The sequence below is a fragment of the Danio aesculapii genome, chromosome 8, assembly GCF_903798145.1.
Source record: "Danio aesculapii chromosome 8, fDanAes4.1, whole genome shotgun sequence".
NCBI classification, from domain to species: domain Eukaryota; kingdom Metazoa; phylum Chordata; class Actinopteri; order Cypriniformes; family Danionidae; genus Danio; species Danio aesculapii.
The window spans coordinates 24,184,371-24,256,459 of NC_079442.1; the positions used below are offsets into that span (position 1 = coordinate 24,184,371).

The 72,089-nt window shown below is 36.6% G+C and overlaps 5 protein-coding genes across 5 annotated transcripts in view; 4 read left to right on the forward strand and 1 right to left on the reverse strand.

The window, feature by feature from the left end:
* The window catches only part of prf1.5 (perforin 1.5), a 3,618-nt gene extending 1,043 nt beyond the window's left edge, over window positions 1-2,575 (forward strand). The window contains exon 2 of the mRNA XM_056464359.1: window positions 1,114-2,575. Within this exon, the coding sequence (XP_056320334.1) occupies window positions 1,114-2,137 (1,024 nt within the window). The 3' untranslated portion in view covers window positions 2,138-2,575. The remainder of the gene's footprint in view (window positions 1-1,113) is intronic.
* A 2,957-nt stretch (window positions 2,576-5,532) lies between these two features.
* On the forward strand, window positions 5,533-11,054 carry LOC130234089 (macrophage-expressed gene 1 protein). The gene is made up of 2 exons (XM_056464366.1): window positions 5,533-5,982; window positions 9,197-11,054. The coding sequence occupies exons 1-2, from the start codon at window positions 5,533-5,535 to the stop codon at window positions 10,553-10,555; spliced, it is 1,809 nt and encodes a 602-aa protein (XP_056320341.1). The 3' UTR covers window positions 10,556-11,054.
* A 1,824-nt stretch (window positions 11,055-12,878) lies between these two features.
* On the forward strand, window positions 12,879-15,075 carry mpeg1.3 (macrophage expressed 1, tandem duplicate 3). Its single transcript, XM_056464443.1, has 2 exons — window positions 12,879-13,331; window positions 13,525-15,075. Exons 1-2 carry the CDS (start codon window positions 12,882-12,884, stop codon window positions 15,073-15,075), a joined length of 2,001 nt encoding a protein of 666 aa, XP_056320418.1. The 5' UTR covers window positions 12,879-12,881.
* Window positions 15,076-19,436: 4,361 nt separating this feature from the next.
* On the forward strand, window positions 19,437-26,111 carry prf1.6 (perforin 1.6). The gene is made up of 2 exons (XM_056463470.1): window positions 19,437-19,984; window positions 23,028-26,111. Exons 1-2 carry the CDS (start codon window positions 19,458-19,460, stop codon window positions 24,049-24,051), a joined length of 1,551 nt encoding a protein of 516 aa, XP_056319445.1. The 5' UTR covers window positions 19,437-19,457; the 3' UTR covers window positions 24,052-26,111.
* Window positions 26,112-39,313: 13,202 nt separating this feature from the next.
* smarcad1a (SWI/SNF-related, matrix-associated actin-dependent regulator of chromatin, subfamily a, containing DEAD/H box 1 a) lies at window positions 39,314-56,496 on the reverse strand. Its single transcript, XM_056463471.1, has 23 exons — window positions 56,164-56,496; window positions 55,418-55,517; window positions 55,156-55,261; window positions 55,000-55,066; window positions 54,059-54,138; window positions 53,216-53,341; window positions 53,055-53,133; window positions 52,473-52,951; window positions 50,180-50,376; window positions 49,998-50,088; window positions 49,778-49,877; window positions 49,624-49,683; window positions 49,359-49,434; window positions 49,086-49,221; window positions 48,839-48,970; window positions 47,485-47,580; window positions 47,189-47,306; window positions 46,900-47,015; window positions 44,135-44,323; window positions 43,926-44,044; window positions 40,829-41,011; window positions 40,163-40,269; window positions 39,314-39,952 (listed from the first exon to the last, which is right to left on the reverse strand). Exons 1-23 carry the CDS (start codon window positions 56,267-56,269, stop codon window positions 39,891-39,893), a joined length of 2,925 nt encoding a protein of 974 aa, XP_056319446.1. The 5' UTR covers window positions 56,270-56,496; the 3' UTR covers window positions 39,314-39,890.
* Window positions 56,497-72,089: the final 15,593 nt, after the last annotated feature.

Here is a 72,089-nt window from a genome sequence, read left to right on the forward strand (position 1 = left end):
TCTGTATCTTAAATAATATTAATAATTCAAATAATAGTTCACTTAAATATAGAACTGATGCAATATCTATATAGAAAAGAAAAGATGTCAATCAGTTGCAATAGTGCTGACATTTTACAGCTGTCGATACTCGGTACGGGTTTTGAGGGAAACTGTTACATACCTGTCCAGGACTAAACATGAACAGTTCAAAACGGCAGGTGTATGTGTTCGCTGTTTGTAAAAACAGAAAGACGTTATTTTTCTATTCGCTCTAACAGGATGTTCTGTCTTCTCCACGATGTCTCTAAACTCCAAAGCACAACCAAAACAATGTTCTTCCGCAAAACGCTTTGGAATTCAACCCCTAGATGGCGTGATAAGCAAAAATATATCGTCACCTTGGAATTATAAGGTTCTTTCTGCGTTCTGAATGATTTTGAGATATTGAGCTTCAAAGTTTTTGCAGTCCATAGCAAACAGTATGTGTGTAACATTTGTTTTTTTAAATAAAAAGTCTTGAAATGTAAACAACTTAAAAAACATCCCATAATGTAAATAAGTTGTCATTTAATAAGAATATGTCAATAATTCAATTTTGACAAAAAATGTCAGATAGAACCTTATAATTCTAAGGTGACGAGTTACAAGCAATGCATTGTAAACCTACAGATGAACTATTTTTGTGCGTGATTAATTGTTAGTCAAATCGTGCCGAGCCAGCTACTACAATACATTTCCCTTACTATATTTTCATATTTTCAGTTTGGTTTAATTAAAAAAACAACATTTAAAAAATTTTTTTAAGTGCACTCTCGTCAATTACGAGTAAATCCAATTTTTTAAGACTTTCAAAAATCTTTTAAGTTATAACAACCATGTGATTGTGTCTCATGATAAAGCATAATGATCTGACCAAAACAAGTTTAGCCCTTAAAAAAGGTCACTGATCTATCTGAAATCGCCCATCCCCCCGCCCCCACACAGATTTAGCTGAAAAACAAACCTAGAAAATGCGTCAATAAGCACTTTCTTATCACCTCCCATGACCAAATAGCTGTCAAAAATCAAAACCAAGTAGTTTTTACAATTTTATTTAGAATCTACTAACATGTGACCTTTTTCTATTTGCAGTTACAGAATAACAGACCATCCAGAGCTCAGCGGTGAATTCTTAAAACATCTCCAGAAGCTTCCGGCACGCTATGATGCACAAACAAAACCTTTGTACCGAATGACCATTGATACATACGGCACTCACTACATACGCCAAGTCCATCTGGGAGGGCGAGTGAGGCGGGTCACGGCTTTTCGAACATGTCTTGCAACCCTGAAGGGCTTCTCAGAGACCGATATCAAAAACTGTTTGAATATTGAGTTAAAAATCACTTTGGGGTTCTTGCCAGGCAATGCCTCGCTTTCCAACAAATGCTCTCAAATACTTAAGGATAATCTGAGCATGGGTTTCTACCAGGGCTTCATGACACACAAGACAGAGGTGCTGGGTGGAGAGAAATACTTCCCAGACCTTGTTTTAAACCAAAGCCCAGCTGAAGCTTACACAAACTGGATGATGAGCTTGCATGACAACCCTGACGTTATTTCATATGCTATTTTCCCTCTCCATCATCTGGTGGCGGATCCTGAAGTTAGTTCCAACCTAAAAAAGGCAGTAACAGAATATATTGAGGAGAACATGATTTCTGTAGACCACAAGGAGAATCAAGAATGCTCTCAAACATCAAATCTGGATCATAACTGCTGTCCTATGAGAGCCGGTCGTGGCACATTAATAGTGTTAGTGCAGAGAGCAGCAGCACTGAAGGCTGATCTCTTCACACGCACTGATGGTTATGTCAAAGTCTGGTATAACCTAATGTATGAAGAAACTGAGGTGGTTATGAACAATAATGATCCTGAGTGGAATATCACCTATAATTTTGGATCAGTTGAGTTTGGTCATGAACTCATATTTGAGGTGTGGGACAGTGATGTGATTTATAATGACATGGTGGGGAAATGTGTGGTCAGTCCTGAACGTGGGATTCACTCACACAGCTGTAAATTAAAGAAAGGTGTCCTTTATTTCACCTACAAGGCTTCTTGTGATGCTCATCTGACTGGACCCAGGTGTAGCAGATATTCACCAAAAATGTGAGACCTCTGTATTTGTATAGAACAAAGCTTACAGGCCAAACATAATTAGAAAATGAATAATTTTATATAATCTATTTGAACATACTGATGTCATGTTAAAAGTGTATGTACTTTTTACTTATGCTCCACATTTAAATTAGTTCAATTTTTAGCAAATAGAAAGATGATTATTGAGAAACGCGGCTATTTGAGGGCAATGGCTGCATACAAATTAACCAATAAATGATTAATAACTGATTATGTATACTTTATGTACTGTGCTTTTTTATGTGCACTTGTTTGCAATGTACACTTAAACATAAACGCTAATTGTTTCTAAATATATGTCTGTCATTTTGTTAAAGAATGTTTACTATAAAAGCATTAAATAGTTCAAACACTCCAAGGGTGACATATTTCTGAAAAAATATAAATAAATAACAGTTTTGCTTTTGGTGATTGGTATGGGTGTTTGTGGTTGGTATATACAAAGTGAAAATAAAATCTTTTGTTTTTGGAGCAACGTTTTGGTTACAATTTCATAAATTTATTTCACCAACAAAAGAAAAACTGTGACCTGTACATGTTTGTAACCCTAACCTAACCCTACCATACCCCTGTCCTTAACTATCCCTAACCTACATTAACTAACCCTGACTTATATTAACCCTGATCCTAAACCTAACTCCAAAATAGTTTTTGGTTAGATTTAGTTTGAATTACATTACACATTCATAAAATGTTTATCAATCTCACATACATTTACTATGTCTTTTTATATGTATATATTATAGTCATAAATATATATGACATATTTATGACTATAATAATCTATTTATAGAAAAAATTTATTATAAAAATTAATGTAATATGTATAGGTTCGAGCCTCGGCTGGGTCAGATGGCATTTCTGTGTGGAGTTTATGTTCTCCCCGTGTTCACGTGGGTTTTCTCAGGTAGCTCCGGTTTCCCTCATAAGTCCAAAGACATGCGTTATAGGGGAATTGGGTAAGCTAAATTTTTCCATAGTGTATGTGTGTGAATGGAAGTGTATGGATGTTTCCTGGTGATGGGTTGCATCACCTGGAAGCTGGAAGGGCATCCGCTGTGTAAAACATATGCTGGATAAATTGGCGGTTCATTCTGCTGTGGCGACCCCAGATTATTAAAAGGACTGAGCCAAAAAGAAAATGAATGAATGAATGAATAATATGTATATAATATGTTTAACAGAAAATATGAATATCATGTTCTTGGTTGTTTGTATGGTTCTTTTGGGGTTGTTATCCAAGACCCCTGCAGGAATCCTACAAGGAACATATGGGAATTCAACAGGGAACATTTTTTGAACATATGGGATTTCAAAAAACATGTAGCAATTCTATAGGGAACATGCAAGATTACTACAGGGACGCATGACTCCTGCAGGAATCCTACAAATGAAGAGGAACATGCAGGACTTCCTATGAAATCCTACATGGAATATTCAGTAATCGTACAGGGAACATGTAGAACCCCTGCATGAATCTTACAGGAAACATGCAAGATTGCAGCTGGAATCCTACAAAAAAATCCTACTTGGAACATGCAGGACTTTTTCATGAAATATGCAGGACTAATGCAGGAATCCTACTGGGAACATGCAGGACTCCTGTAGGAATCCTACGCGGAACATTCAGAACTACTGCAAGAATCCTACAGGGCACATTTAGAAACCCCACAAAGAACATGCAGGACTGCTGCAGGAATCCTACAAAAACATGAAGGAATCCTACAGGGAACATGCAAAAATCCTGCAGGAATTTTACAAGGAACATATAGGAATTCAACAGGGAACATGCAAGATTCCTGCAGGAATCCTGCAAGGAACACACAGGAACGCAAAAGGGGACATGCAAGATTCCTACAAAGTACATTCAGGACTCCTGCAGAAATCTTACAAGAAACAGGTAGAAATCCTATGAAATCCTATATGGAAAATGCAGTAACCCTACAGGGAACATGTAGAACTTATGCATGAATCTTACTTGAAACATGCAGGACTCCACAGAATATGCAGGACTAATGAAGGAATCCTACTGGGAACATGCAGGACTCCTTTAGGAATCATACACATAATATGCATGACTAATGCAGGAATCCTACTGGGAACATTTAGAGACTCCACAAGGAGCATGCAGGACAAATGCAGGAATCCTACAGGGTACATTCAAGACTACTGCAGAAATTTTAGAAGGAGCATGCAGGAATCCTACAAAGAGCATGCTGAACTTATGCACGAATTCCAGAGAAAACATGCAGGACACATAAAAGTTGCCCGTGAAATATATACAGTACTATAAATGCTGAAATATAAGGTACTTTAACTGTAAATTATCATCCTGTTCTGTTGGAATTTTATTCAGTCCTACATGACTCCAGCAGGATCTCTGACCTCACACAGTAAATTTTGCCAAAATGGTTAAGCGACCATCAACTGAAAAACATTAGCTTACCCAACAAACACGAACAAGAGGAGCTCCATCAGATGTGAAGGCTACAACTCCCATGATTCTGCACCCAGTCGTGGCATCATCAAACTATGACTTTGTTTGTTTTCAATATGCACTCTCTTGTAACAAAAATTTAATATTCTCCCTTTAATAACTTTTGATCATGCTGTGTTTTTCTCTAAAATATACAAAAATCATTTTAAGAAAATGGTTTTAAATGAAAATAAATATTTAACTGTTGTAATTGAACATTCAACAACTGTTCACCATTGCTCTTTTCAGTCTGAAAAAGATAAATGATGTGTGAACTAAATATTGGCCATTTACAAAACTCAACAGGCACTCAAACAGGCACAAAGTAAAATATTTGCTAAAAAATGTATCAGTAATGCCTTACACTACTGAATTACAGCAAAAAATAAATCTCTAACTTGTTACTACACTGTCCATAACCTTTTAAATGGGGAGGAGAAAAACATAGGTGCATTACACTTCAATAATACATATTCAGTATTGAATGTGAAAGACGAAAGGTTCTTACCGCCTTGTTTTAACATTATATTTACTTAAATATATTTACTTTTTCATTTTTTAAGGTCTGTAACCATCTCACGATAGTCATACTACTAAATTTGATATAGCAAGCATCGGGCATCACTCTGCTGAAGTGGAAATAACAAATCAATAATCTGGTGGTTTATGACAATCAACATTCTTTTTGACTCTGTAAGCTTTTAAGTGGTTTGGAGAAACATGAGTGCATCAGGCCTCATGCCAGAATGAAAAAGGAAGGAACATCAAGAATACATTTGCAATATTGAATGTGAAAGTTGCTAGCTAAAGGTTTTCAGAAGTCCACACCCCTTTGACTAAAATAAATAGCTTTTTTTTGAGTGCTACATTGCCACAGAACTTATTTGGCGATCATGGAGTCAAGAGCATTCACTGTTCTGATGCTCCTCTGTTTTATCAATGTCAATGACCTTCATCCCCTCGTTCATCTATGTAATGGACTTCATTTGTGTCATAAAAATGCAAGTCTGACAGCACTGGATGTTCTACCAGGTGGAGGCTGGGATAACCTGCGCAACATAGACATGGGACGAGTGATGAATCTGAGCTATTCCCACTGTCAGACCACGGAGGATGGAGTCTATCTCATTCCAGATGAAGTCTTTGTTATTCCACAGAAAGAGAGTACAGTGGAAACAAACTCTGAGATCATCAGGTCATGGATGAATCACACAAGCTCTACCTCAAGCTCCATCAATGCAGACGCTTCCTTCCTTTCGGTGCTCAATGGAAAATTCTCAGAAGAATATCAACATATGAAAACTCGCCAAGTGAAGGACAATTCTGTAACATCAAGAGTTCAAGTAAGTCAAAATCATATTCAGCTATTGTAATTGAACATTCAACATTTGTTCACCATTACTATTATCAGTCTGAAAAAGATAAATGATGTGTGAACTAAATATTGGCCATTTACAAAACTCAACAGGCACTCAAACAGGCACAAAGTATGAACTTTAAATACTAGCCATTTCTTTTTCAAATGATTCTAAAGGTTTAATTAAACCTTCAAATTATGAGGAACACGTTATATTTGAAAGACAAAATATATAACCTGGTTAATGAATTTAACTGAAAAAAAAAGTTTGACAAATCTGCATACAAACATATAATAGAGTATGAGTTTTATTTTACTTTCCAAAATATTAATATATACACTGACTACAGTAAATTCAGTTCAAGGGCACCTATAATAAAAATGATCTTTTGTAAGCTGTTTGGACAGAACTGTGTGTAGGTATAGTGTGTCCACAGTCATATTGGAACGATATAAAGACAAGTCTTATTTATTTCTATTTTCTGACTTTAAAATTGGATCCAAATTCCTCCCGTTTTGAGGCTCACCGCAATGTGACTTAGGAGTGCGGTTTCCCCACCCACCGAATTGATTGGAAGCCGTGTATTAACATGTTTCCATAGTAACGCGTATAATCATATCAATAAGACAGGAAGTGCACAAGGAAACTGGGATTAAAAGATCTGTTCAGCTCTCTGTGATCATCAATCATCATCAAATTTGATCAAGAATGAGTTTTTAAAACAGTGCATGTTTGTAATGAATTACTGCAATTTTACCGTATTTACTTTATCACCACAGCCACATGTCAGTACAATTATAAAAAAGACGCTTCAATACCGGTTTGTGGATGTTAAATCAGGTTTATTTTGTATATTAACATAACGGATGCCCATACAGCAGTGGATATTAACATGTATCCTCTCACATTTGTTGTGCAAAAACAGTGCAAAAATAAACGTGTGTGTGTGTGCGTGAACTTTGTTACGAAATTGTGCATGACTCATCATTGCAGAAAGGCTTGAATTAACTCCACAACAAATACATCATATAATCATCGGGAAAGTTCTTACTGTAGTATTTCTCAAAGACCATAGGTGAGATCTGCTTCCTTCGTGTCTGTCACTATAGACTGATTACACGCGGCTGCCATTTTTAAAAGCGAAATCGAGGCTGCGGTGGGAAGAAACCCGGAAGTATTGTTGGGAGTTACATTAGAACGTTGTGTACTTGGCTGTATATCTTATCAGCGAATAGAAAGAGACACAAATTTATCATTTCACCACCTTCTGAGTGACCCGAAGGTCCGTTCTGAATGAATGGTGAAAATATAAAGGGATATCAGAGCTCATTTTCAGCTAAGTTAAGGGAAACGGCACTAGTTAGCTAACGTTTTTTTTCCCAAACACACGTTTTAGATGACATTTATCAAACTCAAGTTAATGAACTGATTCTTTCACTATATTAGACTAGTCACGATACTGAATTAAAAGAAAATTTGTCAATTTCCCGCTAACATTTAAAGCACTGTTGATGGCTTTCTTAAAACAGCGCTGATTGGCCATTGTGTTCACGTGCTCAACAGATATGCTTGTGATTGGCCGAGAAGGTCATCAGTTCACCCTCCGCTGTTTACTGAGCACAAACACAGCCGAGCGATCTGCTTGATGACTCTACTGATCCTTATGGCTGTTTCGCGCTTGCGCTCCAGTCTCCGTGTATCTGTGTTTGCACTGGGTGAAGAGCGGTAAACTGAGTGCAAACACAAGATACATGGAGACTGGATCGCGAAGCAGCCGTGAAGATCAGTCGAGTCATCCGCGCTCAGCGGCGCTTCAATTTTAACTTAGCGGGAATTAGACTGTTTTAAAACTTCAGTCTCGGGACAACACGAGGGTGTGCTACAGAGGACTGCAGTGTTTTATCGCTCACCAAGTTACATAGGCTGAAGCAGGGAAGCGTCCCCTCTGTTTACCTGCTGCCATGAACTGAAGCCTAGGAGGACACTTGAGCATATTACTCTTACAGAGCTTGTGATGTTGTTTGATGCTAAATTGCTTTTAATTGTTTAAATTAAACGTACTGACTGATATTAAAGTGATGTTTACACCATATCTGTATTTTGAAATCTCGGCAACAGCTGGAGGTTTGTAGTCCACAGCATGTCACTGCAATGTTTACAGTGCTGGTCCTATACTTCCGCGTTTCTTCCCACCACAGCCTCGCTTTGGTTCTTTAAAATGGCGGCCGCGTGAAATAAGCGTATTCTGTTTATCTGACGCAGCCGAGGCGGAGATTGAGGCACACTCTGACAGGCACGCGAGAACATGAGTGGGGTGAACTAGCATTAAAGGCACAGGCAACAAAAAAAGCTACATTGTGTTCAGAGCAGAAAATACAATATTCTAAAAGGTACAATAAATAATCTGATGGGTGTTTTTTTTTTTACAGACTCATTCTGGAGACACAAAAGACTTAACTTAAATCTTGAAAAAGGGGTAAAATAGGTGCCCTTTATTATTGCAAAACAGCTCACAGCAGGTCTCATTTTATTCTAAATATTGGATTACTTTGGCATATTTATACTATTTCTTTTTCACCGTACTCCACTGATAACAGGGAAATTTGTTTAAAAAGTGAAGTAATTGAAAAAAGTATTGAAATTGATGAGTTGTTCCTGTGTCAAAGCTAAAACATTCCAAGAAATATGGTAGCAGAGGTCTGTAGATTCTATTGTGCAGCAATACTACTTGTGTTTCTTAGTTGTTTTATTGGGCCTACTTTAATTAGATTTTTGTAATTTTATCAATGCAATAATTAAAACAATATTTGAAGACGTCATGCTATTGCTCTAAATATGGGTAACACTTTGATGGTCCATTTGAGTATTAGTAGACTGTCTGCTTAATATCTGTTGATACTGCTCCTTCAACAGACATTTAACTGACTATAAGAAACTTTGCAAGTACATGTCAACTTACACTAACCCTAAACCCCAACCTAACAGTTGCAAGTACATGTCAACTACACTAACCCTAACCCCAACCTAACAGTCTACTTATAATCTAATGAGAATTAGTTGCAATGTAACTTAAATTCAACAAACGGCCCATCAAAATAAAGTGTGACCTAAATATGTAATTACATCAAGATTTTTTTTTGTATACATGTTAATTTCTAAAACCAATTTCGTCTTTTTCATTTCTTTTTATTTTTTTTAGGTCCGAAACCATCTGTACACACTAAAGGCATATCCTGACTTCACTTTGGACTCCCGCTTTGCTCAGCAGGCAGTGGAAATAGCACACGCCATTGAAAATAATCAAACACGCCTAGAAATGTATCTGTCAGAGAAACTCGTACTTAAATATGGCACCCATGTCATCACAAGTATTGATGCTGGAGCCACTTTGGTGCAGGAAGATTATTTAAAAAGGTCCTATGTCCCTGACACTCAGTCAGATTTGTCTTCTCTTTCTGCAGCAGCAGGCTTGAAGTTCTTTGACAATCTTAAATTTGATGTTGGTGGCAAGGGATCCCAAGACAACACTGCAGTTCAGGAATATGAGAGAAACATTGCACATTCAGTAATGCTGAGTCATGGAGGAGCTTTATTCTATCCAGGCATCACACTTCCTAAGTGGCAAGAGAATACACTCAATAATCTGGTGGCCATTGACCGCTCTGGGCTGCCACTGCACTATTTTCTTAATCCATTAACATTCTCAGACCTCCCAACACAAACGGTTAAAAAACTGGCCTCATCAGTTCATCAAGCAATAGAACGATACTATAAAGTGAACGCTGTTCCAGGTTGTGTAAATGTTGATTCGCCATATTTCAATTTCCAGGCAAATGTAGATGATGCGTCTTGTGAAGGTCCAATCACCAATCTTAGCTTTGGTGGCATTTACCAAAGATGCACTCCATTGACATCAGATGGAGATGCCATCTGTGAAGAGACAGCACAGAAAAACCCAGCCACCGGTGGTTACTCTTGCCCTCAGCATTACAATAACACCTTGTTACACTCTGAGATTGTAGAAAGCCAATATAAGGAAAGCTCAACACATACTGAAGATTGTGGGTTTTTTAAATGGTTTACTTGTCCTCACCAGAAAAGCGATTATATTCCCCATGTCCGTCGGGCAAAAGTGGATACTTACTGGTGTTCCACATTTCAGAAAACTCTAGAATACTCTGGCTACCTGTTTGGAGGACTATATGGACCAGATTTACAAAACCCTCTGACAAAATCCAACAATTGTCCTCCAGACTATTTCACGCTAAAGTTCTTGTCTAATGGCATGATGATTTGTCTGAGTAATGATTACGAGGCTGGAACAAGATTCTCTGTACCTTTTGGAGGCTTCTTCAGCTGCACTTTTGGTAATCCTGTAGCAAATAATCAGTTTCGCTGTCCGCCTCAGTTCAGCCAACATCTCGCTGCCATTAGTGATGGCTGTCAGGTTTTGTACTGTGTCCAGTCTGGTGTGTTCACTGGTGGCCTGTTAAAACCCGTCCTCCTTCCACCATATAAAAAACCACCAGTAATCAGCATTTCTGCAACAAAGAAGTAGCTGTAATGACCTAAGGTGATTGTTCAAATGTATGTGTTGGAGAAACTATGTGACAACTTTTAGAGCAAGGTCCCAGATCAATTAAATGGACACTAAAAGTGTAGAGATGTTTCAGCCAGGTCTTCCAGTAACACACTGCATGAGAACATCCTGCTTAAAACTACCAGATCCAAAAAGTACTAGTTCAGGATGCAATGAATCTGGTAAAAATGCAGTGACTGTCCCACATACTTACACTGAAATTAATCATTTGTTACAATGTACTTATTAAGTAAATGCATGTTTTTACATTGACCTTATGATTGAATACATACATGCATGTACTGTAATCACATCTGTAATTCATTTCTGAAATAACATCTTTAATTAAACTGTTGACCATCCCTTACACATTAACCCAACCCTTAAACCTACCCATACTACCAAACCTTTCTCTAACCCTACCCATATAACACATCAAAAACCCCAGAAGTGTTCTGCAATGTATTATGAACACAGTAAGTACATTATATTTAAGCAAGTAAATTAAGAAACGCATATTATAAACAGTGGCACAAATATACATCAAAAAGCATTTCATTATAAATACTTGCTGGACAAATGTGTTTAAATAAAATACATTACTTCTGAGAAAATGAAAAGACAAGTAATTTGAAAATACAAAAATTCAAACAACATTTATAAGATATGATTTCAAATGCAAGATGCTGTTAGATAAAGTTAAGAAGTAGACTCCTTGGGCACATGCAGTATTCTGAAGTTTGACTAGCAGTTCAAATTTACGCTTTGTTCGTAATTGATCATCACAGTTTGACATTATTATTATTATAATTATATATTTGTTAAAAAAAAAAAAAAGCTTTATGCAAACTGTGCCAGCCTCCCAGTGATGTAGTGATGTAACTAGTATTAAATTCTTCAGAAAATAAATAAATTTTGCCTATTTTACATCAACCTTTAGGTTGTTGTGCCCTTCTGTTGGCTGGAAGAAAGAGCTAGCAAACAGTCAATGTAGACTCATTCTAAAAATGTAGCCCTGAATACGTTTCTGGAGATCCCGAATTATGTAGCCAGAAGTATGTATGACTGAATTTCATTTTTATAATGAACGATATGGGCTGGTATGACACCGTTCCTTTTCATGCTTACCAGCTGGCTTTCCCGCTGTTACCAGTTTGTCCCATAGGTTCGTAGTGTCCATTAACAGACTTGAGATGCAGAGAGGAGTTGGCCACGATGACGGGGTTTAAGTGGTGAAGAGCGGTTCCAGAAAGCAGGTAAGACAAAAAACATAATCTAAAAAATAAAATAAGTAAATAACAGGGTGAGAATGTGGTAAAATCTGAAAACATGGTAAAAATCAGGCAAGGACTTTTTTTTCTGGATTCTTTTGAAAATTGTCAGTTGGGTTTAGGGAAGTGAGTGGGCGGGTCAATCAATACAATTTGTTCGGTTTAGGAAGGAGGAGGGTAGGTCAATCAATCGGTCAGTCAGTCAGTTAAACAGTCAGTCAACAGCGGCCTCTGATGGATTTACACAAAAACAGCAAGCACGAATGAAAGAGAGTACACAGTGGCCTGTGGTGGATTTACGAAAACAAAAACTCCAAAAAAACGTTCCTCCTGAGATATATTTGGTGATTTCCCGAAATGTATATAGAGGTATGTTTTCAGAATGAGCCTGGATTGCAAACGGTAGTGTATAAAGACTAGGGGACTGAACACAAGGTGATGCAGAGATTCAAAAGGTAAAACAACAGACCAAATGTAAAGTTAGTGATGTAATGTGCTTAAACAAGAAAAATAAAAATAAAAGTTGAACAGAACCAGAGGTAGAAACACGCAAGAGGAAACAAGATAACTGGATTAGCCATTAATGGTGATAATCCATAACTAAGCTAACAATGAAACAAGGCAGGCTATACTGGAAGGAAATATCAGAAACAAAGACACACAAACATAAACACAACACCACACAAGCTATGAAATTCCTAATTTTCCTAATTTTAGGGGGTTTGATTCTATTTACACATCCAAGTGTGTAAATATCACATTTGGAAATATCACATCTTGAAAGTAGATGTTAATTATATTAATTATATCACTCGGTTTTATTCTTTATTTCCTGAGTCCTAAAGTAAGGATTACTTTGTGTGTTTATGGTTGCTAATAAATTAAATGTAATGTAATAAGACCTATTGTTTTTTTATTGCCAAAACTGGTTCAGTGAAAACCATACACCATGTACTACACAATCTTTCCACCTCCTATAAATAAGAGATGCAGTTCCGAAAGAGAAACATTTTTACACAACTCACCAGATGATCATGGAGTCAAGAGCCTTCGGTCTGCTGATGCTCTGCTATTGTATGAATTTCTGCAACCTTTATCCACTCATTCGTCCAAGTAATGGACTCATTGAGTGTCATAAAAACTCAAATTTGGTAGCCCTGGAGGTTCTGCCAGGTGGAGGTTGGGATAACCTGCGCAACAAAGACATGGGTCGAGTGATGAATCTGAGCTACTCCCTGTGTCAGACCACAGAAGACGGTGTCTATCTGATTCCAGATGATGTCTTTGTTGTTCCACAGAAAGAGAACACAGTGGAAACAAACTCTGAGATCATCATGTCATGGATGGACCAGACAAGCTCCACTTCAAACACTGTCAATGCAGAATCTTCCTTTTTTTCAGTGCTCAATGGAAAATTCTCTGCTGAACACCAGCGTATGAAGACCCACCAAGTGAAAGAGAGTTCTATAACAGCACGGGTTCAAGTAAGTCAAAACAATACCCTAAGAAAATTTAAACTAAAACAGTTTTACATATCTTGGTACTTATCGTAAGAAGAAAATTAAGAAAATCAACTCGTAAAACTATACATATAGCATTAACAGTTCATATAATTAATATCAATTTATATGTTTGCCCAACTTTAGAACACTACTTTCATTAAGTCCTTTTTTTCAGGTACGTAATCATCTCTACACTGTAAAGGCGTATCCTAATTTCCATCTGGACTCCAATTTTGCTCAACAAGTAGAGGGAATTGCAGATGCTATTAAAGACAATCAAACACGTCTAGCAACTTACCTGTCAGAGAAACTCATACTTGATTATGGCACGCATGTCATCACAAGTGTTGAAGCAGGTGCCAGTTTGGTGCAAGAGGATTATTTAAAAATGACTTATATCCTGAAGAATCAGCTAGACTTATCTTCTGTTTCTGCATCAGCCGGCTTTAACTTCTTTGACAAAGTTAAATTAGATCCTAGTTACAGTGGAGGCCAAAAAGCCTCTCAAAACAGCGGTTATCAGGGTAATATCACATATTCTTTAATTCAGAGCCATGGAGGAGCTTTGTTCTACCCAGGCATGACTCTGCAGAAGTGGCAAGAAAGTACGCTCAATAATCTGGTGGCCATTGACCGCTCTGGGCTGCCATTGCACTTCTTTCTCAATCCAACGACATTTCCAGATATCCCAAAACCTGTGGTACACAACTTAGCCTTGTTGGTTTCTCAGGCCGCAGAGCAATACTATAAAGTGAACACCATTCCAGGTTGTGTGAATGTAGATTCCAAAAACTTCAACTTCCAGGCAAATGTAGATGATATGTCCTGTGAAGGTCCTATCACCAATCTTAGCTTTGGTGGCATTTACCAACAATGCACTCCACTGACAGTAGACGGAAACACTATCTGCGATGAAATGGCACAGAAAAACCCAGCCACTGGTGGTTATTCTTGCTCTCAGCAGTACAACACCACACTCTTACGCTCCGAGATAATAGAGAGAGGTTATACTCGTTATGAATGCCAAAACAACTGCCGTTCCTGTGGTTTCTTAGGGTGGTCAACTTGTTGTTCCCAAATATGTAATGATGTTTATTATGTCCGTCGTGCTAAAGTGGACACTCTCTGGTGTTCCTCTACTCAAAAAATCCCAGAGTATTCTGGATATCTTTTTGGAGGTCTGTATGGACCATCGATACAAAATCCGTTTACCAGATCTTATACGTGTCCTCCAAATTTCTTTGTTCAAACAATTCTGTCTAAGGCAATAATGGTTTGTTTGAGCAATGATTATGTCAAAGCAACAAAATCAGCTGTGCCTTTTGGTGGCTTTTTCAGCTGCCAATCTGGCAACCCTCTCTCAAATAGTCCATCTCGTTGTCCGCCTCAGTTCAGCCAACATCTCGCTGCTATCAGTGATGGTTGTCAGGTGTTGTACTGTGTCCAGTCTGGTGTGTTCAGTGGTGGTCAGTTAAAACCGGTTCACCTTCCGCCATATACAAGCCCACCGCTGGTTGGTATGACTGTGACAAACACTGTGGTTGTAATGACAGAAGGTAATGCTTCCTGGCTGGGAGTAGGACAATCAAGGATATGGCAACCAGCAAATCCTGTAGAAATTAATCAAGCGTTTGAGCGGTCTGGAGGGAATAAAGCTGGTGTAACTTATGGCCTGATAGCTCTGATTGCTCTTGTGATGTCAGGATCAGTTGTTTTGACAACATAAGGTCGATGAATAAAAGGTTATTACAGCAACATAATCAATACCTGTAATCACAGAATTGAAATCAAATTGATCAACGATTGAAAAGGTGGTGGGTTTGAAGAATATTTACACATTTTCTTGCCATGAATCTCACTACTATAATCAAAGTACTAGCTGTGGTAGCTTTAAAGTAGTATTAGTGTTAGTAAATTCTTATTTTTTATCTCAACCAAATGAATATACTTCAACTAATCCGCAAAACCAAATTTTCACTGCAAATTTTTTTCTTAAAATGATAAAATTACATTGATTCAAACATTGTATTGATTTTAACTGCACAAATAAAAACAGTCTGTAATTGTTTGATTGCTCTGCTGTTCTTGATTTGTCTTTTAAAAATATTTTCAAATAATAAAAATAATTTGCTTTTGTTGTCCATTTTTTGAAGGTTTATGTATCATAATTTCATAAATGCAACTTTGAAAATGCACTGCAATCTGTTACTGTCTGCACTTCACAAGTCTGTCATTGATTTGGAGTATACTAGCATATTGGTAACCTTAGGGCTAGCATAAGCAAAGCATTCACTCAATGCACTTTTTAGAAAAGCATACATTCAATGCATCACACAATGCATCACAGTGCCACTGAAGTGATCCAAGACTTGTGATGAGATGATGCAAAGGTTTCCACATTCCCGGACCAGGTCGTAGCAGCTGCTGTGGTGGTCATGGAGAAGTAGAGAGCCTGAGACTGATTCCTGTGAGACTCCAGGGACCGCAGAGTCTTCGCTGATGTCCTGTGTTCCCCGGTCTAGACTGCAGCTCTCCACAAGATATTTTGCCATATGAGAAATGGTCGTGCTAACTGAGCCTGGTTTCTCCCGAGTTTTTTTTTTCCCTTTCACTTTCGCCCATTGGTGAAGTTTTTTTTCCTCTGCACTGTTGAATCCATCGATGGATTACTCTTCAGTGTTTGGACTCCCAGCAGTGAATATTAAAACACATTAAACTGAACTGAGATAATCTAAACTAAACTGAACTACACTGTTTCAATTCACTATAATCTTCTATGTGAAGCTGCTTTGACACAATCTACATTGTAAAAGCGCTATACAAACAAAAATGAATTGAATTGAATAATCATAGCCAAATAAATAAATACAGCCAACAGAATAGATTTTAAACTGAGATCTCTGACTGTTTAATCTTATCTGATACTCTAACATGGAGAACTGTTTTAAAGCATATTTCATAAGCTATACCTATTATGAAGTACAATATAATAAACTAATCTGAACATATCTTGAATTGAACACTGATTAAAATTAGAGAATATTTTCAGATTAACCCCAGTTTTTGGTGTCAATCTGGCAAATAGTGGTACTTTCTGCATATTTTCCGTTGTTTATTTAACTGGCAGACAAATTTTCAACCAAAACAGCCAAACTTGTAAAAGAATAATGTTCAGGTAAAGGCAAAATGGAGACCCTTTTTCTTTGAGCTGCAATAATTGATGTTTTGATCACAAAATAACATAATAAAAGGTTTTAGTTTGAATTGCCTTGGTTATTTTGTAAAACAGAATCTTCAATTCTTGAAGATTAAATTACTTCTGAAAAAAAGTGTCTATAGATTGTTCTCTAATTTTGACTTTATATTGATTTGTCATAAAACATATTAATTGTTTAATTGCTTTGCTTTATCCTCACAGTCTCGTGAGAACCACCCCCCATCGGCACAGGTGGCGTGGTAAAGAAACAAAACAAAACAATAAATTCAATTCAAAATCAAGCCAGTCATTGGATGAAAGACAAAAACAAGCCAGAACAAGCCGGAAAGTAAGATGATTATTGGCAAATGGCATGTTGTCACATGGCGTGTCATTTCATTATTAGCACAATTCCAGAAAATTACATTATGGTGAGAACATTTCATAAAAAGAAATTATAATCAAATTAAACAACAATTGGCAAGGACAAGGCGATTGGTATGAAGAAAGTTTTAGTTTTAAAAGAAAAGGAAATGAAGAAAAACAAACAAAAAAAAAAGTTATTTACAAAATTCCTTGCAATGATTATCAATATAATTAAATCAGGGCATTTGTGACCTATTGGTTAGGTAGCTGGACTTGAAAGGTGATTGAAAGGTGTACAAGTCAAAGTAATAGCTGTGGCAGTATAGCAGTGTTAATATATTTTAATGTTTTATCTCAACCAAATGCAAATATGTCAACTAATCTTCAAAAACAAGTTTCTCAATGCAAAATTCACTTAAGAAATGTACATTTGAAGATGAACTGCAGTCAGTCACTGTCTGCACTGCAATACTCATTCATTGGTTTAGAGTCTACTAGCACATTGGTAACCTTAAGGCTAGCATAATAAAATCCAATAAATATATAACATAGCTATGTATAGCCAAAATATGCTCCATATGCAGTACTTAATGAAAATCTCAATTAGGAAATGTATGTATAGTCACTAGTCGCATTTCCACTATCGGGCCAGTGCGAGCCAGGGCTTTAATCGGGCCAGGCCGGGCCAATAGCCCGGGAGGTTGAGAAATGAGGCCGAAATCATGTCGCGTTTCCACTGTCGGGCTAGTTGCTCGCAGCGCGTCACGCAAACACCGCCCCCAGAACGTCCCCCGAATCAAACGTCACACAACCCGTCACACAACCCGCCACTTCAGCGGGAACAAAAAACTCAAATTATAACCACAAACACAACCTGGCATCACTACGAGAGCAGGAAGATGGAGAACACCAAAGCGATTGCTTTTTTACTGTTTGTCCTCATTTCTGCAAACGCCGTCTATTTGCCTCTGAACATTTTCCTCGGCAGAAATGTTCAGAAGAGCCCTGGTGTCCTCAACTGACCAGTACTGTCTGCTATCCATTTTTTCTTCTTCTTAGTGAGTTGATCAAGCGTGATAGCAAAACAAATGTAAGGGAAGAAAGCATCTTGTCACCTCTTTACCTGACAGGAAAACTCCGCCTTTGTACGTAACCCCGCCCCGAAGCCCCAGTTGGCCCTCCTTGGCCCAAGGTATTCGGCGAGCCGAAAAAGGCCCGACGCTGGCGCCAAGGAAGCCCCGCTTTGGCCCGATTACGCCCCGGAAGTGATAGTGGAAACGCGACTGGCCTTGGCTCGCCCTGGCTCGCTCGCTTTAGGCGCGATAGTGGAAACGCGGCTAATGTTTAGTTTAATTTATCCTAACAAAAGTTTAAAGCAGTTTAAAGCATATTTCTGTAAGCTACATCTATCTGAAATATAAATAACACATATCTGAACCGAACACATTTAAATTAAAGAACATATTCAGATTTGTTGATGTTTAATTTCCATATATTGCCAGATGAGACCTATTATCTGTCAGTCAAACATTCTAGTTTTAACCAAAACCCTGCAAAAGCAAGATGTACAGGTAGAGGCAAAACGGAGAACCTTTCATCTGTAGCTAGAGAGGTTGATCATTCTAAATAGTTCACCTTTTCAGTGTCACAAAATCATTTAAGTCTCCCAAAAAGGCTGGTCGTCCACAAAATTCCTCACAAAAAAACAAACAAATGAGATGACAGGATAATACAGAGCACCTCATGGGTAAATGTGAACACTGCAGCTAGAATTTGCTCACCAGGTCAATGCTGAAACTCTGCTAACAGTCTCTATGTTGAATTTCATTGCTGTTATCTAATATTGATAACAAAAAACCCACACCCAAAAAGGTTTTTGAAGTGCCTTGGTTATTTTGTTAAACATTATTTTACTAAAGTGGTAATAACATCAAAATGTCCTCCCATGTTAAAGACTACACTATTTCTGAAAATATCAAGTTTTATAATTTCGATCTTGACGATATAATCAGTGATATGTCCTAAAACTTATTAATCATGACATTCACCTTATCCTCACTCACACAGTCAGATGAAAACCTTCTCCGACTGGGAGATAAAAGAACAAAACAAAACCATAAATTAAATTTAAAATTAAGCCAGTCATTGGATAAAAAAGACAAACAAGACAGAACAAACAAGAACAAGCCAGAAAGTAAGATACTTCTTGCCAAATGGCACGTTTTCAGAAGGCGTGTCTTTAGCAGAATTCCGGAAAATGACACCATGCCAATGCAATTCACATATAAAAAGAGTCAGCATTTTCTGGAGAAAAACATTTAAGGGGACTTTTGAGATTGTTGCATACTCAGTGTGGGTAAGACTTCATTTTAAGTGATATTTGAGGAAATTCAATGCATTTTCAACAAGTAAAAATGCTTTTTTACAATTCAAAGGTATTAAAATATCAACATTTTATAAACAAGCAAAACTATTTGAACTGTGCATGCACTGTACTTAAATTATTCCCCAATCTTACAGGAATTTAACTGTATTTTCCTGTAGACATGGAAACAAATCACTGTGTTTTCCACGTGTTCTTCTACATTTCTCTGAGTTTGGTGCACTGGGACTCAAGTTCAGCTTGTCACACTGGCTCTCAGGCAGAATGTGAAAAAGCTCCATTTGTGCCTGGTTACAATCTGGCAGGAGAAGGCTTTGATGTAGTCAAGATGCATCGTAAAGGTGCCTTTCTGATCAATGTCAAATCATACTCAGTCAACGGTACCTGTACCATCTGCAAGAACCGCTTTCAGGGAGGTCAGATGCAGAAACTCCCCTCAGCCGTGCTGGACTGGCGTATCTTCAGCACTACAGCACAGCCTTCTAGTGCTCTTCATCATTCTGTTTACTCCCTCATGAAGAGTTCAACGTCACTCAATAATAACAACTGGAAAATGGATCTTACCTTGGATGACACAGGAAGGGAGATTTTTGGAGGGAGTCGATCAGATATTGCTCAATTTGCCCATTCTCAGAATGCAAAGGATAAGACAACCTTTGCCCTCCACGAAATCAGCTGTACATACTACAGGTATGTCCTTATGATATTATGACTCATTTGGGCTCTTTTTGTCAGGGTTCTGCCAGTCTTCTTGTTTTGTGGCAGAATCCGGACACTAGCTCTGTCTTGTCCTGTCCTGTTAGTGCTTGGCTCGAGTTTTCTTGGGTCGAGCACTTGTTTTGATTAATGTTTTGTTTTGTCATAGGTGCGCGCGGACCGTGCGCGCTCCCGCTTGATGCGGGCGCGCGGGGTCTGCGCGTCCTTGGGACGCGCGCTCTTGTACTCGTGTTTGTGGTGTTTCGTCAGCATCGCGCTGTTTCATTCTCAGCGTCTCCGTCTAGTTGGTTTCGGTTTTGCTTGGCGCTAAAATGAAACATGCGCGTTGCATTTATGTGAGCGCACGGTAAGGTGTTTTCACTTATCGTGTGCTCGTGTCTTGCGTCTGTTGTCAAAGCACGTGGCTCTGTGTTTACATTGGTCGTGTGCTTTTGTTGTGTGCTTCAGTGTTTTGTCTTGACATACGAACACTTGGTTAATGAGTTCTCTCATTTGCTGCGTGTTCTAGTCTTGTTTTATGTGAGCACCTGGCTTGTGTTGTCTCTGTGTCAGGTGCTCTCCCGTCTATCGTCTAGTCCCACCCTCCTTGTTATCCCATTATTAGTTAATTATGTTCATCTGTTTGTGTATTAATTTACCCCTGCTTATATTCTCCTCATGTCTGCTGTCCTGTACCAGTTCGTCGTGGTATGTTGCCTTATCGTGTGAGTGTGCCAGTCTTGATCCCTGCCAGCCTGCCCTGCCCAGTCTAGTCTAGTTTGGTTTGTCTGTTTTGTTAATGTTTTCCCCCTCGGGGTAGTTTGTTTTGTCATTTATTTTAATTTATTATTAATACAACCCATGTTCTTTTCTGCAGCTGAGTCCTCGCTCCCTTTTCCCTCTACACCGATCGAGACACTTTTATGCATAGAAGTAAACAGAACAATGGAGCTGTTAGAAGCTGGGCTTACAAATAAATGAAGAGAGAGAGAGAGAGAGAGAGAGAGAGAGAGAGAGAGAGAGAGAGAGAGAGAGAGAGAGAGAGAGACTATATATCTTTGTGTATTCCAAAACACTCTGCATTTAAATAACTGCTCTACACACTATGTAATAGTGACCATTTCACAAAATTCCAAGAATTTTTAAAATAACATCTAGCCTAATTACATACTAATAACTAAGTATGTCCGGATCTAATCACGTGATCAGAAATCGGCCCGATCACGTGGTTTCAGACTTAATCAGACTGATCAGGACTCGAATGTGTGTGTGTGTGTGTGTATGTATGTGTGTATATATATATATATATATAATGACATCACTTTGTTGCAGAGACGCTATTGGTTAAATGCTGGCAAAGTAGAACATTGAAGCAGCTTGAAGCGGAAAGCCTGTGGTCTGGAGGTATTATAAAGTTGATAATAACAATATTGCCATAGCAAACTGAGAGATATGTAAACTTGGGATTGACTGCCGGGTATTTAAAGTTATGGTGCTATTTGTTTTTATATTCGATTTTTTTTTTTTATATTTGCTGTTGCACTAAAGTCCAAAAGTGAAGAATTAAGTTATTCATTACTTGATTGTTCAAGCGACCTCACAGAAGTGCTCTGTTTGTTAATGGAGTTGTTGAATGGTTTAATAAGGTGAATTAAATAAAAAATAAGGAACATCCTGCCTCCGTTTCTTCGCTCTTCTTTATTATTTTTATGTATTATAGAAGTATTGGATTGGGTTTCTGTAGATAGTCAAAATCAAACGACTCGGACTCAAGGTCAAAAAAACCTGATCGGGATATCCCTACTAATAACCTCATTCGGATATCAATATGACTTTTAAATGATACACCATGATGATTAAAATCTTTTTTTCTAAAAAGGTTGCAGTTCCCAGGATTAGCATAGATATTTCTCTATTGTAAACAAGCAGGACCTGCTAATGTGTTTGTGCTTGTGTCAGTGTGCAGGTCATTATTTGACAGGAAGTTGATGCTGCCGACTTCCATGAACGCACTTAGCATTTGCAGATTTTGTGCTTTAAACATTCTGTTAGTATAATAATATTCAGTATCTTGCACACACTGATCATTTCTCTCCTTGAGAACTCAATGTATCACCAGCAGATGTACAGGATATAAATACGTACATTTTTTTTCTTTTGGACTTACACATTGCCAGTAGCCAGTGACTTTTTTTATGCTTATTTATAAATCACCAAGCACTAAGATTTTAGCTAAAAATCTTGAATGTTTCTGTTGAGAAAGAAAAGTGCCCCATCTTGGATGGCCTGAGAATTTAAATTTACAGAAAAAAATATGATTTAAGGTAAACAATTCCATTAAAGACACTTTGAATTATGTAGAAATTCACTGTAAAACCCAAAATGTTAAGGTAACTCAAACCATTTGAGGAAACAGACTGAAACAAACCATTTAAGTTTAAAAACTAATCCTAATGAGTACTGTGAACTTAATCCATTTGAGTACACAAAGCAATTTGAGCACAGTAAATCCCAATAAATGAAGAGAACTTAGTCCAACTGAGTACTGTAAAACTCATTAGGTTAAGGCAACTCAAACCGTTTGAGAAACCGATTGCTACAAACCATTTGAGTTAAAAAACTAATCTATATGAGTACTGTGAACTTACTCCATTAATTATTTAACTCATTACCTTCAAGACTGAGTTCAAAACTCTTTTCAAATGAGTAGAACTAACTTTCAATAGATTTTGAGTTAACTACACTCATTTCATTTGATAAAGCTGACTGTTGGGTTTTACAGTGTAGAAAACTACCAAAGTGAGCAACATTACAAGTAAGTCATGCTAAGGGGTACTTTCCCCTTTTCTTTGACTGAATAATTGTATTAAATAACAAACAAACAAACAAACAAACACACACACACACACACACACACACACACACACACACACACACACACACACACACACACACACACACACACACACACAAGGACATTTTGATTTAAAAAGCACACTCACATGATGCTGACAAGAAGTATTTCTTTCTTTTATAGTTACAGAGTACGAGACCACCCAGAGCTCAGCACCGAATTCTCAAAACATCTCCAAACACTTCCAACACAATATGACGACCAAACAAAACACCTGTACCAAAAAATTATCGAAACCTACGGCACTCACTACATACGCCAGGTTCATCTGGGAGGGCGAGTGAGGCGGGTCACGGCTTTTCGCACATGTCTTGCAACCCTGAAGGGCTTCTCGGAAATTGACATCAAACACTGTCTGAACATGGATTTCATGATAAAGTTGGGCTTCCAGCAAGCTACAGCCTCGTTTTCTAGCAAATGTTCTCATATCCTTATGGAAGAAATGGGCATGGGCTTCTACCAGACCTTCATGACACACAAGACAGAGGTGCTGGGAGGAGAGAAATACTTCCCAGAGCTTGTTTTAAACCAAAGCCCAGCTGAAGCTTACTCACAATGGAGAAAGACCTTGCATGACAACCCTGATGTTATGTCATATGCTATTTTTCCTCTCCATCATCTGGTGGCGGATCCTGAAGTTAGTTCCAACCTAAAAAATGCAGTAACTGAATATATTGAAGAGAACATGATTTCTGTAGACCACAAGGAATATGAAGGATGCTCTAAAATATCAAATCTGGATCAAAACTGCTGTCCTTTGAGAGCCGGTCGTGGAACATTAGTAGTGGTTATGATGAGAGCCAAAGGCATGAATGAAGATTATTTTTCATCTTCTGATGGTTATGTGAAGGCATGGTACAATGGTATATACAAGGAGACTGAGGTAATTCTAGACAATAATAACCCTGATTGGAACACCAACTTTAATTTTGGGTCAATTGAGTTTGGTCATCAACTAAAATTTGAGGTTTGGGACAGTGATGTGAACTATGATGACTTTGTGGGGGGATGTGTGACCAATCCTGAAAGTGGGATGCACAAACACAGATGTAAATTACAGAGAGGGATGTTTTATTTCACCTACATCGCTTTTTGTGATGATCACTTGACAGGTACTAGGTGTAGCAGATATTCACCAGAATCTTAAAGGGCACCTATGGTGAAAAATCTACTTTTCAAGCTGTTTGGACAGACATATGTGTAGGTATAGTGTATAGACCGTCATATTGGGGTGATATAAACACACCCAGTACTTTTTTTTTTCAATTTAACAAAATAAAAACGGTGGACCAATTGGAGCGGTTTTCAGACCGACCGCAACTTGATGTAGGAGTGCGGTCCACCCGCCCACTGAATTGATTGACAGCTGCGTATTAACATGTCCCGGTAGTCACGTGTATAATCATATCAACAAGAGAGGACGAAAGCAAAGCAACTAGGAATAAAAGGTCTGTTCAGTTTGCTAGGATCATCAATCATCATCAAACGTGATCAAGAAGAGTGAATTTTACAAGTTTAAAATGTTTTTAAAAAGTGCATGTGTGTAATGAATTACAGCGATTTACTTCAGCTTTAATTCAAGGTGCCCTTTAAGACCTAAAGTGTTAAGAATATTTTTGCAGATTACTTTTACATAGATAAAGGGTGTGGTGTGTAACAAACTAGCATTTGCATCTAATTTTCCAACCAGTATGAAATAATTTACAAATGTGTTTGATTAACAGCTTTTAACTTGACACACGCACGTGAACAAAAGGACAATCATAATGCACATCAAGTTGTTCAAATCTGCCTAACACAAAACTTCAGCAAGCCTATAATCCATGAAGTAGAATTTTCCGTTTCAGTCAAATTTCAGCATCTAACCACATCACAAATGAATAGAGAAATAGTTACATCCAGTACATTATACTCATACGTGCATTTGTATAGCAAACTATGTAAAAAGTGTGGTGGTTTAATAACGACCCTATTTTTTCATGATTTTTTGCGATAAAATTACTGATTTTGTGGTGGTAATTCCCAGAAATTTGCGGACATTTTTGCGATTAAAAATATATATAATTATAAAAAATTCTTTCTCCGATTTCACTCCCTGGAGCATCTGACATCATGTACCTCACTCAGGACATGTGTTAGGGCTTCCCCTACCATAATACACCTAAAACACGGATTGCTGTAAAACTAGTCAATGGCAGGGAGAGTTAAACAAAATCTTTTATTTATATGATGCACATCATAATAGGCATACATGTAAAGCAAAAGTAATGTCCTTCAATTCGGTCACGTCCAGTGGCCATCATCCTTGAACCAATCTCTATTGTAATCTGCTTGCTTTTCTGTCTGTTCCATTACTCCATTTGTTAGATGTTTGCTTAAATTTTTTATTTTTTTTTGCATTCTGAAGCTGTAAATGCACAAAACACCCAATTTGAGCCATCTTATTCGCTCGATTTGCACCACAGGATGTCTAATCGCATCTTTGCATTGACTTCTCATATAAATCACTCGTGCTTCCTCCGCGTCTGCTTGCTGCATAGGCTGCAAAACAATTTTGCCCTACTTTCATGTAATTTAAGGATTGTGAGGGCTCAGGTGAGACGTCATTTTTTGAGAGATACTCAAATACATCATGTGCACTGCGTATGCTACGTCTATAAGTCATGTAAAACAATTAATTGCGAAACGAAATAAATGTAATTTGATTTTATGGTTTGGAATTGGATTTTTAATGAGATTATTTAAAAATGTTTACGATTATTTTGCGTTTAAGAATTTTGTAAGATTGCAAAATATAGCGACATTGTTGATGTTGATGTTGATGTTGATTGGATTCAGTGATCACAAAATCGCAAAAAACTAGGGGGTCCGAATAACTAATATTGTAGCTAATAAAGATGCAAGTGCGCAAAACTAAATTCACTTAACCTTGATGCTAGCTTTTAGCCCTATCAAGATTAATGCTCTGCAACAATCTGTAAACTTTATCCACCATTCTACTTATAGATAGAAACAAATGTTTTAGGGGTACTTTTTAGTGTTATTTTTTTAATCATGTCATGCATCACCTGAGGTGTCTAAGAACTTAAGCTCAACTAAATGTTTAGTTATGCTGGCAAGTAACCTTGGATTATGAAAATAGGTAATGTTAAGAAGCGAAAATGTGCAAGTTGATTTTTGTTATCTTGTAATAAAACAGATTTTTTACTGGCTCTGCAAAGCGTGATGTTTCACCCACTGCACCAACATGTTTCAAATCTTAACGTTATGCTCTGCAGCACTTTAAGCTGAACTTTGAGCACCTGTCTATGCTAATCCAATGTTCATAAATTTTAATTGAGTGGGATTTTTATATCAACAGCTATAGTGCACATCAACCTGTAAACAATCCTAAATAAAAATTATGCAAATATGTAAATTATCTTTATTTAGAAATGTTGCTAAACTTCCGGTGAACGGTTATTGTGACTTTTTTCAATTTTATATAGTTCCTTTAACAGCATCGATGTTGTGATGTAATTAAAATACTGTCAGTTAAATAGATTTCAGCATTTAGTTGTTCAAGCGTAAAACGATATGAAAAGACGTTTACATGCACACAGTTGTCAGTATCGGCAGGCGAGTGCAGAAACACAATTAAAAATACTTGAATAATTCAAATATTTTAAAGACATGGCACAGAAAAATTTAATATAATGCAATGCTTCTTGTCTGGTCTGAGACCCACTTTATATCGTACATCTCTCAGATGGGTAAAAGCACTGATTTTGTAACCGCATACAGTTCACAGGAAGCGCTTGACTCAGGTTACTGCAAAATTAAAAGTCCTTTTGCACACTTCCGCATATACCCTATGTGAGTATTACAAAGTTTTCTTAGGTGGTTCCTGAGTAACATAAGCTCATTTACTTTCGGCACACTGGTCAAAGATTTGTGTGCATGTTCAAGCTGACGTCTAATATCTAAACATTGGATTAAAAAATAAAGTGCTCCCAAGTCTTTCCTGTCTGTCTTTGTTGTTCATATGTTTTAGTTTTGATTTCACTGACACTTTTTGCAGAGGCATGTAAACTGAATTATATGTAAATAATATGTAAATATGATACGCGCATAACAGCAGAAAATAAGAAAAAAATGCAGTCAAAAGTTAAGCTATAATTAAAGCAAAATGAGCTATATGCTAAAATACTTCATCAGAAGCCAGAGATGGAAAGTAACGAAGTACCAATCGCTGTGATTTAGATTCCTAAGCTTTATTACTCTGCCCATACAGGTGCCAAGCAGAAGACTAAACTCACTACATTTTGACAAATTTTGTAGTTCTTGGACAACATAATGTACTTTTGAGGCTTTGTAGTTGTTTAGAATATATATTTTTATTTCTTTGCTGCGTCCTCATGACCTGATAAAAATGGCAGCAGCGTTGATGTATCGAAGCAACAGACTGAAGTGACCCATGGGGCTTCTAGCTTTATAATAGATGTCTATGGCAACAACTCATTCTCAGCCATGCTGATTTCCTCTGTGGTGCTGTCTCCAGCTGATGGCACTGCTTCAATGGAGGTAGGTTTCCCAATTCCTCTAACTCCTCTTCCTCATCAAAGCAGTGCCAGAAAGTGAAACGTACAGAAGCATGAAGTGAAAAGGGAAAACAGAATTGCAAACTCACGGTTGACTAAAAAGCTAATTAAAATGAGCATTGCAATTGCCTTGACAGGTTTTTTAGAGGCTGGTGGATTTAAATTTTTTTTTTTTTTTTTGTAAATAAATATACTGTTAACAATTTACTGTAGAAGTAACTTAGTCGCAGCAGTTTGCCAGTAACTTACTGTAAATCAATTACTGCAAAATACTGCATTTACATTTACAGCATCATTTACCTTGCTGTATTATGTATTTACAGTTTTGTATATATTTATCATAAAATATACAGTATTTTTCACAACAAACAATACAAACTACAGTAAAATACAGTTTATACTACAATTAAATACTGTGTAATTTACAAAAATAACAGTTATATAAAAATATATACATATAATTTATAATAGATTTTTTATTTGCAGTTCTCTATTTTTGTTTGCTAAATTCCTCTTTAATTGTCAAAACTTAATTTTCCTTTGCAATTTTTTGGGCCTATTTTTGCTCAATACTATATTTTATGTTTGCAAACCTTTGTATTATGTAGCAAGTATGAGGTCCTAATTTCATTCCATAAAGTTTTTCAACCACTTAATATTGTTGAATTGAGTCATCTTTTTGTGCATGTACACATAAACTTAAAAAAAGTAGCCAAATCTTGATCTGCTCAGATTAAGGGATCTTTAAAAAAAAAAAAAATCTAACTAAAATAACCAAAAATGTCCTTAGGGAAGCTTGATGGTTTAATGATGGTAGGGTTTATGACCTGTAATGCATCCAGCCATTAGAGGTAAACAAAGAGCCAGGAAACACTCTGCAGGCCACAACGTAAACCCCAAAAGTAAATATCACAATAACAAAAAATAAAGGACATTTCTTTGAGCTTCTGCAAAATTAACAACCACTAGATGGCAGTCATATCCCTGTGGTGAACACACTGACCATATAGGATAGATTTCTATGATATGAACAAGAATAAGACAACTGTAAATTGTGTGTGTATATATATATATATATATATATATATATATATATATATATATATATATATATATATATAAACAGTGTGGCCCATACAAATTTTAGGTTACAGGAAGCTTAAATTAATTATATAATATTATTTATTTATGTGTATGTTTCTATGTATATATTCATTAATTTATAATGGTATTAGCACATAAAAAGACAAAGTTGCATTTTTTTATAAACACTAGTGGCAGATGAGAAAAGTGTTGCAATGACAACCACAGCGTCACATCAGTCAACAAATAGGACATCACAGCTGAAGCAAAGAGCATAGAATCAACAAGAGGCGACACTCTTGTTATTTGGTAAACTGCCACTAGATGCAGCTAGTGTCACACGGTGGCCATTTTGGAATGAAAATTACAAATCTGATATGAAAATACATCTGATATCTAAAATATCTCTCTCACATATAACATAAAAGGTTAACAAAATAACTTAATTACTTTTTTTTTTTACTCAAATTAGGGTGAAGCAAAAATTAGTATACACAACAAAAACTACATTATCTGGTAGTTTAATGGCCTCCATGATTTCTAACGACAGCATTAAAAATCATGAATAAAAAATATATAAAAATAATAAATAAATAAATTTAGAGAAAATAGCTTTTTAAATAAAAACTTTATTACTCTTTTTTTTAACAGACAACCCTGAAAAATACTATGTACTATTATAATATAATACTCCAACAAAAAGTACTGTTAATCTGTTATCAACATCCCATTTTGAGTCATGTTAATTTAATTTAACATGTCAGTATTAACATGTATTATGCCAGTGCGTAAACTATTACATTAAAGTAATTTAAAGTAATTTCACCTAAAAGTGACAGTTTCAAGAAAACAAGTATGGTTAATATATTAAACTTTAAGTCTGTAAAATAAACTATTAAAAGTGCTGATTATCACTTTGCTTTTTGGCTGAAGATAAAGGCTGTTTCTCAATACCAAGTACGCAAGGTTCAGACTTGCGTCCTTGGAAGTTCAGACTTGCCAAGTTCAGACTTAGATGAATGAACTACAGCGGATGCGAGGACACAAGTCGGGTATTTCTTCAAATGGAACAGCAGTGTACTTTATAACGTCACTTACCTCACCATGGATTCATCGGTTTCAATGTACATTAACAATAAAATGATTTAATTATATAAAGCACTTATAATTACTATTAAATTTATATTAGAAATGTATATTTTTGATTTAAGAAAATGTAAACAGAAATCACTATAAATGTGAAGTGAAATGGGTTATTATACACAAACACGTCTTTTATTATCGAATTTAATAAACTACAATGGACATTTTACAAGAACAACGTACAAGACGCACACAATAAGAAATAAAGATAACGTTAAGCAAGTTGGTAAACGAAGACAAACCTCGTACAACATGGTAACATAATTAAAGACAATTATAAAATGTAACAAAATAACACTGACAAAATAATACACCCAATAACAATAGATTAATAGACCAAAAACTATCCGGGTGAATATGTACAAAATGTATTAAATATCATGTATTAACTACAATGGATAGATGCAATCCAGAGGTACATCCGTGATGGACTGTCCGATGTAAAGGTTAGAGCTATATTACAGCTTCATATCACACTACTCCACATTAAAATAGAAGCAAAATCTGATGGGTAGCATATTGCATCATCAAAATGTGCTACCTACTTTTTGAATGGGAGGTATGACAATCTGACAAAGTAGGACAAATCAACAGAAATCCGGGATTGGCTCCCGATGTCCATAGGAAGCTGATCCAGTGATTGTTGATTTTTTGGACCACAAATCTGTGGATGCACCACATCTGCGAGCTTGTACTCAAGAGAATGTCGGTGAAGAGTGTGATTCTACTTTCTGCAACTGTGAACTGAGGGATTGTGATGAAGGTCCATCATGTCAGATACAGTAAGGAAGAGTCTGGTGTGGGACATCAGAAATAGTCTACTCAACTTGTCTGCTGATGAACAGCATCAATTTGCCAAAAGCATTGTTTAAGTGCCACTGAACTAGATTCCACCAACCAAAACGGTTGCTTCAAATACATCAATGCTTTCATGTACTGTAAACAATTACTAGAATCAGAGGATAACGGTATGATTGAACTGTTGATTTTGCAAGAAACCATAAACTCTATTGAAGTCCAAGCCATTACTGTACTTGTTTATCCGTGTAGTCTTGTTGAGGTTAATGCTAATATTGAAGCACACATTATACCCACAACACATACATCCATTACTACTGACCACACCACTAATACAAACCCAGACTCTAGCCCGTATGTAGTACACCCAAGTTATGAAGAACTGACCAAAAGCCTTCTTTATTATCTCACATTATAGAAAAATCAAAGATGGGATCAAACAGAATTCTAATGAATCAAAATTAATTAAGGACATTTTTCGAATAATAAAACCAGGAACCTTAAAGGACGTGCTGATGAATAAGGAAGATATGACAATTGAGGACCTCAAAAGGTTTCTTTACTCACGCCAAGAAGACAAAAGCAGTACAGAGTTATTCCAAGAATTAATGTGTACAAAACAGAGTGAAAATGAAACACCTCAATAGTTTCTTTAAAGAGTAATAGGCCTCAAACAGAAGATTCTCCTTGCCGCAAAACCGAACAACTCTAATATCAGATACAGCTCAGTAACTGTTCAAAATGTGTTCCTAGATAGACTTGGGACACAAATATAAAGACATTCATTGTGAATTAAAACCCTTTTTGTTCAACCATTCCATTACAGATTAATCAATACTGAGACATGTAACAAAAGTCACCAGTGATGAGAATGGAAGAGTGCGAAGGCTAGGTCAAAGCACCGTAAGCTGTTCCCACTTTGAAAGAGAACACGTTGAAGAATTTAAGGAGATTCTGGAGCAGAAAAACAAGAATGACCCTATAAAACAACTGACAGTTCAAATTGGTACACTTACCAGAATGGTGGACTCCATGACCAAGTCAAAACAACTGACAACCTGAAAATGCCTGTCCCATGCTCTATAAGTAATGAGATTTTGCAAAGAAGAGTAAAATCTCATGACTGCCCAAAATGTGTTGAAGTTGGACATAATTGTACTCACTGCTTCCGGTGTAGTAAAACAGGACATCTGGCTAGAGGATGACTACAAAAACACAGACTTCAGGGAAATGAGAAACAGTCACTGCGAGGGGGTGAGCAGTGACCAGGCTTTCCTTGTCCTAAAACTCAGTTAATAAATCAGACAATGAACCTAATTCGGAGAAACATGATCACAGAAGAACATTCACTAACATTAACATTGAGTTATTCAGTGACAACAGAGAAAATAGTCAGACACATATTTTAATACTACATAGAGCCAAGAAGGATATAACTGTTAATTCAATTGGAAGAAAATCCCTAACTCAATAGCCTTGCAGTATGTGCTCTGCTTGACACTGGAGCTCAAGTCAGCAGAATTGATTGTACAGTATATGGAAAGCCAAGTATCTACCTGATGTAAATGTAAGACCACTTACTGAGCTTATAGAAACTGCAGACAAACTGGAAGTGTACGCAGTTAATGGAGAATGATAATCTCAACTTCTCAATCAATGCTCCTTTTTTGGTTAGTCATCTGCTAATTGAGAGACAAGCTAAGATCAGAAAAATGTTAACTTTTTCAACATGAGGTCTGAAATGTAGGCTGCCTCAAACCAGACAGACAGAACAGATCCCAAAGATCTTGAAGCAGTTCTGTCATCATTCTTTAATCCAAGGTTTTTTATGCATAGCCAAGCCACTTTATGACCTACTAAAAACAAAAGCTGAAGCAGCCACAGTTCAGACCAGACAAATAAAGACCAAAGGCCCACAACTTCCCTCTGATTAACATGTTGATTAACATGTTGATTAACATGAGTGGGAGAAGTATTTGCTTATCTGAATTTTCTTTTTGATATCAAGTACTGGCCTGGTAAAATTTCGTATCGTATTATATAAAGTCTCTTCAACAACTTGCTGGAGTATGCCACTCAAAACATCTTACCACCCTCAAAGTAATCCAGCTGATTCATTCAGAACCTCCTTCAAATGCTTCAGACATTGACTGACAAAGAAAAGGTGGAAGGATCATCTCCCTCCCATATATCATACACATAACGGCACGTGTCATGGGTCTACTGGGTATTCCACAATCTATCTTTTTGTATGTATGTCAAGTCCACCTTCCCATTGATTTGATATTTGGATTGGTTGAAGGGGAAAAAGTGACCCACAAGGGTTTTGCTGACCAGTGGGCTTAGAAGATGTCTGGGGCTTAAAGGCCCAGTGAAGTGCTTTGAAATATGCATTTTTATTTGATGTAATCTTAAACAAAACATGAAGAGAGGGTGAAGAGTAGCACCTCCCCTTTTTAAAAAAACTCTCACTCATGAACACTCCACTCGTTACAGAAACTGTGTTTGGCGAGAAATGCTGATTACTGGAGGTCTTGTATATGGTGGAAGGAGGACAGGTCTTAATTGACTAAACATGAATAATCTGAAAGTATCATTATTAAGATGACAGTAAGTTTCAGATAACTTAAGAACTTCTTTATAATCAAGTGATTTTTTTATTAAGGAAGTATCTCAAATCTGTCACTGGTTTGGTGTGTTCATGACAACTATGGAGCTCTGGGGACTTTCCCAAACTGGTTTAACTTCATTGTACTGATGATGACTTACTTAAACAATGTAAATATTTTACATAAAAAACAATTAAATCAAAAATTCATATTTTTATAAAAATATAATCACTTCGAAACAAATGACTGGATTCATTCATTTATTCATTCATTCTCTCGCCTTCTTGTAATCTACTATGCAGTTTCACAATGCAACTTTAAATTCCAATTAGACCAAAGGCAGTTTGTTATTTTCTCATTTATTCAGTCATTCATTTTCTTTTCGGCTTAGTCCCTTTATTAATCTGGGGTCGCCACAGCGGAATGAACTGCCAACTTATCCAGCATATGTTTTACGCAGCGGATGCTCTTCCAGCTGCAACCCATCACTGGGAAACATCCATTCACACTCATACTTAGCCTACCCAATTAACCTGTACCGCATGTCTTTGGACTGTGGGGGAAACTGGAGCACCTGGAGGAAATCCATGCGAACGAGGGGAGAACTGGGCCAACTGACCCAGCCGAGGCTCAAACCAGCGACCTTCTTGCTGTGAGGCGATTGTGCTACCCACTGAGACGGAATCTGTAATAGTAAAATATTTAAAAACTCAGCAACTGGTGGAAATTATGTTCCACACAATTTGAATATGTTACATTAAAATATGTTGCAGTAGAACAAGAATACACCAACAGAATGCTTATATTGGAATAGACTGATATCATAAATGTATCTGTGATTATTTCAGGTTCTCAAATGAGAAAACTCTCGAAAAATCTGGCTAACAGTTTGGAGGTCTATATGAATCAGATTTACAAAACCCTCTAACCACATTCAACATTTTCATTGGTTCTTGCCTGATGACATGATGATTTGTATGAACAACGATTATGAAACCGAAACAAGATTCTCTGTACCTTTTGGAGGCTACTTCAGCTGCAATTATGGCAATCCTATTGCAAATGGTCAATGTCGCCGTTCACCTCAGTTCAGCAAATATCTCACCAGCATTATTAATGGCTGTCAGTTAATGTACAAACTGGAAAGTTGGTGCTCAGTTAAAACCTGTCCTCCTTCCACCATATACAAGACCACCAGTAATCAGTATTTCTGCAACAAACACAGTTTTTGTAATGAGTGGAGTGTTCATGAGTAAGAGTTGGAGAAACTAAGATGTGGTCATTGGCAAAGCCTGGTGAGATTAATTGACATCAGAGTTTGACACATCTTCACATGTCTGGAAAAAGTCTGGTGTAGCTTTTGCTGTAATTGTTCTGATTGCTTTTGTGGTTTCAGCTACTCTGTTTTAATAAATAAATGGAGATAAGTGTAAGGAGAGGCCACAAAGAGGTCAAAATCATTTAATGAAGATCTAATGAAACAGGAATGTTTATTTGATTAGTTAATCAACTAAGACAAATTGTAATCAATAATGCAAAACAAAAATATATTACAATTATACATATTTTGACGTCCGCGTGTCATTATTTCATAGTGTTTTGATGCTCTAAAGTTTATCCTTGCCTAGCACAAATATTAAAATGATTAATTGTAGAATAATAATTCTCCCACTTTCTTTACTAATGCTACAGACAGTTTGTTGTCAGATTTAAGGAACATGCTTTTGTAATTGTAGTGATGAAAATTCTTTTCTATGTATTTATGCATTTTAATTAGATTTTTTTTATTTTTTTCTATTGGAATATACAAAAGGTACAGTCAAATACCGGCAGGTGCGTGTGTGTGTGTGTGTGTGTGTGTGTGCATGTAAAGGTAACTTGGTAAACAGGTCAGAGTACATACAAAAGGAACAATGACAGTCACTAAATGATGCAAGTAACATATATAAGGAGTGACAACAATGCTAGTGATATAATGATAGTAATAATGACAGTAAACAAGCAAGAAAGGACATCAGATTTCAGGAAGAGAACAAATAATATTAATAATGATGATACTATTAATAATAATAATAATAATAATAAGTAGAAAAAGGAAAGAGAAGAAATAAAAGATTGGAAAAAGAGAAAAAAAATAGAAAAGGAAGGAAAAGAAAGAGTAGAAGAAGAAAAGGAAAAGAAGAAAAGGAAGTGGAAACAATTTGCAGCAGACAAAACAATTAGAATATTAAAAGAAGAAAAAAAAACATTACTATAATAATAATGATAATATACGGATAGTAAACTCAAAGTAAAGAATAATACTGAAAAGAATAATTTAGGTAATACTATGATTAATTATTAATAATAATAATAATAATAAAAGAATGAAAGATCGAGAGGAGGAACGATAAACGTGATAACTATAATATACTAACGTTGATAATAATAATAATAATAAAACAACAACAGCTTTCACAATAATTTGAGGTGGTGGAAGATATCAAATCAGCATTGAAGTGTATACGGTTTGTCAGTTGCTTTGTGATGCATTAAAAAAGTATGACGTGTGGCATGGATCAGTCCAGTGCAATGCACAAGCTGCCATGCCCACGCCACACTTACCCTGTGAGTGTAGTATATGTAATTATATGCAAGGAGCAGGTTTTTTTTAATTAAATCAAATAATTGTTATTGTTTAGTCTACTGTTGGACTGGTCAGGGGAAAATCTGGTGAAACCAGGCCCAACATTGCACACACCTCAAGCTTTACCTTTGAAATTATATGAAACTTGGGTGTGGAAAAAAGGAGTGGAAAAACTAAATAAACAAAAATAATAAAATAAAAAAAAAAAATAAGATTTTTTGCTTTTTTGACTAGAACATTTTTGAAAATTAGATTTTTAATGTAATCTTGATTTAGAAAAACACAATTTGCTTGTATTCTGAACAAAAATGTTTGAAGTCAAACTATTTTTACAGCAGCGCTTTACAAGTGCTGTCACAAAACTGGGTTCTTCGTTTCAGAAAATGCTAAATGTGAGCAATGTCCTGGAATTAAATTTTCTGTGTATTTGTCTTAAGTTTTAATAATAGTAATAAAAAATATAACAGCTATTATGAAAAGAAATGCATATTAGTATAAACAGTGATGGCACAAATACATCGAATGGCCTGATACTTCTGATTGCTCTTGTGGTGTCAGGATCAGTTGTTTTCACAACCTAAGACTCACTGTGGACAATCAAGAAAGGTCATTACAACAATATAATCCATAATTTTAATCAGAATTGTAATCAAATTAAGCAATGATTGAGAAGGTGGTGGGTATTAAGGGCTTTTTAGTATATTTTCCTGCCATGAATAACACTGCCATAACTATATTCTTATATTTTAGCTCTAGCAAAAGCATAGACAGTTCATCAACTAATCTTTGAAAAATTCTGTCACAATAAACTGCTTTCCTTAAGATGCTTACTTTACATTGAATTAAACATTGTATTGATTTTAACACACAAACCTCAGTTTGTTGTGTGAATGGTATGCACTGCTGTTCTTGATTTGTCTTAATAAAATCGTAATAAAAATGTTTTTGCTTGCACTTTTTTTTTTTTTTTGAAAGGTTTCCTTGTCATCACTTCAGAAATGTTAAATAAAATGACTTAAATGTAAATGACACTGAAGTTCTAGTTCGGTACGTACCTCGGTTTTGGGGTGATGTTTGAATATGGGTATGGTACAAAAAGAAAAAGCAGCAAATCTCCAGTGCTTTCCTTTTCTGTTTATTTTGAACAGACAGAAGTGTTGTCACAATCAGCTACAAAGCCCAAAGAGCTTCTTGTGATGGTAAAGTACAAAACAAAAGTATATCCTTATAATTAGAAAACTGCATTAAACTTTAAAAGATTAGCTCAGCTTAATCCGTTGACTGATTTTTTTTTTTTACAAAAAATGCCAAAACAACTTTTGATCATCTCCAAGACTTATGGAAAAATACCAAAATTTATTTACTTTTTGGAAGGCGTGTTTCCCATGATGGTAGTGTGATGGTCTGAGGGCGTTTTGCTGCTTCAGGGCCTGAAAGAATTTCTGTGACTAAACCATACACGACAAGGCTCACTTCACTTCACAAATGGAACCATAAATTCTGTTGTGTACCACAATATGTGGAGCCAAGAATGTCCAGGTGTCTGTTAGTGGCCTCAAGCTGAAGTAAACTGGGTTCTGCAGCAGGATTCAGAATGATCCAAAGCACACCAGCAAGTACATTTCTGAATGGCTAAAGAACAACAAAATACAGACTTGAGTGGCCGAGTCAGAGTCCTGACCTTAAAAATGCAGTTCATGCTCGAAAACCCATGTTGCTGAATTACAACAATTCTGCAAAGATGAGCAGGCAATAATTCCTCACACAGTGCTGTAACAGACTCATTGCAAGTTATCGAAAAATTCTTGATTGCAGTTGTTGCTGCTAAGGGTGGCTCAACCAGTTATTAAGTTTAGAGGAAAACACTTTTTCCCACACAAAATACATTTAGTCATTTAGCAGATACAATAGCTTTGCACTTTGTTTATCCTTAATAATAAAAACCTTCATTTTAAATATGTTTACTTGTATTATCTTAGACAAATTTATTTAAATTTGTTTGATAAACAGCCAACTGAATACTTTAAATGCAGTGCACATTAAAATTTTTAATTAGGATAGTCACTGAGGTCTCTTTTTAGTCTTAATTAGGGATTTCCTAACAGTAGTAAGAGCATTAAAGCACACATACATCTATTGTAAAGCACAGTAAAGTAAAAAAAATGTCGACATTTCTGCAAAACTGAAAAAAATTGGAGCATTTTTCAGTCAATAAAGAAAAAATATGATTTATTTTGTAATAAATCAAACTGTTGACTAACTCTGTAAATTGTGTGATCTTCTACTGCACACTGGTCCTAATTGTGAGACTTTTTAAAACAGTTTTCTAAACTGGATAGCCATTCATGCTAATCTAATGTTTATAAGTTTGAATCAAACTGGTGCACAATTACAGTGCATCCGCAAAGTATTCATAGCGCTTCACTTTTTCCACATTTTTTATGTTACAGCCTTATTCCAAAATGAATTCAATTCATTTATTTCCTCAAAATTCTACACACAATACCCCATAACGACAATGTGAACAAAGATTTTTTTAAATTGTTGCAAATTTATTAAAAATAAAAAACCTGAAAAATCACATGTACATAATTATGTTCAGCCTTTGCTCAATACTTTGTTGATGCACCATTGGCAGCAATTACAGCCTCAAATCTTTTTGAAAATTATGCCACAAGCTCGGCACACCTGTCTTTGAGAATTTTTGCACATTCCTCTTTGCAGTACCTCTCAAGCTTTATCAGGTTGGATGGGAAGCGACGGTGTACAGCCATTTTCAGATCTCTCCAGAGATGTTCAATAGGATTTAGATCTGAGCTCTGGCTGGGCCACTCAAGGACATTCACAGAGTTGTTGTGAAGCTACCCCATTGATATTTTGGCGGTGTGCTTTAGGCTATTGTCCTGCTGGAAGATGAACCGTCGCCCCAGTCTGAGGTCAAGAGCACTCTGTAGCAGGTTTTTCATTGTTCTGGCCACTCTACCATACAGGCCTGATTGGTGGATTGCTGCACAGATGGTTGTCCCTGTGTAAGGTTCTCCTCTCTTCACAGAAGAACGCTGGAGCTCAGACAGAGTGACCATCGGGTTATTGATCACCTCCCTGACTAAGGCCCTTCTCCACTGATCACTCATCTTAGATGGCCGGCCAGCTCTAGGAAGAGTCCTGGTGGTTCCAAACATCTTCCACTTATGGATGGAGGCCACTGTGCTCATTGGAACTTTCAGAGCAGCGGAAATGTTTCTGTAACCTTCCCCACCCCTGTACCTCGAGACAATCCTGTCTTCCAATCAACTGAATTTACGACAGGTAAACTCCAATTAAGCTGCTGAAACATCTCAAGAATGATCAGTGGAAACAGAATGTACCTGAGCTAAATTTAGAGCGTCACAGCAAAGTCAATAAATACTTATGTACATGTGATTTTGCACATATTTTACAATAATTTTGCAATTATTTAAAAAAATCATTTTTTTCATATTGTCATTATAAGTTAGTGTGTGTAGAATTTTGAGGAAATAAATTAATTTAATCCATTTTGGAATAAGGCTGTAATATAAATGTGGAAAAAAGTGGAGCGCTATGAATTCTTTCCAGATGCACTGTAAATGCTAAGGGCCACAGTGCTAATGCATCAGCCTTGATTAATCAAATTATTAATTATTAATAAAGATTAATCAAACATTCTAAGGAAATGTAGTTACCTTTATTTATAAAACTCAATACAAGGACATAGAGATTAAACAACAAAAATGTTACAATACAAGAATAACCAATTATCTACAGCAGTGTTTTCAGACTATGAAGTCACAAATCTGTAAACAACCCGAGCAGGCTAAACAGAGCACAACATGTGAGGTACAGTCTTTCCGATGGCACATATGGGATGGATCTCTAGAGTAGAATTAGAGTTCATTAAAATGAGTATTTCAGGTGATCCCTGAGTAACACAAGCTCATTTACCTCCAGCACATTGCTCCAAGATTTGGTTGCATGTAGGAGCTCACATCTCAAATTTGAACACTGGATACACAAGAAAAAGTGCTAGTCCTTACCAACCTCACATCACGTAGTTGCCATGTTTGATTTTGATGAAGAGTGGAAAATACACAAAGCAGCTCAGTCTGACTTTAATGTTCTTTAAGTTTCAAAGGCCCAGTGAGACTTTGAGCAGCTCAGCCATTTGTTCAGTAATAGCACCATCATCACCTGAACAGAGCAATGAAAGTTTCATTAAAAAGCCTTTATGGTGAAAAATCAGATAAAGTTCAATAGACAATATTGTAGCACAGCATCAAAAACCTTGTGTTTCAATGCAAAAAATTAATTAGATTATGCAAAACAGTAACAAAATCACTTAACACATACATGTATACATACATAAATAAATATATAAACTAATTGTACAGGGACACTCGCCTTCATCAGTGGTCATGTCCTGTTCTAGTTTCAGCTTCTCTTGTCCCACACGAAGCATGCAGTCTTCAATCGAGTCCTTGCTGATGAGCTTGATCACCTGCACTGTTCTGCAATGCAAAAACATGATCAGGAACCCCAAGTTATTTTAACTACTGGCCTAATTTTTGTTAAATGAAATAAAATAAATTGCAACAAAAGAATAAATAAAACCAAACAAAACTAAAAATAGTCACTGCAAAACCAAATCAATAAAAATTCTAAATTGACTGCAAAAATGAATAATAGTTTTCAGAATTCGTAAGCTCTAGTTCTGTTGCGAAAAAAAAAAAAATAAACCCAGTCAAGCGCATGAAATGCAAAAACATATATTTTCTTAAAACTTGTTCTACGGTTAATTCTATTGCCAAAATAAAAGTCTAAAAAGGAAACCAGGCATGAATAACTACATGTATAATTTAACATGAAAAAAAAAAAAAAACGAAATACAAAAATAAACTAACACTAACAGAACAATGAAATGAACTAAAACTAAACTGAAACGTACAGCAAACTTAAAAACAGTATCAAATTTTTTTTTATATAAAAACGTAAAACTAAATTAAACTTGCTGGAAACCACATGTGCTTTGGTTCACTATGAGCTCCAATTCCTCGTTTTGACCCTCACCTGGACTGCCCCATTCGATGACAGCGGTCCTCTGCTTGCTTATCATTGAACGGATTGCAGTCAATGTCATGCAGTATCACTGTGTTGGCTGAAGCAAGGTTGATTCCCTGACCTCCAGCTCGGGTCGACAGAAGGAACACAAAGATTTCAGGATTTGTATTGTATTTGTCAATGAGACCAATCCTAGAAAAGCCAAGAGAACTGAATTAGACTTAACATTTGTTCAGACAGGCAGCAAATTCTGTTCAAATATGTTCACTTTGAATACTTTTTAGATGCCACATTCACATTAATTTGTTTTGTTTCTCAAGACTAAGATAAGGCATACATTGTGTCATTCTTATGGTTGGAAAATTGTATGTGCATTAACACATGACTGAATTGTTTGGTAGCAGTCATTTATGACAACGCAAGACAAATGAACTGGCAAATTCCAAAACAATCACAAAGACAGCTTTCATTGCTTTCGGAGACACCATCTCTCCCTCTCATAAAAGTTTACATTCAGTCATTCAGCATATGCTTTTTTTGCCAAAGCAACTTACAGTTGAGGAGGCATTCAGCAATTCAACAAGAAGAGGCAATGCACACATTAAAGCAAATGTTGTGCCCAGAGAATAAGATGCTAGAGTAAAAAGTAGTGTTTTTTTTAAATAGAGAAAAGTGTTTCTATAAGTGGTTTGTCAAGCCCCCTCACCTGTGAAGTAGGGATGCAGCGATTAACCGGTTTAAGTCGTCACAGTTAATTAATCGTAAAGCCTTCTCAACACCGTGTTTCTGTACGGAACAAAACTGCTGCAACTAAAAGTTATGCCAATTGTGCGCAAGTTTAAAGTCCTGAGCTTGTACAGCAAGGCTAATAAACACACACACTAGATTAAAGGCTGATTTTATTGGCAGCAACATGCACGCGGCGCACAAGCGGCACAACGTGCTCACGCTTTCCAGGCGCATCTAGTTGAAATAATGCCATGAGTGCATCGTGAGTAACGTGACAAGAGCCGACCAGTCCAGACTTTGTATGGAAGATAGACATTTCTACTCCAAAGAGAAAAAAAAAAAATACAAAAGGAAAAATACCAAACAATTTTGTAATAGACTTGATCAAAAGTGCCTTTCAGACAGAGGTTCAGCAGCCTTTGACTATATTTGTTCCATTTAAAAGGGAAATACTTGGCTAATATATGTAGCATAGATTTACATTAGACAAACACTATTTTTACTTATTTATTCATTCATTGTTCTGTCATTTATTTCCACACTAAATTATTACTTTGATAAAAACTTCTCACTTATTTTTAAAGTTGCGCTGTATTAATTGGTTATTGAGCAGCAATAAATAATAGAGGTGTGAACTCACAGTCTGGTTATGATTAACACGCCATCGATTCAGTTCAATTCGATATCTCTGTGCATCACGGTGCATTGGTGATGTTTCTATATATAATTACATTTTTTGTTCACAACACAAGAATTTGTTTTATTAAAATCTATAAATATATTAATATTTATATTTGTTATACAATTTTGTCCTTTAATACAAGCAGTCAGATATATGAACTGTACCCTTAATTTAACCTGCTCAAAGAAAACTCTTTTTGAATGTTTCAAACAAAACTCCAATACATGCACAGAAAACAACATGAGCATTTATAGCAAATAAGCTAACGTAAATATTATTCTGCTTGCATTTTGAGCGCTGTCAAGCAAGGTCTTACACCCCTATGATTGGTCATTGTCTTCACCCGCTCAACAGAAAGGGCTGCGATTGGCTTTAGAAATGAAAGCGCTGTTCACGGATGAGTGACATGGGAACAACAGCTGCGGTTACAGTGTATATGCTCATAATACACGATTATTACAGGTAATCCATAATAGACACAGTGGAGAAAACACCTCAGGCACACTCATGTCTGGATTCACAAGTATCGCTTTAACAGCCAAGAGTAGAGAAAAAGTTACCTCACAAACACACCAGCAGGTCAAATCGCCATAGTATACAACTACGACACTGAGCATAGGAGATAAATGACATCAGTACGTAATAACTGGTTATGATCTATTACTGAACCGATATCGAACTGTACCCATCTGCATAGCGGTGCACAGAAGAAACAATCAATTTTGACACCCCTAATAAATAACACTTTAAAATAAAGATTTTTGATGCAATTTTCTAAACTAGCAGTGTTTTAAAATTAATGAATGCATAATAATCATGATAACTGTGAAACCGTGATTATTCCTCAGATTATAATCGTACAACCAAAAATTTGAATCGTTGCATTCCTACTGTGAAGCACAAAATGTAGTGTAGTTGTTTTTGTAAAAATGTGTCTGGTGCAAATCTGATGCAAGTGTCAGTGATGAAAGAGTTTTCATGTGGTGAAATGGGAAAGAGAGAAGAGGGGGGCCTGATTTTGTTCACAAGGATTTAGGTGATTGCAGAAGAGATGAGTTTTTAGATGTCGTTTGAATGATACTAGTGAATCAACAGTCCACGTGGGACAGGGAAGACCATTCCACATTCCAAAAGTATAATACTGAAACAAGCTGTAGATGTTTGCCATATACAGCAGTTTTTTACCAGGATGCAGGAAACCAGGATGCAGGTTCATCTTGTGTGTATATAATGTCTGCATTAAACAATCATATCTGATAACAGCATCATCATACTGTAGGGGCTGCCAATAATGACTGTTTTGAAACCAATTACAACGAATTTGATCAACTCTAGGTAGATTGACAGATCAGCTCTTTCAACTGCTTAAACCTCACAAATTCAAGCCCAAAGCTCATGAGCTGCTCAGCTCGGCTCGTAAGTTCCTTGCATTTGATATGAGCCACTACCATCGACAATTTCCACACAACTTCTCTCAATGGGGAAAAAATAAATACATAAATAAAAATGTATGGTTTTGTACGATTTAATAAAAGAAAGTACTGCGTCTGCCCAGCTAAAGAAATGGTTGGTATGGCTAAAGTAATTGAGAAAGCTTGATTGTTGGAATAGACAGATCAAGTTATAATTTCTTTCAAAGCAGTAGTAAGGATACTCAGCCCTGAATATCAATACTCGGTTGAGTGCAGTGCTTACCTCTCCGCCATGGGAGTAGAACCGTCCAGGCGAACATACTGATGATCAAGATGTTTGAGCAGAATCTCCACAATGTCCAGCATCATGGTGAACTGACTAAAGAGCACAACCCTGTCGCCCTTGGGATATATAGAAATAATGTTTAAACAATAAAACACAAACTAATCTCAAAGGGATTCATTAGATTGTTAAAAGGGATTCAAACAAACCTTTTCTTTGAGCTTGGCAAGCGTCTTGGTTAACAGTGCAAACTTCCCAGAATCTAAGATGAGCGCTTTCTCCAGTTGAAATCCACTAATTGAGCTGTACTCCTTACATAAAGTATGCAGCTCAAAATCAGACATCACTTCCATGTCCTCCTGTATCAATGCAGGGTCAGCATCATAATGTGTTGGCTCCTAGCATAGAGAAGAACATGTCAACTCAACAACAGGTGCTTTTATACATACAGCAGACATCACCTTTTTAGAAAAACACTATATCCTGTATTGACCTTATTCTACAATGCAGAAGTGTGCTCGTCTTTGTGATTGTTTCAGAAATTCCTATTGGAGAAATGACTAGGAATAATAAACGCCAGAAAATGGTCAAACTACTTGCTCTACAAACATGTGTGTTAACAAGCTGTTTTTAACTCCTATAAATCAATGGAAGTGAATGAGACCGGAAGTGCAAAAAGATTTCGGAACACATGGGACCTGCGGAATAATATATATTTTTTAACTTGTAGATTAATTTGTGGATTATCAAAGGTGATTTCTGTCACTACTTGTTTAGCCTGTGTTAATGCATTCAATGTAAGCTGCACGATTAATCATTAAAAGATCGGGATCCCAACACCCACTCAATATAAATTATAAATGGTGATTTGCATTTGTTTATTAATCCTTCGAATTGCTGCATTCAAATCTGTGTTTGAAAAATGCAAAAATCAAGAAAGAGATTCAGTCTTTAGAGTTAGTTATGAAGTTACAAACAGTCAAATATTAAATAAGTACTGGGATAACAGTTTATAGTTTAGATAAAACCACTAATGTTTATGGTAAAGATTAAAATCACCATCATATGCTCATAAGTTGTAGGCAGCAATTACATTATTTCAGCAAAAGGTGGCAACAACCAGTTCAAAAATATGCCACTGAATAAATCTTTAAATGAAACATGAATGAAACGAAGTTTTAGGAGTGAAAAACTGACCATTAAAAATAAGATTAAAATGAAATGTGAATTATACAAATTATAATATTAGATTTATACATTTAGCGTCATCAGCAACAGTAGTAGTAACAGTGAATTTTTCACAGTACTGAATATTTTACAATTTATTTCTTTTCAGCTGTTTTTTTTCTTCATTTCATATTTAATAAAATTACAGGTTCCAAATTCTGTTTGTTTAAACCAAGTGTCTTGCAGTGCTGTTTTTGTAATAAATGGAAAGTAAATCACATTTGTCTCTTCCCCTTATTGGCTGATCCAAAAAACGGTCTGATCCATGACTAAAAAAAAAACATAACGTGATCTGAACCGTGAGATTTGTGGTCCGTTACACCACTACTGTCCACCCTACACACAGCACCATAAATTGATTAATGTAGTAATAACGTAATAAAGTAAGCACTATACAATTAAAATCGAATTGAATTTTACAAAGTTATAGGAACTAGCGACCAGGCTATTCACTTGAGATTGAACTACAATGGGTAACATCAAGATTAGGAATGGAAAACCTGTTAAAACTGCACTATAAGAACAATCTAAACAAACCTTCTACGCATGAACACACCCTTAAATACCTGATATACTGAGCTTTTTTCCCAAAATGGGAATCATGTTGTTGTTATTGAGTAAATTAACAAACCTTCACACTTGATGTTGTTTTAATGCTTGCTTAATCTTATTTTAAACCATTAAGCAATGTAGAGTAGGGTTGTGCGATGTTGACCAATTTGGCATCGTACAATGTCTAATGTGAATCATCGCGATGGATGTCGTCGTCATAGGCAGCAGTGAATTAATTATTCATGAATAATTAATTCATAACAAATTAATTATTTGTAGCCTACCGTTTCAACTACCTGACCCGCAAGGTCTTATCCATAACTAAATCATAAATAAATAAAGATAAGTTACACACAAATTGCCACCTGTCAATCACTTTTTTTGCTGGACTCTGGCGTGAATACGCAGAGTACTCTGTGTCCTTAAAATGGCGTCCACAAACTTGGTTGGCAAAAAAGGTGCACAACCAATAGCAACCAACCAACAGTATCTGAGGTTTTCACTAAAATTACTAAGTACAAGCTTGAAAGCGAAAGATTGAGGCAGTGTACTGACGCTGTGACACGTTACCTGTTAGATAAAAAAAAAACGAAGAGTCGTTAGATAGAGACAAGATGAATTAAATATCACGTATAACAACTATAGTTGAGTCGCAATCCAGCGGTACATCCTTGATAAATGGACATGCACTGCTTTCTGGGGTTTTGTGCCCAGAGCACTGGCTGCTGACTGTGCGTATGCTGCAGCGCATGCCTGTGTGTGTTTGTGTGTGGTCACATCATGAGCATTTTCAGGGTTATAGTGTGAATGGAGATCTTTTCAGAAATGCTAGATGACACACCAGTGTGGACATGGATCGTTTTCGTTCTAAAATGCCATTTTAAAACTAAGATGCATTCGTGTAAACTTGGCCTAAGTGTGTATTTTCCGCAAGCAGGTTTGCGACGGGGGTGAGGCAGAGGATTGCCATGCCGGCTCAGCATTGCGATGTCTATCGGCGACGGACGATGGCATCGTTTATCGGCCCAACCTTAATGTAAAGGCCCCTGATTTTGATGAAAACTACTGTAGGACAGCCTCCTGCTACATTAAACAAGCACCCAGCACTGGATCCATGATGAAATCTTATTATTTTAGAGGCACGGTTCAGCTTTATTATTCAACCTCCTATACAGTTAAATTTTCCACTGCTCACCTTAAGCATGGCTTTACTCATGGCAGCCAATTTGTCACTAGTATAGTACTGTCGGTGCAGCAACGGATGATTAGCCATCTTTCTCAACTGCATCATCACATTGCAAAGCTCCCTCTCTGAGGACAAAGAGATGAGAGAAAGCGTAGGACAGGCGCACAGAGACAGAAAATGGTTTTTAACAGTCACACTTTTTATACAGACCCTGAATATTCCTGACAGCCTATGCATACATTTTCAGCATTCATTACTTCTAGACATAATGGTTTGCATAAAATGGAATAGTACATACTGTCTCCATTTGGAGTCTTCTTGAGTCTTTTGAAAAGTCTGTCATACAGCTTATGCTGGGCATCACTCATTGGACACATTTCAATCATTTCCATTTTTGGTGGAAGTTCTTTCAACACCTAGAATGATATACGGAGACATTTTTTTAAACAAAATTGTTCACAACAGAAGATGCAATACAGATTAATGGCATATTCCATAAGACTTGCACAGTGGTTAATCAATTCAGGAGTGTGTGTAATAAATATCAAAGACCTGATAATCACAATGAAAAAAATCTAAATAAAAAATGTGTACCTCACTCTTGACTCGTCTCAAGATAAATGGCTTCATGATAAGTCTGGCCTGAGCGATTCTGTCCTTGTGAAAACTGCTTTCCTCTTCTGAGGACCTCTGAAACAAAGCAGATGGGTAACAAGTAAGAGAGTATTCTTTACTGATATATAGTGATTACTGCAGTCCTAGCTTAAACAATATAAGATGATCCAGATGATGGATCTTTTAATCTTGACAGCAAATCGACAAAGTGGCAGACCCATCAATCCTTGAAATCATGATCAGCAATGCAGCAATTGGCTGGCAGAACAGCAACATAATGACGTAAAATTCATAGTTAATGAAGCGGTTTGTTAATTGCAAAAATAACTTTCCACATTTCTTATGGGCTATTTATTCAGGCTTTACACTTTCATGTCTCAGGACTTTAGCGATTTATTTAAATTTACTATTAGAGCGGATTTTCTTTGGGATAGTATTCCAGTTTCTTAATCCTGTGGCTTAAGAGATACCTGGCTATTGAAATAAAAACAACATTAACAAAAGAAAAAGAAAAGAATGCATATTAGAGCTCAACATGAGCATGATTCCAGTCGATTTTATAATTGAGGGGGGGGGGGGGGGGGGGGGGGGAGGAGAAGAAATCTCTTAATGAGAATATTAGCCAGGCCTTTTATCAAACTCAAATGTAATAAACTGGGTGCGGTACCTTTTCAAAGCTAGCCTTTGTATCTTAAAACGGTCAACACTTATATCATAGAAGTATATATTAAGGCTGCCCGATTCCAAAATTTAGCATTTTAACCAACAGTAGACCAACACATTGGCCTAATATTATCATTGTTGTTTAACCATATGTTTAAGAATAACAATAACAATAGCCTACTTGTATTATTCTTTGTTTTACAGCTACAGAATTGTGAAAAAAATCATGATCTTGATTTTAAGCAAAATAAAAATTGATTCTCATTTTAGTCAGACTCATGCAATATATTACTACCTAAATTGTACTTATTAGTAACTAAAAAAGTACAAAGATATTTTATTTGAAACCCTGGAATAAGTACCACATCGAGTTTTGTACTTTTATTTTGTATATTTTATATGTTTAATGATTTTTTTTAATTCTGATTGTTTTAATGTTATTACAATATTTTTATTTTTCATAATTCATTACAGTACTCTTGAGATTACAGCTTACGGATTTAAAGAACAAAACTACCCCGGATCTCGTCAAATCTTAATTATCAAATTTAGCTAATTGAGTAATCCACATATGAAGAACATTCCCCTGAGATCTTAAACTGGTCAATATTTAGATTCCTTTTTGGTGGCACAAAGCATTACTTCAAAAGAACACATGTACTGTCTGTACCGTAGAGAACATTTTGGAGAACTGTGAGGTGCTGCTGGAGAACATGGAGGGCATTATGAAGTTCAGCAAGGACATTAGCTCCAACAGGTTGTTTTGTAAAGGAGTTCCGGTAAGTAGCAATCTGTGCTCAGCCTGTAGATAAGAAAAAAAAAAAACAACAACAACAACAACAACGAGAATTGCTGTACAAAGCATCGGTTTACACTTCATTTACAATATTTATGGTGCAAAAACAGCTTGTACTAACATTGATGGCCATAAGGTGGCGGTAGCGTAGCGAGTTCATGTTTTTAAGCATGTGGCCCTCATCAAACACTGCATATTTCAGCTTTAGCCTACGGAAGAGACTGCGATCATGGTCATTCCCTATTGTGAGATTGTACCTAATACAGATGAAATAAGAAATAGACAGGCACCAATAAATTCAACTGACTTTCATATCAACAAAGCTTTGCCCCTTAAAATTAACTGTGCAACAATAAATAAGGATCGCATCACAATAAACGCCATTTAGACTTACGTGGATACAATGATGTTGAAATCAATTAAGCCAGTGAGAATGTCTTGTCGCAAGTTTCTGCGGTCTTCCACAGACCCTACAAGCATAAACAGAAGAACGGAGAGAGTAAAAAAGTGGACTATGTTGAAAATGTAATAAAAAACACCTAGTTTGTTCCATAACCATTAAAATGTATATTGTGATATCTTTACACAATAAAAACTGTTAAATAAATACAAAGATCAGGGTTTAGTGTGGTGGTAGTGTTGCCTGTAAAATCTCTCACCATAGTAAATAAGAACTTTGAGACTGGGACACCAAAGACCCAGCTCACGAACCCAGTTATCTGCAAAGAAAGACCATACAATCCATCATCTCAAGCAGGACTTCAGATGCCAATTCAAATGCATTTCTTTCACTAAAATATAGATGTCTCTTACCCAATGTGGATGAGGGTACGGTAATAAGATGAGGGCCCTTGATTCCTTTTTCATACAAATGAGCCAAGAAAGCGATGGCCTGAATAGTTTTACCCAGCCCCTGTGGAAAGATCAAATTACTTATAACCAATATCCATGCTAATAGACTTTTGCTTAAAAAGAAATCCATAACCTCCTGGGATTTCATGGACGACATGAACTCAAGATGGCAGCAACTCACCATTTCATCTGCCAGAATGCCACTCAGCTTATGTTGGTGTAGAAGAATCAGCCACTTCAAGCCGATTAGCTGATATGCCTGAAGTTTTAAACTACATTTTTTAAAATAAATAACAGTACATTAAATACAAATAAAATTTGTATTATCTATTAAAATGGTATAATGAGAAGAGATGAGCTTACTTGCTGTTCAGGACTTTGGGTTGTTTGATGGAGCCCATGCCTGCTTCTATGACCTGGGTGACATCTTTGGTCATCTTCTGTGCAATCTTTTCACATCTTCCCATGAGGTCTCGAACCACCTGCCTTTCCTTAAGCACCACTTTGCAGCCATGTACCAGGTCTATAGACAGGCCATTATCCTTAAAGAACTGCTCTTTCTAAAAGGATGAGAAATACAATCAGTGCTTTTCCAGCATTGGGCTGAGTGGTTAAAGTAGCAGAAGTGATGTTCAGTATCAACTGGGGCTTGCTGACACGGCTTTATATTCCCCAATTGGGAATTGAGACACCACCCAAAGCCATTTCATCAGCAGTTCACCTGTGTGAACAATGTTTATCGAAAAATGTTTCAACAGTCACCAATTTTTGATCTCAAACCATTTCACATTTAGCATAAGAGACTAAAACAAACAGATATACACCATCACCATTATTTTTTATCATTATCTTACAACACAATAACATATTGAGGTCCTGAAAAACTATTTTAAATGATTTAAAAACAAAAAATATGATTTTATTTGCGTCAAATTATGCTTTACATGTTCAGTAATAATGTTGCATTCCAGAAAACTGGAATTGGTAGTTTTCCTACTTAGAAATGTCTAGAATTCTGCAAGAAATCAGACATCTGATCTGCAAACTTGTGGCAGATATATATATATATATATATATATATATATATATATATATATATATATATATATATATATATATATATATATATATATATATATATATATATATATATATATATATATATATATAAAAAAACAGGACTTCTGCAATATACTTCACAATATGTAAATCATTTCACAGATGGCGGCTAGTTCTGCTTCAGTGAAATTAGCACAGTGCTACCTTATGTGAAACATATAAACACACTTTAAGTATGTACAGCACAAAATGAGTGGGCATTTTACTAATAAAGGCTATTTCTGAGATGATATTAGCTTTATAGTGAATTTAATTTTTTTGTACACTGTATTTAAAGTACAGCAAACATTTTTTTCTGTACTTTTTGTTATAGCCATAATTCGCAGAACAACATTAAATGTTACGAAATATTCACCTCACATGGTAAAAAAATGTGGCTGACAGGCAAATGTCTTGAATGCATTGAGGTCAAAAGTTCTCAAGTTGAAATTCTCACCTCAGACTGTGTCTGGATTGCTTAATTAGCATATACAGTGCTCAGCATATATAAGCACACCCCTCACAAACCTATCTTTTAAATTCATTTATTTAATAGGAAGCTATACAATATATTATTTGTGCATATACATTAGATTAGTCAGTACTGAAGCCAAATCTGGAGCTTATCTAACAAAATAACTTACAATAACGGTCCAAAAACTAGTACACCCAAGTTTAAGTTATAGAAAAATATGAAATACAAATTTAAAAAGCAGAAAAATCAAGAGAAGCAAAAAAAAAATTTGTTACTATTTTGAAGGTTCTAATTTTTTTCAATATTTTGCTTGAATTTAATTGTATTATCTTTCAATTTCTAAATATGTTTGGAGACCAAAATATCATTTTAATAAGTATATCTGTTTAAAAAATTATTTTTCATAGAAAAAAACAATAATAATGAAAAACAGGCTACTGGTAGCTCTATTAAAAATAATAATAATGCATAATAAAATGCATTGTAGGCGACACAGTGGCGCAGTAAGTAGTGCTGTCGCCCTTACAGCAAGAAGCTCGCTGGTTCGAGCCTCGGCTGAGTCAGTTGGCATTTCTGTGTGGAGTTTGCATGTTCTCCCTGCGTTTGCGTGGGTTTCGACCAGGTGCTTTTTAATAAAGGGACTAAGCCGAAAAGAAAATGAATGAAAATGCATTGTAGTTCCCCTGACTCAACATACATACATGCACGGGCTTCACTATAAACAAAACCTTGTGAATTTATGGCAAAACTGAAACTAGAGGCAAATGCGCTAAACAAATGCATGTTGCTCTCACTTGACAAATCTAAACACGTGACACTTTGCATATGTTGTTGGCTTGACTGTAATTGAATTTTATGAGTTGCTTTGGGAACAAGTCTCATAAGCACATTTCAATAAAAAGTGACATTCTTGTAGATTAAATACCGTTAAATCTGTCAGAAGGCAAATACAAATGTCAAACCTGAATCTCTGCTTTTGCAGCTAAAGAACAAATCCCATTTGAGCACTTCACAACTCCAAACAACATAACTGACAGTGAAGATTAACAAGGAAGATACAGAGAGCAGACATCAGATCCTTACCACATCTTTCCAAGTGTTGAAAGGCCTCAGTGAAATGATCTTCTGGGCTTTTTTGATCGAGCAGCCGGATATCAGGGCGAGCTCATCAAGGGAAGCATCTTGAAGAAACTGAATGATTTTGTCCTGGAGAGTGCCAGAGATGCTGTCCTCTTCCTCCGAATCCTGATCATCAGACATACTATCAACATCACTGTCAATCTCATCTTCATCCTCAGAGGCACTGACATCATTTAGCGGCATTTCATCGCTCCTCTTCCTTTTAAAGGATGAGTTCTTGCTTGTGCTTTTGCTGACTGCAGATTTTTGTGTTTTTAAAGCAGACATGCTTGACACTTCAGGCACATGAGATGATCCTGCTGTCAGCCATCGAGACAGACTAGAAGAGCCGCAGGGCTTTTGTGTGATTTTGTCAGTTTTTTCCTTAGAGTGCGAGGATTTTGACTTTTGTTTTGACTTCTGATCTTCTGGTGAACTTGAATCTGAATTTTTAACAGAGCATAGATGTGTTTAGGTTTATTCATTTGTACATTAAATTGTTAGACTTAATAAAACCTTCAAATGTAGACAAAATTCAATAATCACCTGTTGATGAAAACACAAGCAGTGATCCCAAGGCATTCTCATAGTCCCAGTCATGCTCTTTAAGGACATCCCTTAAGACCTGTTAAGATAAAGACATAAACTTTCCAGAACTTTTGACTGCTCCAATGCTTTTTAAAAATCTACAATATGGCTTTATTGACCTCTTTTTCAATGTCAGGCAGTTTCCTTTTTAGCTTCTTTAGGAGGGCCTCCTGTTTCTCTCTGCTTGGCTCCTCGCTCTCCTCATCCTCAGAATCTTCATCTTCAGACTCTGAAGAATCTGAACGCTAAATCAGAATAATCCGATTTTTAAAATGAGGTCCTTTCTATTAAGGCTGAGTGATAACACAACAAAATCACATTTGCAATTTAGAAAAAGCCGTGATTGTCTTGCACATCATTTGAGGAATGTACAGTGATGTGACCAGCAGTAAATCTCCTCTGAAGGCCAGAGGGCCTCCAACAAGACGAACCAAATATGCCTCGATAAAAACCTAGGAAGTAGCAGTCTATGGGAAATTCTTATAGCGTAAAATAAACAGAAGATTAAACTGCTTCATTTGATCCAACGAGATTTATAAACATGACCACGACAACATATGGTTTATCTGATTTCTTATTATAATATTCCTCATAATAAAGTATGCATTGATGCAATGCCTTTGTCGCTGCTTATAATGCTACTATGAAATATGCTGCATGTTTATCCTGTTTTAAAAGACACATTTCGCAGAAGCCTTATTTCAAACACTCACCTGAAGCTATGAAGCAAGTTTAGTAAAAACATAATTCTATCTGCACATGTTGCTCATGTTAAACCTGTAAGCCTTTACTACAAAGGGCCGTGGTTCACAGAGAAGCTACACAAAATCTGTTAATATCACAGAATGATTTTTTTGGGGTTTTATAATTAAACTACTTTATAAATAAACGTGCATGACAATCGTTCAGTCCTACTCTCTATTAAGGATATTAAAATTATGCTGGGTTTAACAGAATCTCACCTGGATTTTTCTCCTCTTCTTTGGCTGATTATTATCATCATCATCACCAAAGCCCCCTTTGTCTTTGGGCCCACCCGAATCTGCATAAAAAAGCCTTGATTGCATTTATTATAATAAGCATGTTGAACAGCAAAAAAACCCAAACACAAATTACTTTTATGACTTAATTCAACCCACCCAAAAATGATTCTGTTCATTAACTCACCCTCAAATCATCCCTAACCCACAAGATATTAATTTACCTTTGGAAAACAAATGAATACGCATTTCGTCATATCCAAGGAAAGACTGCTTTACCTTTACTGAAATTCACCCATAACGCAACACTTCAAAACATTCATAAAAGATATTTGGAAATAAAACATCCATATGATCTGAGATTTTGAAAACACAATAGCATTATATAAACAACAAATCTAATTTGGGCTTTTGCTCACATACAAGGATTGATCAGTAAACCATGTTAACAGCATTCTGACATGTACACAAAAGCTCAAAATTGTTTTCTTGACTCTCTTGATTCATTCTTGAAATATGCAGCACATGAGAGATCGTGCAAGACACACTGAGGTTTGTACTTGTCTATCAAGCAGGCATGATTAAGATTCTGATTTACATGTGAATAAAATACCAAATTGAACCTGTTAGTCAAATAAATTTGAAATATGACTTGATTCATTTTGATTCATATTCAAGCACATGTGGTTTATCTGAGCAGCCTTGAATAGAGAGGCAGAAATCTTTCATACTTGTTTAAAAATATTTTCATTTGCCTTTCAAATATGAACAAAAAGTCTCACAAGTTTGTCATGATGTGAAGATGAGTAATTGATGGCACTTTGTTTTAAATATGCAAATATCCTAGCCTGCAGAATACTGCCATCAACCTCAAAAGAATGAAATCACTGACTGAATGTGAATTACAATAAAAACAGGTTTACCTTCATCTCCATAAATTATCAAACATTGTGCTACAGCTCCATCCAGGGTGCTGGTGCTCTCGATGACCTGTCACAACATCAAGTTAGATCACAGCAAACAAGCCAAAAAGTTCAGGTAATTTTTCAATTACCTTCATTTCATCACATTCTCATTACCTCTAGTAAATCTTTCTTGCTCTTCTGTGGGAATATCTCTAACAGTTTGATGATTTTTTCCTCCATGTCCTTGTTTATATGGTGCTGCAAATCTGATGTTGAATCCCTGTTAGGTAATTGCATTATTATGTGTTAGTGCATAGATGCTGCGTAACAACAAACAAAAAAAGGTGTAGCAACTCGTAACAATGTAACTAGATCTACAGAAAGAGCTGAAAGACTGTCATTGTATCATTTTTGACAAAATCCTAGTCTCGCTTACTTGCCCATCCTGATAACTTCGTCATCTGAAGAGACATCTTCTAGTGCTTGTCTTGATGTCTTGCCTGATGGACCCAGACCATCTGCCTTTCTTTGGTGAGCTACAGAGAGAAGATTCAAGACATTTTGTCAAACAACATACTTTGTCACGTTACACAAATTACGTTACATGTGTTATAAGAGAAGGCTATACATGGCACGCTAATGGTTAATAAACGCTATGTCTGGTACGCTAATGGTTAATAAAAATGGAATGCTAGTAAGAAAGTTGAGAATTTGAATTTATCACAAACACAAGAGAAAAACTCTAATTTCCCACCCTATTAACACTATCACACACTCAACAAAAGCGTTTTGATGTCTGACATGCTAAGTAACGTTAGACAGCTTTTTTATTGAAGCATATAACTGACAAGCATACAGGATTATATGATAACATATGTGAGTCTTACAAAACTTAGTGATGCAGAACATACATTAAACAAAAAAGGTAACGTATATATGAGGGGATGAATCATATTTAAAATGTTAGATTGTACAGATATTTTTTTCCATTATTAGAGAGGTTTTTATTGCTTTCTTGTTTCTTGTAATTGAGGTCAGATAATTATAAAATATTTTTAAATCTTTACAGAAAAAGTTTAAGGAGGGAGTAATAGACATTACTTTTGCCTTGTGATTAGTAGTTTTTAAGAGACAGCCATTATTATACACGGTAAACAAAGAAACGCTTGGTTCGATTCTTACCCCGCTGATTCTCCTTGTCTGAGTTAGAGCCGTCCGGTGATTTACGGTGAATGCCGACCGCGTTGTCCCTTTGGAAACGGAACCGGTCCAGGTTGAAAAAGCTCATTGTGCTATTAATATTTTCCGATAATGGTCGGTCTCGCGCACTCTTGTGATGTTTGTGTTCCTGACGTTGATTAAATCTTCAGAGCAACGTCACAAGCCCGTCGATATCTGATACAGACAGAACATTTAAATGTAAAAATAGGTATAATAGCAATAATGCTAATTGTTTAGGGTTTATGTAAAGAATGACGGAGCGGCCCGAAACGAAGACGGCGGATAACACGTTCCCGCCACCGGCCGGCATGCGTCACTTCCGTCTTTGAGCCAATAGAAAGACACCGACATTGTTCCATTTAAAATTTCTGTCAGGATTGCAAACACAACACTTTGCGTTATTTTATAGCTCCAGTTATAGAAATAGCCAAATATGCCAAATATAGCCAAATATATAACGTTAAAACGTAGCACTGCATACTATATGTAAAACCTGAAAAATTAAATGCACGTTAAAGTGAACGACATATAACATAACCATCGAGTAGTAACGCTAATTTTCACCAACAGAGAGCGCTGCATGCTAAACTAATTTGTTCGCACGTCACTATTCTAGCCTCGAACCTGGAGGAGAGCAGGAGCACTACAGGCAAAAGTTATTAGAAGACGGTTGCTGGCTTCAAGGTACTGAGTCAAATAACTTACTAGTTAAACGTATTAAGCGAAGAAATACTGTTTGTATGATACAACAGTCCTTGAATGTGGTTGTTTGTTGAAAGGTTTTAATGTTTACTTATCGAAGGATTAGTTTACTTCCAGAATGATTGGTCATTATCATTTCCATAGTAACGTTAGCCTTCATAGTAACGTTAGTGACCATCAAATGTTCGGGTACCAACATTTTTCAAAATATATTGTATTGTTGTGGCCAACAGACAAATAAAGGCATACAGGATTATGTTAAGGGGTGAGGAAATGATAATAGATTCCTTTAACCATGCACATGTGTGAAAAATAAATAAATAAATAAAAAATAAAAAAATTATATATATATATATATATATATATATATATATATATATATATATATATATATATATATATATATATATATACAGCATTTGATTAATGGTGAACGTGTTTATAATAATCATGCACTACTAGTTACACAATTACAATAATATAATGTAAATACTTAAAATAATTTTGGTTAAAACTAATAATTAATTAATTTTTCTTCGGCTTAGTCCCTTCATTCATCAGGGGTCACCACAGCAGAATGAACCAACAACTTATCCACCATATGTTTTACACAGCGGATGCCCTTCCAGCTGCAACCCATTACTGGGAAACATCCATATACACTGATTCACACTCGCACACAACGGCCAATTTAGCGTATTCCATTCACCTGTACTGCATGTCTTTAGACTGTGGGGGAAACCGGAACACTCAGAGGAAACCCACACCAACACGGGGAGAACATGGAAACTCCACACAGAAATGGCAAGTGCCCCAACCGGGACTCGAATCAGTGACCTTCTTGCTGTAAGGCAACAGTGCTAACCACTGAGCAACCATGACGCCCCTGGTTAAAATTAGTCTAAAATGTTAATTTGCCTACTTTGGGATAGTAGAGACCAATTTCTAAAAGCACAAAAAGGGAAAAAGTATTGCTTTAGCTATATCCAACCTTATCAAATTTTCTCATACCTTTTATGTATTATTTTTTAAATGTTGCTTTATAAAATCATAGTTTTGTTATAATTTAATCATATTTTAATTGCATTTTGCTATTATAACTATTTACTATTTTTTCATATAGCCTATGTTTTTGTGCTGAATTAAAACATTCAAGGTCAGGTTCAGATGCATACATCATAAATATCGATTATATTAATAGTACATGGAGACTCCAACAACAATATGTTCATAAATAATATAACAGATTTCAATAATATTTGGAATATTTTCCAATGCACAGTTCACCATTTAATATCCATCCAGTAGGTGACACACTTGCATAACAAAGCTGCAGGTAAATGTATGTCCGTAAGAGGGCGATGCTGACACCATTTCTGACAGAAAGAGAATCCCTGCAAGCGACTGTTAACAGGTCCACACAACCCTTGCGTCACTGAGATGCTACAAAGCAGTTTTTTTGTAAGATTTGTATGTCTGGGGGTTTCACATGTAGGTTTTTAGATATTGTTGTGTCAGTACAGTTTCTTACTTAACTCCTTTTAGTGTTTGATCTCAGAGTTGATACACTCAGGGTTTATTAAGCAAATCAATCAGCCTGTGCAAGACAATGAACATTTTTTACAACATCATTAGCTTTAATATGCATCCTAACCAAACTGTCACAAGCACACATGGAGAAAAATTCATGTGGCTCAAATCCGGCCCACATGATGGCACTTGGGCGGTCCGCTTCTGTTTGCCAGATCTGGGCCACAATTAACCCATAGCTATATCACACATTAGCCAGAATTCAACCTAATGAACGAGAACTGACCCTATTCTGGGCCACAGTTTGCTTTTATTCTGGCCCAGATCCGGCCCACACCAGAAACTTACATCTGGACCACATACTGAATGAAATGATGGCTCTAGGGCGGTCCACTCCTGTTTGCCAGATCTGGGCCACAAACAAGCCAGAATTCAACCAAATGAATCAGAACTGACCCTATTCTGGGCCACAATTTGCTTTTATTCATTCATTGCTTTTTATTACCTTACACTTGCTGAGTGTGGCAAAGTACAAAAATCCCAGCATGCATTGCAGTATGAATACATTATATATCTTATTGAGGCTACAGTTTTCTTTATTAGCTTTTGATTCTGCTGTTTATGTTGACGTTGTTGATTTTGTCATTTTTAATATCCTTTTTGTGATGTTTGTGAGTTTTGTTCATTTAGTTAATTGTCACCGTTGTTGAGGTTCATACACTGATTATTGATGTCTCTGTGAGCAGAAGTTGAACCATAGAATTTTTTAAATTAATAAATCTTCATAATTCTGTGGCATGTGCATGCATATTATTACTTGACTTTCAGTAATGGACTAAACATTGGTTAACATCAGTGAATTATGTTATTTCATCACAGGTTGTGCCTCACTTAATTTTATTATTATTATTTTTTTACTTGGCTTGTTTGCTGTAATGAATAAACTTTTCAAGCAAAGTTTATCAAAGTTACAGCAGCCCAAAAGAAATTTATATTAAGAGGTTCAGGGCTATGAGCCTAACTAAAGCAAACACTTTTCTCCATGATGGTGACTTTAGTCTATGTGGCCCACATATGTTTTAAGATAACTGGGCCACATTTGCTATATCTTCTCTGGACCGCTTTAGGCTCACAGCCACATTAGCCAGAGCTAACTGTGCCGAATATTTGCCAAAAATGGCCCACATTTATTTTAAGATAACTGGGCAACATTTTTCATTTCTTCTCTGGGCCACTAAAGGCTAACAGCTGCTTTAGCCAGAGTTTACTGTGCCGAATATTTGCCAAAAGTGGCCCACATATGTTTTAATATAAGTGGCCCACATTTGCCAAATTTTCTTTGGGCCACATTAGGCTCACAGCTGCAATAGCCTGAGCTTACTGTGCCAAATATTTGCCAAAAGTGGCCCACATTTGTCTTAAGATAACTGGGCCACAATTGCACTTACACATGTGAGCCACTTTAGGTTTAGACCCAGATTACGCTTAAATGACTAGGCCACATTTTTGTCAGCTGTGGCCCACATTTGTCCTCTATCATTTGGGCCAAATTTATAATTTTCCACATGGGCCACATTAGGCTCACATTCAGATTACATTTGGTCATAAGCACCAAATCTTTGCCTTAAATGGCCCATATATGAATTTTAATCTCTGGCCCCTCTTTGCCATTGTACAGGTGGGCCACTTCAGGCTCATATTCATTTTGTCTGGGCCGAAGGAATACCACCAGTGCCGCATAACTGCCTAAAGGGGCCCACATTCGTATGCTATCTGGGCTGAGTGTGAGTTTAGCCATATGTAGCCATTTTTAATGAATTATGCAACAGAAAGCTCCATACTGTCTTGAACATGCTTAGAACTGTTTACTGGGGCTCTGAATTGCTATAAATAGACTGATCATTTGGCTTAATTTGACCTCAGTAGCTGCATTTACATGAACTCAAGTACTTTATTTGACTAGACAAGTAGCCTAACCTTAATGTAACCATGTCAGTCGATAAATTGATCCAAATCTGAATACAATTTTATTAAGATAGTTTAAACATTGTCTAATTCAATGAATAAGACATGTAAACAATCAATTGTATTGAAATTGAAAACTAGAAATTTCTGGCAGAAATGGAGATGATGCTTATTTAAATATGAATTGTTAAAAAAACCTGTTGTTTCACTTAGTTTCTACTTAACTAGTTTGTGAAATGGTGCACTATTGCTTTGGACATTCTTTCATACACATCTTCCATTGTTCACAGTACACTTTACCATTTGATAAATACAGGAAGTGGAGCAAAAAGATTTATATACCTGTCATCTCCTGAAATCTATAAATATTAAGTCTGCTTTTTAAATCAATGAAAAGGAGATGGGATATTGTTAGTGCACACATGTTAAAAATAGTCTATATTTATAAAGTGTGCTCATGCCAGATCTAATTTGAAGCTTATGACATGTAAACCCAATCTAAATAATGCTGGGTTGCCGTAACCCAACATTGGTTCAAATATGGACAAACCCAACCAATGTTTAATTTAAATTTAATAAAAAAAAATAAAATCATTAAAAAGTAACAGCAACCCCTTCATTTTTAGTGTGTACAGTACACACACCAGCCTAACAGTTTCATTTGGCATTTACATTTGACAGTTTCATTTAAACACTGTTGAGAATTATTATACTCTGACTGAAACAAAAAGTGTCCATGTAGACAAAGCCAATGTATCATCAAGATTATTACGGTTATTAATCTTATTTTGCCTCTGTGATTTTTCCACTCTCAAAGTGCCCGCAGATGTTGACTTGCACATCATGAATCACCGATGACCATGGTTTCAGCCGAAAATCTTCTTTAATGTTCTGCCGAACGAAAAAGAAGAAATGGATGGCCATAGGGTGAGTAAAATATCTGCAGATTTCTGAGTGAACTATCACTTTAATATTTTAATGAATATACTAGCTTTTCAATAGGACTAATGGTACACTATCATAATGAATTATTTTACTTTGATAAACAGTGGTAATTATTAAAACACTTGGCAACATTTCACATATTACTGTAGAATCAATGTCAAATGTACATGTACGCAGTATGCAGTCCTGAATTGTCCTGAGTGTTCCATGCCGCCACTCTGTCTCCCTTTTCTTGTCACTATGGAGATTCCTATAACTTACACTAGTGCCATGTACACAATGGGCACACTGACATTGAGTTTGATCAGACTCCTGACCCTAAACAGCAGGGATCTGAATCAGAGACCCCAGTTAGTTTTACTGCAGTCTCATTGGCATAAACTCTATCACTCTTGCAAAATTAGATAACACACAATACCTTTTATTTAAAACATTATGATGATGATTATGAAGATCTGCATATATCAGAAGCACTGCAGAATTGAGGTTAGCGATGGCCAGACTCTGTTCGTACTCATTCTCATCAGTTTACTGCATCAATAGCTTACATTACATCAAGTGCATGACACCCCTATAGAGGTTTGAGGAATTGAGCTCAAGGTTGACCCACCATCCTTGTGGACTTGTCACGTTGTCTGTCACTATCCAGTCGCCACGGCTCCCTGCTTGTCCGAGACCCGACGGCGGCAGGGAGTACCTTATCACCGTGGCAACATGTCTGCGATTTGGCTCCTTCCCACCCCCTAAAACAAAATACCCGCCCTTTCCAAATGGCAAGATCATCACAAAATTAATTGCCATTGTCTCATTCCACATTCATTAGACATTATCCAGGAGATGTCAAAGAAGGCTTGTGATTCAAGGATGGACAGAACATGTAGATTAATTATGTTGATTTATGTTGGGATGACTCACATCAAGCACGCTTGACATGATGGTGTTTGCCTTAGATATAATGTATACGGTATCCAAGATGACACATAAGCAGGAAAAGGCATAATATAATATTATTACATTGTAGTAATCAAGAGAGAACATTTGTCGGAAATTAAAACATTTAGTTTTTTTATTGATTAATTATTTTAGAATTATTATTAGCCCCCCTGTTTATTTTTTGCCCAACACATTTGATTTTTTCAACACATTTCTACACATAATAGTTTTAATAACTCATCTCTAATAACTGATTTATTTTATCTTTGCCATGATGACGGTAAATAATATTTGTCTAGATATTTTTCAAGACACTTCTATACAGCTTAAAGTGACATTTAAAAGCTTAACGGGGTTAATTAGGTTAACTAGGCAGGTTAGGGTAATTAGGCAAGTTATTGAATAATGATGGTTTGTTCTGTAGAATACAGAAAAAATATATAACTTAAAGGGGCTAATAAATTTGTCCTTAAAATGGTGTTTAAAAAATTTAAAACTACTTTTATCCTAGCCGAAATAAAACAAATAAGACTTTCTCCAGAAGAAAAAATATTATCAGACATACTGTGAAAATTTCCTTGCTCTGGTAAACATAATTTGGGAAATATTTAAAAAATGAAAAAAAAAATGAAAAGGGGGGCTAATAATTCTGACTTCACTGTATATAGATATATATATATTTTAAAGGTATGTTTTATTGGCTTATTAGGGTGTTATTCAGTATATTTGACCATATGAATGTGCCATCTAAACAGCAAAGTGCTTTGTGACAGATAACAAAGTTCGAAATGCCATCCTGTTAGTTAATGCCAACGATGGTAAATGCCAACTATGGGAAAACCTAAGCTTAGATGTATGCATATATGTGTGTGTGTGTCTGTAAGCAGTAAATGACAATGTGTCCCTGTGCCACAGCTAGAGGTCCCACCCTGGCGGGTGAGGTCCAGGGTGGTGCTGCTGGGTATTTTTAATTAAATCAGCCTACAATGAGGAAGATGGAAGTGGAGGGAAGCCGGGTAGGAGGAGGAGGAGGGGAAATGGGGTTAGTGAGGGGGATCTGACCATCTCCAGGGTAAAGGCAGTGTGGGAAGAGAATGTGCACCTCCTTGCTGTGTCTTCTCTTTGTGTCCCGCCACTTCATATATATACTGTGGGAATTGCCTATGAGAGGTGAGAAACACACTCTTAGTATGGATCAAAACTTTGATGTGTGTAAGAGCAGTATGATAATCAATATTTTTATTTAATGAAGTTCAAATCAGCTGCAGAACTACATTTAATTGAGCAGACTGACCTTATACATAATTTTTATGCATCATCTTGCATAGTATTGATGTTATTTACAGTAGCAAATACAATGCATGATTTAAAAAATATAAATTTATGTTGAAATTAACATACTAACATGATTTTATTAAAATTATTATTTTTATTTTGTACTATTTTTAATAATATTAATAAAATCACCCTGATATGATTATATAGTGCTTTGGGTGTATATAAATACACAGTAAAGGGCTATAATACATTTATTTTAAAATTTAGTTAAATTAATGTTAACTAAGCTAATTATCTAATTTTGGTTGACAATATTTTTTATTAAATTTACCAATTTATTGTAGATGCTGATTCATCATCAGTGTCATAAGTATAATGAAGCACAAACATTGACACAAATAACCACCAAAATCTTTCCAAAATGTAGGTATTTTTTTAAGATTAACTATAGATTTTAAAAACAGGTAGAGGCTGAAGGCTCCTAGACAAATAATGATTGCATACAAAGCATTAAGGCGCTCATTATTTCCCACTGGAGAGACGCTGTGATGGCTCGACTGGGACTGGGACGCAGGGAACACACCCCTGCTGGTTCGGACTGGTGGGGTCAGTCTGAGCTGGGACGGGCCCAGTGGGGAGGTGGTGACAGTCACAGTGGAGGAGGAGTATGGAAGAAGGGCCCCACCATGGGAGTCGATGTCTGACATGACCCTTCCCAGCGTGGCCTCTGCAAGGTCTCATGAGGCCATCATCAGGCTCTGGACGGCTCGTCATGATTCTTAGTCCCTTTGCCATGAGATCTCCCTTTGTTCATCTACTTTGCTATAGTGGACTTCATTGAAGCAGTGCGTTTCTGAAGTTGTTGATTTCAATGGGCATCAAGCCCATTTGACCAGTGTCCAAGCCCTGGACCAAGATCGTTCCGCTTTTTATAATTATTATGATAAAGCATTTAATTAAAATAATTTTTCTACCATCCGCAGCCCCTGACTGTGTCTTTGTGTCTTGCTAGATTGTGTAAACGGTGGGAATTACCAAAAATAAATAAATTAAAGTCAAAATAATTTCTCTAGAGATACTTTTTTTTTTAATGATTATAATTATTCCTCCTGTTCTGATGCACATTTTTCTGTCCGATACCAATTGTGATACCTAAGCTCAGCATACATTCCCAATACTGAGTACTGATCCAATACCTGAGTGTGTATTTGTATTTACAGCTATCCTTATATGAATTGATCTATTTATTTCATTGTGTGCTTGTGTTCCTAAGCAGTGAAGAAGAATTGTCACCTTGATATTGATATTGATATATCACCTTGATAATGATATTGGATTGGTTTATGGTTATGGTTAGCGTTATGGATGCCAGTACCAATGTTAGAAATTTTGGCAGTAACAGTATCGGTACCGATATCGACAAATTATCGGTATGATTTTTTTCTGATACTACCTACATAGCAAGCGCTTTTGTGCGGAGTCTAGCTTCGATGCAACACTTTCGGCTCAGTCTCAGCACTGGAGAGGAAGATAATGGGCCACAGCCATGCCAGCTCTACGAAACCCTCCCTACTGACGCATTTTTCTCTATGGGCCAGTCTCGGCTCAAAGCTTCTCTACACTCGGCAGGTCATCTATTGGTGTAGATGCATGTATCTAATTTGGCCCAAGTTTTTTTTTTGCTGTGACAGGTCTGCTTTCGATTTAGTTGTGTTTATCTAATTCAGCCCAAGTTTTTTTTTGTCGTGACAGGTTCAGTTTTGGTTTAGTTTTGTTTACCTGACTTCGAATTGAGTTCTTTTGACAGGTGCACTTTTGGTTTAGTTGTGTTTATCTGACTTCAAACCCAGTTCTTTTTGCTGTGACAGGCCTGTTTTCAGTTTAGTTGTGTTTCAAACTTCAGACCTTATACTGTCACAGACAGGCCACAGTCAGAATGAGGGAGCCCAGATAACATAAAAAAATAAAGGTGAATTGTGATTGGTGTCAGGTGTTTGATCAAGCACGCTCCCTCTCTCAACTACAAAGGAGGATTAGTTTATTCAGGATTAATAAGCTGTTTATATGGTTTATAGTTTAATATTTTGCTTGTCTTGAAAAAATATTTGATGATTAGTTGCAGTACTTTTGAAATGCCTGAAATTTGAATAATTATTCCTTGCTAATATCAGGCGCACATGGATAAAGAGAGCATGTTTGTTCGTGAGGTTGGCACTGTGGCTCAGTGGGTAGCACTGTTGCTTCACAGCAAAAAAAAATTGCTGGTTCAAGTCCTGGCTGGACCAGGATCCAGGAGGCATTTCTATGTGCAGTTTGCATGTTCTCCCAGTGTTTGCAAGGGTTTCCCCCAAAGTCCAAAGACAAGCGCTATAAGTGAAGTAAATGAACTAAATTGGCCATAGTGTATGTGTGCCGTCTGTATGAAAGAGTGTATGGGTGTTTCCCAGCATGTTGCCAGGTTGTGGCTGGACGGTTTAACGCGAAACACATCAAAACTCATCAAAACTAAGTGGCTCTTAGTAACAAGTCTTACCTTGTTTAAATGCATTCTGCAGAGTTTCATTGAATATATAAGATCCTGTTTGTTCACTAATTTCAACACAGTAGCTTGCAGGTAGCAAATACAATCCAATTCGAAATCAAATACAATGACACATTGTCATATTTCAGTTGACTTACACAGATGAGTTCAGATAAGTTCACACATAATGAAACATACCCCTATAAAAAAAAAGCAATTGCACCAAAGTATGTAGTGTGGTTCTTTACAGCAATGCCTTAAAAAAACACTAAAATAACTTTTTATTTGGAATATTTTGAAAATAAATTGAATCTTTTACCACTATAAAGAACTTTTTGTGGAATGAAAAGGTTCTGCTAATGTTCTTGCCAATCAAGAATTATAGCACAGAAATCTGCCCAGCAAAAGTATGTATATTCTCATTGGTCCTTGGTGTGTCCTGAACATGTGTATTGTGTTGTAGCTCTGTGATGTTCCCCTGGTTTTGAGGTGTGATATTCAGTCCTGCCCACAAACCTGAGAGAGGAAGCGGTCCAGACCCATTCTTCCTTTTATCACTGACACTGAGCAGAAAAAAGAAATTGATGGACATGACAGGCAGTGCACTGGTGTAACCTAAGCTTAAACCCCACCCCCTTTACCTTCATCCCATTAACCCTTCTCCCTGTCAGTGATCTGGTCAATCTCAAAGGGTGCTACGATTCTTCACCTCAGATTCCTTCTTCCTCCTCGTCTTCCTCTTGACCTTTGTAAGTGACTCTGCCTTTCTCTCTCACTCTCTCCATACCTTTTTCGTTCCCACTCTGTTTCTCAACCTGGGGGCCTTCTGGGCTGCTCCCACAAAGCCTCCACTGTGTCACCAGCAGCCTCTCTCTCCATGTCCCCATCCGCTACTGTGGGAGTAGCAGAGCGTGAATCAGAAAGGAGGAGCCACTTATCTCCAGAACACCCCCCACCCCCCTCCACCTCACCTCTCGCTCCCCCTGGCTCTTAGGCACAAAGGCTGTGCCTCTTAACAGCGCACAATGATGCTGATCTAAAAGGTTACTTTGCTCCGATCCCCCTCCCCATCACCATCATCCTCCCCCTACCTCCCCTCCGGTCGCCGGCCCCTTCCAGCAGCATGCATGAAAGAAAGTCTAATGGGCGCTTGTTAGCCACTCCAGTGGCTGCACTGATCCAGCTTATCTGGCCATCGTGTTGTACCCGAGATGTCTGCATGAATGTCGGTGAGATTCAGGCCAGGGTCATGTTTTCATTCGCCCAATCGGCCTCAGGACTGATAAGACAATTTGTCAGAAAGTAATCAGAGAAGGGGGCTTTGGCCATTAAAGTTCACTGTGAGATGGAGACCTCGGAGAGGAGAGGTACCACACCTCGTATTCTCCTCTTGCATTTGAGTAGGCTACTTTGAGGTCACAGAGTTCAGAGGTTATTTTGGTCACTTAGACATTGTGCTTTATCTTCCTCCAGCTGATTTGTATTTGCTCTCAAGTTCTAGTTGTGGTTTCTGTGACGCCAAGGCCAGTGTAATAAGCTTAATGAGATTGCAAAAATTAAAATGACTGAAAATGCTGTATGGAAAGTCATGCAGGTAGTTGGGTATGCTTTGTAACTATGTATGTTAACTCTTTAACTGCTTTCTTAACTCCTAATGTCGCTAGTTAATACACTCAAATCATCAATGCAAAACACATCCCATAATTTCTAAAATACCTCTACCAAATGGCAGATATGTCGGTTTATGGTAAATGTACCAGAATTAAATACATAATCAAAATTAAACATTGTTGAATACTAAATCATCTTTATTTTTTGAAGTATGCCATCAAATATTTTCAGATTCTCATTAAACATGTTTTCGTGATTTCCATGGTGGTTACCCACCAAAACTGTTTGAGTTACTTTCTTTTGTGGTAAAAACTGAAGCCTGTAACCTTTGACTTCCATTGTATTTGTGTTTCCTACTATGGGAGTCAATAGCTACAGGTGTTCAGCTTTTTGGAACCACTTGTGGGTGAATAAATAAAATTTTTGGTGAACTATTCAACATGCTTTAACAGCATCATGGTGGTGCTGATCGCCTCACAGCAAGAAGGTCACTGGTTCAAGCCCCGGCTGGGTCAGTTGACATTTCTGTGTGGAGTTTGCATGTTCTCCCCATGTTCACGTGGGTTTTCTCCGGGTGCTCCGGTTTCCCCCACAGTCCAAAGACATGTGGTATAGGTGATTGAATATGCTAAATTGGCCATTGTGTATGTGTGTGTATGCAAGTGTGTATGGGTGTTTCCCAGTGTTGGGTTGCAGCTGGAAGGGCATCCTCTGTGTAAAAAATTTGCTGGATAAGTTGGCGGTTCATTCTGCTGTGATAACTTCTGATTGATAAAGGGACTAAGCCAAAAAAAAAATTAATGAAAGAAACTATCCCTTTAACCTTTTAGTTTTCATTATAATTTGTTTATTGTTGCTAATGGTAGTTGTTTGTATGCTTCTGAGCTCTTGTCGGTGTCTAGTGATGCTCAAGATTGTTCAAAAACAATCAGATGAACAGTTTTAGTGACATGATTTCAGCTGTACAGGCTGGAAAAATAAATGAGTGCTAGATTTTATTTTTAGGTGAACTATCCCTTTAAGGGTACATATTATAACCATAAGAAATCAATATGCATGGTAAATTAGGTAAAATATCAGTTTCTTTTAAATACTTTCTAAAGCTTGCTGTGCTTGCTGCATGTGTTCTTTATGCCGCTCCCTCTCACCCCCTCTCTGATCAGTATGCCTCCCCTGTGGTCACTTTCCTTCTCTGGCCCTTAATCCAATCCTACCAAGTCCCCATAGTCACAGTGGACTTTTGAATTTTCTCTTTATACCCATGGAGTGCGCTCTTAATCGGCGGTTATTGCTCACGATCAGATTTGTGGAGAGAGGGCAAGTCTTTAGTGATGTGATTTCGGGCACCCTAACCCAATCTGCTTCCAGAGCCTTTCTTTTGCGCTCTCCCTTTCATCTTGCCACAAAGCGATGGCATTTTAATTTTCATTCTCGTGTTACACTTGATTTATTTAGCCGGCTGTTTTTTTCTCACCTTCCACACAGATCCAGGTTCGTATTGATCACTGGAAATGACATTATTTTCCTCCAAGGAATTGTGGAGAGTATGTTTTTCTTTGAGATTCTTTTAAGGCAGACACGTCTCTGGTTAATCTGCGCTGTGCTGAAGAAAAGACAAGCTGGTAATATGTGTTTATGGATGTGAGAATGCTTCAATATGTGATATTGACTGTGTGTTGTTTCATAAGTGGTTGTGATGTACAATAGGTTCAAAAAGGAGGATTTTTTTTCTGGGTGAAACTGTATTTTAGAAGTTATTTATAGTATGATGGATAAAAACCTTTTTACACAACGAAAGAAAAAGAACCGAGATATATAAGACTGCTGGTTTAGCTTGATTGTGTATGAGTGATTAATTAGTTTGTCTTAATATATTAGAAAGGAAGCTCCATAGATGTTGAATGGTTTTGCTTCACCCAATAGAATGATCACAAAATGAATCTACAAGAGTAAAGACACATTTAATTCAATTATTTATCAATTAATATGATTTCTGATGGGGCGGCACAGGGGTAGCAATGTCGCCTCTTAGCAAGAATGTTGCTGGTTCGAGCCTTGGCTGGGTCAGTTGGCATTTCTGTGTGGAGTTTGCATGTTCTCCCCATGTTCCACAGTCCAAAGACATGCTATAATTGTCCATAGTGTATGTGTGTGATAGTGTGTGGGTGTTTCCCAGTGATGGGTTGCAGCTGGAAGGGCATCCGCTGTGTAAAACATGTGTTGGATAAGTTGGCGGTTATTGCCACTGTGGCGACCCCTGATGAATAAAGGGACTAAGCTGAAGGAAAATTAATGAATGATTTCTGATTTTGGAAATGTGAATATGATCTCAGATACATCTCGGATAACACTGAAAATAGAAAGGGGAAAGTGGCATTCATGGTTCATTGGAGAATCTTTAACAGACATGGAAACTTTTTCACAAAATATCACTCTTGTTGATTAAGTTTTTTAAAGAAAAAAAATTGGTTTCTTTTGAATTTTGAGATTGGCAAAACTGAAAATCTGCTTTTACTCACCCTCAGGCCATCCAAGATCCTTGTCGCTTTTTCCTTCAGTAAAACATTTAAACATTTAAGCTGAAAATGTGGTCCTTGGTCATTCAAAAAATGCAAGTAAATTGCACTTTGAGAGTAAAAAACAACAACAACACAGTATACAGGCAAAACAAAACTAATACTCATGGCTCCTTACGATACACTGACGTTTTATGAAGTAAAACGATCAATCTTTGCGAGAAACTGAGCATTATTTACCACATTATTTTACCTTTAATCCACAGCCTCTGCAAACCTCACTGAGAATTCTCATGACAGTCTGGAGTGTGAACTTGCTTCGCATGATGTGTAGAGGTCAAATTTACAAACGAGTTGACGCAATTCGCAATGTGTTGTATTCATAGACTGTAAAAGATATGGACGTAGTATCTATGACGTCATCCATAGGTTTCTGAATAATGCAAAAGAAGCTACACCTAGGCATGGCCAACTGTTACCATTTTGTTCATGCAATCGCACAGAACGCACAGAACACTACAGCTAATCAATCTGTCAGATTCTGGAGTGCATTACGGGTCTACTGAACATTATAAATGATAAATCATCTTAAGTAAAACAAATACATTTATAGATATGGTAAATAAGTATATAATTTCTCTCACCTGGGAAATGGAGGCAACTTGAACTGTTTTCGAGGACAATTAAGTGCACACAGCATGCTATAGTATCTGATAATTGCAGGAAATAATTCCAAAAGGCAATTGACTGTGTAAAGAAACACGAAACAAATCAAAAATAGGATGTAAATGCAGAGTTCAGCAGCTAATCAGCCGGAATCAGCTGAGGTGACGAGACAGCGAGCAGCGATACTTAGCTGTCACTCAAGTGGCCACACCCTTAATTATGCAGACTTAATAAGAACTAAACGCATGAGTTGTAAAAAAATTCACCCCCCTCACAGTTTTCTTGAAGGGTAATATTAGCTATTTGCAACAAAGCCATCTTTTGTTCCAGGCTGTAAACATCTTTTTATCAGCTGTAAAATTGGCCAATTTACCATTACAGTCAGAAATCATCTGGATTTCCTGAAGCCAACCCCCAAGGGCGAGTTGATGAATTGCAGTTTTAGTTACTTCCGTATTGGCTTCCCGAGAGCGGGAGGTTGCTGCTTGGATGTATTGTTTATCAAAATGTTTGACTATTAAAGGCCCTGGTATACTTACCTTGTTTTATTGTTCTTCATTTGAAGGCAAATAACATTTGAAAAAGCTGAGTGACGGTATACTGTTTTCGAACACTCCAACACTCGAATGCTGATTGACTACATTTACATGGACATCAGTAATCAAATTATTTACCATAATCTGAATAACGCTATAATATGATTAATGGGTTTTTGAGTTGCTTTAGGAATGTTCCTTTCATGGTCTTATTTGTTATAATACATACATTGTTCTTGTGGATTTCCTCTGGGTGCTCCCCTTTCCCCAACAGTCCAAAGACATGCACTATAGGTGAATTGGAGGAACTAAAAAAATTGGCCAGAGTGTATGAGTGTGTGTGTGAATGAGTGTAGGGATGTTTCCCAGTACTGGGTTGTGGCTGGAAGGGCATCGGCTGCGTAAAACATATGTTGGAACAGTTAGCAGTTCATTCCGCTGTGGTGACCCCTGATAATCATGGACTAAGCCAAAGGAAAATGAATGAATGAATAACACAGAGATCGATTAACGCCATTACAATACATCACTACGCTATCCAATGTTTCCTGTGGAGTTTCATATAATTTCTGGTGTTTGATTTAAAATGTTTTAACTATAACTGCTCTTAAGCCGTTACACTTACATTTAGGAACATTTCATTCATGCCCCAGCAACAAACTCTGGTACTGGATGAGAGTCATT

Bases quoted from the DNA above. Each gene is read 5' to 3' on its own strand.
- LOC130234089 (XM_056464366.1), top strand. From the start codon at position 5,533: ATGGAGTCAAGAGCATTCACTGTTCTGATGCTCCTCTGTTTTATCAAT. The intron at 5,983-9,196 runs GTAAGTCAAAAT...TATTTTTTTTAG, and splicing joins CTGTAACATCAAGAGTTCAA to GTCCGAAACCATCTGTACAC.
- mpeg1.3 (XM_056464443.1), top strand. From the start codon at position 12,882: ATGGAGTCAAGAGCCTTCGGTCTGCTGATGCTCTGCTATTGTATGAAT. The intron at 13,332-13,524 runs GTAAGTCAAAAC...CCTTTTTTTCAG, and splicing joins CTATAACAGCACGGGTTCAA to GTACGTAATCATCTCTACAC.
- prf1.6 (XM_056463470.1), top strand. From the start codon at position 19,458: ATGGAAACAAATCACTGTGTTTTCCACGTGTTCTTCTACATTTCTCTG. The intron at 19,985-23,027 runs GTATGTCCTTAT...TTTCTTTTATAG, and splicing joins ATCAGCTGTACATACTACAG to TTACAGAGTACGAGACCACC.
- smarcad1a (XM_056463471.1), bottom strand. From the start codon at position 56,269: ATGAGCTTTTTCAACCTGGACCGGTTCCGTTTCCAAAGGGACAACGCG. The intron at 54,139-54,999 runs GTAAACCTGTTT...TTTTTTATGCAG, and splicing joins GATAATTTATGGAGATGAAG to ATTCGGGTGGGCCCAAAGAC. The intron at 44,045-44,134 runs GTTTGTTTGAAT...ATATATCCCAAG, and splicing joins TTGCCAAGCTCAAAGAAAAG to GGCGACAGGGTTGTGCTCTT.